This window comes from Schistocerca gregaria, chromosome 5 (assembly GCF_023897955.1).
Source record: "Schistocerca gregaria isolate iqSchGreg1 chromosome 5, iqSchGreg1.2, whole genome shotgun sequence".
Taxonomy (NCBI): domain Eukaryota; kingdom Metazoa; phylum Arthropoda; class Insecta; order Orthoptera; family Acrididae; genus Schistocerca; species Schistocerca gregaria.
The window spans coordinates 67,579,415-67,651,503 of record NC_064924.1 but is presented as its reverse complement, the minus strand read 5'-3'; positions in this window follow the sequence as shown (position 1 = coordinate 67,651,503).

The window sequence follows — 72,089 nt, the reverse complement described above, 5'->3', positions numbered from 1 at the left end:
TTACTGTGGCCAAGATAGATACGAAGCCCACACCTACTACAATAGTACAAGTTTATATGCCAACTAGCTCTGCAGATGACGAAGAAATTGATGAAATGTATGATGAGATAAAAGAAATTATTCAGGTAGTGAAGGGAGACAAAAATTTAATAGTTATGGGTGACTGGAATAAATCAGTAGGAAAAGGGAGAGAAGGAAACATAGTGGATGAATATGGATTAGGGGAGAGAAATGAAAGAGGAAACCGCCTGGTAGAATCTTGCGCAGAGCATAACTTAATCATAGCTAACACTTGGTTTAAGAGTCATAAAAGAAGGTAGTATATATGGAAGAACCCTGGAGATACTAAAAGGTAGCAGATAGATTATATAATGGTAAGCCAGAGATTTAGGAACCAGGTTTTGAATTGTAAGACATTTCCAGGGGCAGATGTGGACTCTGACTTCAATCTATTGGTTATGACCTGTAGATTAAAACTGAAGAAACTGCAAAAAGGTGGAAATTTAAGGACATGGGATCTGGATAAGCTGAAAGAACCAGAGGTTGTACAGAGTTTCAATGAGAGCGTAAGGGAAAAATTGACAGGAATGGGGGAAAGAAACACAGTAGAAGAAGAATGGGTAACTCTGAGGGATGACGCAGTGAAGGCAGCAGAGGATAAAGTAGGTAAAAAGACGAGGGCTGCTAGAAATCCTTGGGTAACAGAAGAAATATTGAATTTAATTGATGAAAGGAGAAAATATAAAAATGCAGTAAATGAAGCAGGCAAAAAGGAATACAAACATCTCAAAAATGATATCGACAGGAAGTGCAAAATGGCTAAGTAGGGATGGTTAGAGGACAAATGTAAGGATGTAGAGGCTTGTCTCATAAGGGGTAAGATAGATACTGCCTACAGGAAAATTAAAGAGACCTTTAGAGAAAAGAGAACCACTTGCAAGAGCATCTAGAGCTCAGATGGAAACCCAGTTCTAAGCAAAGAAGGGAAAGCAGAAAGGTGGAAGGAGAATATAGAGGGCCTATACAAGGGCGATGTACTTGAGGACAATATTATGGAAATGGAAGAGGATGTAGATGAAGATGAAATGGGAGATACGATACTGCGTGAAGAGTTTGACAGAGCACTGAAAGACCTGAGTCGAATCAAGGCCCCTGTGGTAGACAACATTCCATTGGAACTACTGACGGCCTTGGGAGAGCCAGTCCTGACAAAACTCTACCATCTGGTGAGCAAGATGTATGAGACAGGCGAAATACCATCAGACTTCAAGAAGAATATAATAATTGCAATCCAAAAGAAAGACAGATGTGAAAATTACCGAACTATCAGTTAAATAAGTCATAGCTGCATAATACTAACGCGTATTCTTACAGACGAATGGAAAAACTAATAAGGCCGACCTCGGGGAAGATCAGTTTCGATTCCGCAGAAATGTTCGAACACGTGAAGCAATACTGACCCTACGACTTATCTTAGAAGAAAGGAAAACTACGTTTCTAGCGTTTGTAGACTTAGAGAAAGCTCTTGACAATGTTGATTGGAATACTCTCTTTCAATTTCTGAAGGTGGCAGGGGTAAAATACAGGGAGCGAAAGGCTATTTACAATATGTACAGAAACCAGATGGCAGTTATAAGAGTCGAGGGGTATGAAAGGGAAGCAGTGGTTGGGAAGGGAGTGAGACAGGGTTGTAGCCTCTCCCCGATGTTATTCAATCTGTATATGGAGGAAGCAGTAAAGGAAACAAAAGAAACATTTGGAGTAGGTATTAAAATCCAGGGAGAAGAAATAAAAACTTTGAGGTTCACCGATGACATTGTAATTCTATCAGAGACAGCAAAGGATTTGGAAGAGCAGTTGAACGGAATGGACAGTGTCTTGAGAGGAAGGTATAAGATGAACATCAACAAAAGCAAGTCGAGGATAATGGAATGTAGTCGAATTAAGTCGGGTGATGCTGAGGGAATTAGATTAGGAAATGAGACACTTAAAGTAGTAAAGGAGTTTTGCTATTTGGGGAGCAAAATAACTGATTATGGTTGAAGTAGAGATGATATAAAATGTAGATTGGCAATGGCAAGGAAAGCGTTTCTGAAGAAGAGAAATTTGTTAACATCGAGAGTTGAGTTAAGTGTCAGGAAGTCGTTTCCGAAAGTATTTGTATGGAGAGTAGCCATGTATGGAAGTGAAACGTGGACGATAAATAGCTTAGTCAAGAAGAGAATAGAAACTTTCGAAATGTGGTGCTACAGAAGAATGCTGCAGATTAGATGGGTTGATCACATGACTAATGAGGAGGTATTGAGTAGAATTGGGGAGAAAAAGAGCTTGTGGCACGACTTGACTAGAAGAAGGGATCGGTTGGTAGGACATGTTCTGAGACATAAAGGGATAACCAATTTAGTATTGGAGGGCAGCGTGGAGGGTAAAAATCTTGGAGGGAGACCAAGAGATGAATTCACTAAACAGATTCAGAAGGATGTAGGTTGCAGTGGGTACTGGGAGATGAAGAAGCTTACACAGGGTAGAGTAGCATGGAGAGCAGCTTCAAACCAATCTCAGGACTGAAGACCACCACCACCACAACAACAACAACAGCCTTTAATTTTGGCCTGGAAAGATACTGATCTTTTATTATATCGGTTTTGGGTGAATTTGTGTGCTAATTCCATTTTCTTCGACGTTTCCTTACGTGTCGTGTTTGTCTAACCCTTTTCATTGTATCCGTTCTCTCAACTACTTAAATTATGAACTCTTTTGATGTTTCCGCGTTGCGTTTGCATATATTTTTGTCCGTTGTCTTAATGTTCAATGTACTTCGTTTTTTTCATAAGATATTATTAACATTCTATATATTACACAAGATTGTTTAATATTCTACAAGTATTATACAACGTGTCGCTGTGTCCTTGAGTATGACAGTGTCACATTTCATCAGTGAGTTTCAGTATTTAGGCAGAAATAACATGAATGCTGCCGAAGAAAATGCAATATAAAAAGTAGACCTGTAAAGACAAGAAAAGCTTCTGAAAATAAATTAATGTATAACAAACGTAACTGTCTGAATGTCTTAGTTGAAAATATTTATCTGAAGCGTTGCCTCATTTAGAATTGAAACTTAGACAATATATAGTAAGGACAGAAGAGAATAGAACCATACGACGTGTGGTGTCACACAAGAATGTTGAAGATTAAATGGGTAGATGGTGTAACTAGTAAAGAAATGCTCGATATAACTGAGGAGAGATGGGCTTTAGGGTCAGTTCGACCCTGAAGCATCAAGAAGGAGTTGCTTTACCAATAGAAGGGTGTGTGTGTGTGTGTGTGTGTGTGTGTGTGTGTGTGTGTGTGTGTGTGTGTGGGTGGGTGGGGTGTGGTGTGTGTGTGTGTGTGTGTGTGTGTGTGTGTGTGTGTGTATGGGTGTGGTGGAGGGGATAGCACAGCTTGACAACAGGAGGCAGGCTAAAGGGAGTAGGTAACAGTAGTTACGTAGACATGGAGAGGCTTGCAAGTGATAGATTAGTGTCAAGATCAGTTTCCAACTCGACTTCAAACTGAAGACAGCTAACTTCACAAGCGATAGTGTGGTGTACGCGCGGGCAGCGCTTCAATGGCAGCGGAGATGTTCGTGAACTGTCATAACGTTAATCAATTTGCCAGTTATACTTATCTCAGTAACATGGCCACACGCCCTTCCACTCGGCGGTTAAAGAACCAAGAATTTTGTTGTTGTTATTATTGTTATTGTTGCGGTTTCCAGTATCAAGACGGATTTCGTGGACCTCTGCACGTTAGTCTATCTTCTGGAAGTCTCCTCTTCTCTGTGGAACTAAAGCAATCTACAACCATTTCAACCCGTTTACTGTACATAAGTTTTAGTCTACAGCTACAGTTTTAACCCCTCCCCACAATTCCTAATTATCAAATTGACGATCCCTTGGCGTTTCTAGATATGTGCAATCAACTAATCCCTCCTTTTAGTCAAATTCTATCATAATATCCTACTCTCTCAAATCCGATTCACTACCTCCTCACCAGTTATCCAATCTACCTATCTGATCTTCAGCATTCTTTTGCAATACTCCTATCAAAAGCTTCTAGTCTCGTCTTGTCTAAACTGTTTATCGTCCATCTCTTACTCCCGTACTTGGCTATAATCTAGACAGATACGTTCAGGAATGTCTTCATACATTTAAGTTTATATTCGAGCAAATTTCTCCTCTTAGAAACGCTTCTTTTGCAACTGCCAGTCCGCATCTTATATCGTTTCCTCGGTCGTCCTCAGTTATTTTTCTGCATAAAATAATATTTACCTACTGGCTTTAACGTCGTTTCTTAACCTAATTCCCTCGACATCACCTGATTTAATTCAAATATATTCGATTATACTTGTTTTACTTATATTGGTTTTTATCTTGTAACACCATTTCAGGACACTATACATTCTGTTCGTCTGCTCTCATAAGACATTTGCCGTCTTTGACAGAATTACAATGACTACGTCGGTACTGACTTTTTCCTTCTCCCTGAATTGTAATCTTCCACGCGAATTTCTCCTTGTTTTCCTTTAATTCTTACTCAGTAACACAATTGATAGATTACCTTTCATATCCTCCGAGACTTATAACTGCAGTGTGGTTTCTGTACAAGCTGTAGATAACCGTTGGCTCCCTGCATTTTACCCCTACCACCTTCAGAATTTCAGAGAATTTATTCCAGTCAACACTGACAAATGCTTTCTATAAATCCACAAATGCTGTAAATGAATATTTTCCTTTCTTTCATCTATCTTCTAAAGTAAGTTTTATATTGAATATCCCAGGGGCAGATGTGGATTCTGACTTCAATCTATTGGTTATGACCTGTAGATTAAAACTGAAGAAACTGCAAAAAGGTGGAAATTTAAGGAGATGGGACCTGGATAAACTGAAAGAACCGGAGATTGTACAGAGTTTCAGGAAGTGCATAAGGGAGCAATTGACAGGAATGGGGGAAAGAAACACAGTAGAAGACGAATTGGTAGCTTTGAGGGATGAAGTAGTGAAGACAGCAGAGGATCAAATAGGTAAAAAGACGAGTGCTAGTAGAAACCCTTGGGTAACAGAAGAAATATTGAATTTAATTGATGAAAGGAGAAAATATAAAAATGCAGTAAATGAAGCAGGCAAAAAGGAATACAAACATCTCAAAAATGAGATCGACAGGAAGTGCAAAACGGCTCAGCAGGGATGGCTAGAGGACAAATGTAAGGATGTAGAGGCTTATCTCACTTGGGGTAAGATCGATACTGCCTACAGGAAAATTAAAGAGACCTTTGGAGATAAGAGAACCACTTGTAAGAGCATCTAGAGCTCAGATGGAAACCCAGTTCTAAGCAAAGAAGGGAAAGCAGAAAGGTGGAAGGAGTATATAGAGGGCCTATACAAGGGCGATGTACTTGAGTACAATATTATGGAAATGGAAGAGGATGTAGATGAAGATGAAATGGGAGATACGATACTGCGTGAAGAGTTTGACAGAGCACTGAAAGACCTGAGTCGAATCAAGGCCCCTGTGGTAGACAACATTCCATTGGAACTACTGACGGCCTTGGGAGAGCCAGTCCTGACAAAACTCTACCATCTGGTGAGCAAGATGTATGAGACAGGCGAAATACCATCAGACTTCAAGAAGAATATAATAATTGCAATCCAAAAGAAAGACAGATGTGAAAATTACCGAACTATCAGTTAAATAAGTCATAGCTGCATAATACTAACGCGTATTCTTACAGACGAATGGAAAAACTAATAAGGCCGACCTCGGGGAAGATCAGTTTCGATTCCGCAGAAATGTTTGAACACGTGAAGCAATACTGACCCTACGACTTATCTTAGAAGAAAGGAAAACTACGTTTCTAGCGTTTGTAGACTTAGAGAAAGCTCTTGACAATGTTGATTGGAATACTCTCTTTCAATTTCTGAAGGTGGCAGGGGTAAAATACAGGGAGCGAAAGGCTATTTACAATATGTACAGAAACCAGATGGCAGTTATAAGAGTCGAGGGGTATGAAAGGGAAGCAGTGGTTGGGAAGGGAGTGAGACAGGGTTGTAGCCTCTCCCCGATGTTATTCAATCTGTATATGGAGGAAGCAGTAAAGGAAACAAAAGAAACATTTGGAGTAGGTATTAAAATCCAGGGAGAAGAAATAAAAACTTTGAGGTTCACCGATGACATTGTAATTCTATCAGAGACAGCAAAGGATTTGGAAGAGCAGTTGAACGGAATGGACAGTGTCTTGAGAGGAAGGTATAAGATGAACATCAACAAAAGCAAGTCGAGGATAATGGAATGTAGTCGAATTAAGTCGGGTGATGCTGAGGGAATTAGATTAGGAAATGAGACACTTAAAGTAGTAAAGGAGTTTTGCTATTTGGGGAGCAAAATAACTGATTATGGTTGAAGTAGAGATGATATAAAATGTAGATTGGCAATGGCAAGGAAAGCGTTTCTGAAGAAGAGAAATTTGTTAACATCGAGAGTTGAGTTAAGTGTCAGGAAGTCGTTTCCGAAAGTATTTGTGTGGAGAGTAGCCATGTATGGAAGTGAAACGTGGACGATAAATAGCTTAGTCAAGAAGAGAATAGAAACTTTCGAAATGTGGTGCTACAGAAGAATGCTGCAGATTAGATGGGTTGATCACATGACTAATGAGGAGGTATTGAGTAGAATTGGGGAGAAAAAGAGCTTGTGGCACGACTTGACTAGAAGAAGGGATCGGTTGGTAGGACATGTTCTGAGACATAAAGGGATAACCAATTTAGTATTGGAGGGCAGCGTGGAGGGTAAAAATCTTGGAGGGAGACCAAGAGATGAATTCACTAAACAGATTCAGAAGGATGTAGGTTGCAGTGGGTACTGGGAGATGAAGAAGCTTACACAGGGTAGAGTAGCATGGAGAGCAGCTTCAAACCAATCTCAGGACTGAAGACCACCACCACCACAACAACAACAACAGCCTTTAATTTTGGCCTGGAAAGATACTGATCTTTTATTATATCGGTTTTGGGTGAATTTGTGTGCTAATTCCATTTTCTTCGACGTTTCCTTACGTGTCGTGTTTGTCTAACCCTTTTCATTGTATCCGTTCTCTCAACTACTTAAATTATGAACTCTTTTGATGTTTCCGCGTTGCGTTTGCATATATTTTTGTCCGTTGTCTTAATGTTCAATGTACTTCGTTTTTTTCATAAGATATTATTAACATTCTATATATTACACAAGATTGTTTAATATTCTACAAGTATTATACAACGTGTCGCTGTGTCCTTGAGTATGACAGTGTCACATTTCATCAGTGAGTTTCAGTATTTAGGCAGAAATAACATGAATGCTGCCGAAGAAAATGCAATATAAAAAGTAGACCTGTAAAGACAAGAAAAGCTTCTGAAAATAAATTAATGTATAACAAACGTAACTGTCTGAATGTCTTAGTTGAAAATATTTATCTGAAGCGTTGCCTCATTTAGAATTGAAACTTAGACAATATATAGTAAGGACAGAAGAGAATAGAACCATACGACGTGTGGTGTCACACAAGAATGTTGAAGATTAAATGGGTAGATGGTGTAACTAGTAAAGAAATGCTCGATATAACTGAGGAGAGATGGGCTTTAGGGTCAGTTCGACCCTGAAGCATCAAGAAGGAGTTGCTTTACCAATAGAAGGGTGTGTGTGTGTGTGTGTGTGTGTGTGTGTGTGTGTGTGTGTGTGTGTGTGTGTGTGTGTGTGTGTGTGCGTGTGTGTGTGTGTGTGTGGGTGGGTGGGGTGTGGTGTGTGTGTGTGTGTGTGTGTGTGTGTGTGTGTGTGTGTGTATGGGTGTGGTGGAGGGGATAGCACGGCTTGACAACAGGAGGCAGGCTAAAGGGAGTAGGTAGCAGTAGTTACGTAGACATGGAGAGGCTTGCAAGTGATAGATTAGTGTCAAGATCGGTTTCCAACTCGACTTCAAACTGAAGACAGCTAACTTCACAAGCGATAGTGTGGTGTACGCGCGGGCAGCGCTTCAATGGCAGCGGAGATGTTCGTGAACTGTCATAACGTTAATCAATTTGCCAGTTATACTTATCTCAGTAACATGGCCACACGCCCTTCCACTCGGCGGTTAAAGAACCAAGAATTTTGTTGTTGTTATTATTGTTATTGTTGCGGTTTCCAGTATCAAGACGGATTTCGTGGACCTCTGCACGTTAGTCTATCTTCTGGAAGTCTCCTCTTCTCTGTGGAACTAAAGCAATCTACAACCATTTCAACCCGTTTACTGTACATAAGTTTTAGTCTACAGCTACAGTTTTAACCCCTCCCCACAATTCCTAATTATCAAATTGACGATCCCTTGGCGTTTCTAGATATGTGCAATCAACTAATCCCTCCTTTTAGTCAAATTCTATCATAATATCCTACTCTCTCAAATCCGATTCACTACCTCCTCACCAGTTATCCAATCTACCTATCTGATCTTCAGCATTCTTTTGCAATACTCCTATCAAAAGCTTCTAGTCTCGTCTTGTCTAAACTGTTTATCGTCCATCTCTTACTCCCGTACTTGGCTATAATCTAGACAGATACGTTCAGGAATGTCTTCATACATTTAAGTTTATATTCGAGCAAATTTCTCCTCTTAGAAACGCTTCTTTTGCAACTGCCAGTCCGCATCTTATATCGTTTCCTCGGTCGTCCTCAGTTATTTTTCTGCATAAAATAATATTTACCTACTGGCTTTAACGTCGTTTCTTAACCTAATTCCCTCGACATCACCTGATTTAATTCAAATATATTCGATTATACTTGTTTTACTTATATTGGTTTTTATCTTGTAACACCATTTCAGGACACTATACATTCTGTTCGTCTGCTCTCATAAGACATTTGCCGTCTTTGACAGAATTACAATGACTACGTCGGTACTGACTTTTTCCTTCTCCCTGAATTGTAATCTTCCACGCGAATTTCTCCTTGTTTTCCTTTAATTCTTACTCAGTAACACAATTGATAGATTACCTTTCATATCCTCCGAGACTTATAACTGCAGTGTGGTTTCTGTACAAGCTGTAGATAACCGTTGGCTCCCTGCATTTTACCCCTACCACCTTCAGAATTTCAGAGAATTTATTCCAGTCAACACTGACAAATGCTTTCTATAAATCCACAAATGCTGTAAATGAATATTTTCCTTTCTTTCATCTATCTTCTAAAGTAAGTTTTATATTGAATATCCCAGGGGCAGATGTGGATTCTGACTTCAATCTATTGGTTATGACCTGTAGATTAAAACTGAAGAAACTGCAAAAAGGTGGAAATTTAAGGAGATGGGACCTGGATAAACTGAAAGAACCGGAGATTGTACAGAGTTTCAGGAAGTGCATAAGGGAGCAATTGACAGGAATGGGGGAAAGAAACACAGTAGAAGACGAATTGGTAGCTTTGAGGGATGAAGTAGTGAAGACAGCAGAGGATCAAATAGGTAAAAAGACGAGTGCTAGTAGAAACCCTTGGGTAACAGAAGAAATATTGAATTTAATTGATGAAAGGAGAAAATATAAAAATGCAGTAAATGAAGCAGGCAAAAAGGAATACAAACATCTCAAAAATGAGATCGACAGGAAGTGCAAAACGGCTCAGCAGGGATGGCTAGAGGACAAATGTAAGGATGTAGAGGCTTATCTCACTTGGGGTAAGATCGATACTGCCTACAGGAAAATTAAAGAGACCTTTGGAGATAAGAGAACCACTTGTAAGAGCATCTAGAGCTCAGATGGAAACCCAGTTCTAAGCAAAGAAGGGAAAGCAGAAAGGTGGAAGGAGTATATAGAGGGCCTATACAAGGGCGATGTACTTGAGTACAATATTATGGAAATGGAAGAGGATGTAGATGAAGATGAAATGGGAGATACGATACTGCGTGAAGAGTTTGACAGAGCACTGAAAGACCTGAGTCGAATCAAGGCCCCTGTAGTAGACAACATTCCATTGGAACTACTGACGGCCTTGGGAGAGCCAGTCCTGACAAAACTCTACCATCTGGTGAGCAAGATGTATGAGACAGGCGAAATACCATCAGACTTCAAGAAGAATATAATAATTGCAATCCCAAAGAAAGATAGATGTGAAAATTACCGAACTATCAGTTTAATAAGTCACAACTGCAAAATACTAACACGAATTCTTTACAGACGAATGGAAAAACTAATAATTCTTACAGACGAATGGAAAAACTAATAATGCCGACCTCGGGGAAGATCAGTTTCGATTCCGTAGAAATGTTGGAACACGTGAAGCAATATTGATCCTACGACTTATCTTAGAAGCTAGATTAAGAAAAGGCAAACCTACGTTTCTAGCATTTGTAGACTTAGAGAATGCTTTTGACAATGTTGACTGGAATACTCTCTTTCAAATTCTGAAGGTGGCAGGGGTAAAATACAGGGAACGAAAGGCTATTTACAATTTGTACAGAAACCAGATGGCAGTTATAAGAGTCGAGGGACATGAAAGGGAAGCAGTGGTTGAGAGGGAGTGAGACAGGATTGTAGCCTGTCCCCAGTGTTATTCAATCTGTATATTGAGCAAGCAGTGAAGGAAACAAAAGAAAAGATCGGAGTTGGTATTAAAATCCATGGAGAAGAAATAAAAACTTTGAGGTTCACCGATGACATTGTAATTCTGTCAGAGACAGCAAAGGACTTGGAAGAGCAGTTGAACGGAATGGATAGTGTCTTGAAAGGAGGATATAAGATGAACATCAACAAAAGCAAAACGAGGATAATGGAATGTAGTCGAATTAAGTCGGGTGATGTTGAGGGTATTAGAGTAGGAAATGAGACGCTTAAAGCAGTAAAGGAGTTTTGCTATTTGTGGAGCAAAATAACTGATGATGGTCGAAGTAGAGAGGATATAAAATGTAGACTGGCAATGGCAAGGAAAGCATTTCTGAAGAAGAGAAATTTGTTAACATCGAGTATAGATTTAAGTGTCAGGAAGTCGTTTCTGAAAGTATTTTTATGGAGTGTAGCCATGTATGGAAGTGAAGCGTGGACGATAAATAGTTTGGACAAGAACAGAATAGAAGCTTTCGAAATGTGGTGCTACAGAAGAATGCTGCAGATTAGATGGGTTGATCACATGACTAATGAGGAGGTATTGAGTAGAATTGGGGAGAAAAAGAGCTTGTGGCACAACTTGACTAGAAGAAGGGATCGGTTGGTAGGACATGTTCTGAGGCACCAAGGCATCACCAATTTAGTTTTGGAGGGCAGTGTGAAGGGTAAAAATCGTAGAGGGAGACCAAGAGATGACTACACTAAGCAGATTCAGAAGGATGTAGGTTGCAGTGGGTACTGGGAGATGAAGAAGCTTGCACAGGATAGAGTAGCATGGAGAGCTGCATCAAATCAGTCTCAGGACTGAAGACCACAGAAACAACAACAACAACATATTGAATATGGCCTCGCGTGTTTCTACATTTCTTTGGAATTTAAAAATTTTGATGATACAACAGTTAAATTTTTCGAATGTATTGAATAGGAGAATTTTAATATATTTGAGAATAATTTTGTATGTATAATACAAAATTCGATCAAAATTCTAAGTACTTTGTTCCACACATCAATTTACACCCACAATTCGAAAATTCGTTCTCAATACAATATTTATTATGTCTACAGAAATAAGTGTATAAAATTTCCTAATCCCAGCCTCCACTGAGTCTGACGAAAAGGTACACAAATATTAAAAAAATAATTTTCAGAAAACAGAGTTTAATATCAAACCTGACTTTTTTCTTGTCATCTCTCCAGAAGGCTCAAATTTGTACTGAGAGTCCTCTTTCCCTGCAAGGCTTCCCTTCTGGTTTCTTATTTCCTTCCTTCTTTCTTTACATTACGAGGTCTTCAATTGACTGTTAAGCTGCAGAGAGGCGCTCTAAATCTATTTTTCTCAAGATATCTCGAGAGAAATTTCTTTTATTAATGCCCATTCCCTCTGATACTTTCATCCTCCCCACGTTTCCATCATTAAGTACAAGTACTGCGTCGTAAGTTGCATTTCTGACAACTATAGGAAATGAAAATCGTTTGCATATCAGTGGATTTTGAGACTCATTGGGATTCTGATTTTTGCCATGAAGACATATTTCCAGAAGTTCAAGATCGGACAGAAACGTGTAAGTGGGCTTGACGGCGTCCGGAATACAATTTGAAAGCATCTCATTGTGACTCTAGGCTCTGTTACGCCTCTGAGCCTGTAGATATTTACACTAGGTAGTGGCACTGATGATGAATGAGCTGTTCATTTGTTGATACCATGTGGAAATATGTAACTCATACTTGCACTTTCCATGTTACTTAACACCACATAGGCTTTGTGTGATACCATTGGTAGTATATTCTTGAAGAGTGCCTATCATCTTATTTGTGAGTCTGTTATGTTCACCAAAGCCCTTTCAGTATTCTAACACAGTCAAATATGGTCTATAACACCAAGGAGTATACATCACAGCCTTCTAGACGCATCCCAGGCAAATTTGCTTGAAAGTAAGCTACGGAATTGTTGTACACCGAGCTAGTATTGCAGTGTTTCTTCGAAAAGTGTGCTTGGCAGGAAAGTCGTGTCAAACATTTAATTATTTTTCAGGCACTTCGGATGCGATTTCATTTTGAAAATTTGGGAACATATTGACCATGAATTCTACTAATAAATAAACAATAAATTGAAGACTGATATTTTCGGTAAGTTTCATGCCCTTCTCTTGGAAAACTGCTTCTGATTAAGACCAAGATTAAGAAACCATGGGGTATGATGTATACGGTGTATGCTAGCACTGCTTAAACGTCTTTACCCACCTGTGAACGCTGCTCTTCTCAATGGTACCATCTCCGCACATGTAATCATTCTTCTGCGGATGTTGGACACCTTACAACCTCCGATGATCAGAATTCATTCGACGTATCTTCTTTTTGCCTTTAATCACTCACTTACCTGAAAAGAAAAAATTAAATTACCTAGCACACGTCAGCTAAATTACATATGCATTTTGAACAAAATGTACATGACTTAATGAAGATTTTATGATGATTTTGCATTGATTTCGGTACAGGTTTGGTAATTATCTCAGAAATCTGATATATCGATATTGTCTGAAGAGACGTTACTCAGATTAGGACCATCAGGCTATTACATAAACCAGGTCAGAGTTTTACAGTAAACAGATATAACTATCGTATTACAGTTTCGTTAAATACATATTATGAGTATGTCATTACTTCGATGTAAAATTACTGAAATATTAACTAGAAGCGCTTTAAATGTGTCTTGTGGGACTCGGTTACTCATGGCTCCCCATCACTCTTTAGGTCCCTTTATAAGTGTCTAGGAAAGTCAATTCAATGGTTGGAAGAAGGCAACAGCATAAACCCTCTAACAGTACTATCTCTAGTAAATCACTATGGTTTTAATGAAAGCTTCAGTTTTTAAGTTGACCTAAGCTACAAACACTTCAATTTTATAGACTCTTGGTGTAGTAATTAGTGCTACAACAACTAAGAATTAACGACAGAAATTATTAAAATAACCATGGGCACTTAATACAAATGTGCTGGAACAGACTGAACAAGTAAATTTTTACGTATCTTTTGTACATAGAAGCAACGAGGATGAACTGCATGTTGCTGAGTTAGGAATAAATCAAGATATCCTTATACATGATCCATTCAAGGAACTACTTTGGACACACCAAAAATTTCCGCAAAGTGAAGCTCTTAAACCCATAAGATACGGACTGGAGAAAGAACACAGGCTCACAGAAAAGTAATGGGAGATTATTGGGCTCATGTTGAAACTTAGGAAAAGACAAAATTGAAATAAAGTGGTCTACGAAAAGATGAAGAATAAAGAGCAGGACAAAGAGGAAACAAAATAGAAGAAGACAAGAAGAAGAAGTAGAAGCTGTACAGACTGTGAACTGGACAAAGTGTATAAAAGAAGGTCTGTTATGTCATAGACAGTTCTATGAAAGAGAAAAGAAAGTATATTGCTTCATCTAGAGATCTTGGAATATCTGAAAGATTTGGCGGCAAATGCATTTTGGTAATGGAGTATAGGGTGAGTTGAAAAACATTTTAGAGGTAACGACATTTTGGGTGTAACGACATTACCTGTCCTTTAAAGAAAGATGTTCCAGTTAGCTGTCTTGTATCGTAAGGGAGAAAATTCCTGAGTCTCGTTTCTGCTAGGGAAAAATGTTTGGAGAAGGCGAAATAGTTATAGGCAGCGATAAAAAAAGATGGTAACGAGCTTTTTTATTTATGTGCTTTTCTGATAAGAGAGGTAAGGGCTATTAAAGGAAGAAGAGATTGCACACGTTTATCTGACAGTAATAGAGCCAGAATCTATGGACATTTCTGCTTTGGGATATCTCAGCGTTGGGCATAATATGGCGAAATTTGTTCAAAACTATGAATTTGCAGTATAACATCATTGTAGTCAATAACTGGAAGTGTAGCACAGGGGGGAAAAGTAAACGAGGCCCGGAAAATATCTCAAGCACTTTCCGATATGCATCCCAATAGGCAACATCTGCACCCAGAGCGGATGATGAAGATGGGTGGCCTATCCTAAGCAGCGTGGAATATTCTCTGGACCTCTTTTTCTTTGTCCAACCTGTATTTCGGTGAGTTTATTGCTCAGGTAACCGCAAGAAGGACTTTGTAGCTGAAGACGTCGACACTGCTGGCGAGACGTCAGCCACAAGTGAAACCAAATGTGATGCACATTTTTAATCAAGTCTGTCAAGTAAAATGTCGAAGTCAGTAATTCTGAAGGCTTTGGGAGTTGTCGCCTAGTGTTGATTACAGAAATGAGTGCCATATGACGAGCTGATCGACCACTGCATCCCATTCTTTTTAACTTCCTACGCACAGTCATTGTGCTAGCCGGCCTGTCGGTAGCACTTTGGAACTCACAAGTGACTCCTTCTGCTAGTTTGGCGTGATCTTCTACAATCACCCTCCTCAATGTTCCTAGGTCCTTGTCCGTCAGTAAATGTGGTCTGCGCGGTCTCGAATTAGTTATGGTTGGTCCATCGCGTTTCTGCTGCACAGTCATACGATCAACGGTAGACCTGGGCAGCTTAAGCAGGCTTTAAATGTCACTGACGGTTTTGTTACTCAGGGAACACCCAATGACTCGTCCAAGTTCGAAAACGCTGAGCTGTCTTGAGCGAACCATTATGTTGTCACTGCTTCTCTGCTGTTATTACAATACCTTCCGCTTCCTTTAATTCTTGTGCGTCTGCCTCTCGTGACATCTACTTATCAGTTCCGCTTTACGAACGGGTCGCCCGATACTTTTAATCAGACAGTGTGTCAAAGGTGAAAATGATCATTTGGACTGTAGATACGCTGTCCAGCAGCTACCAGAACTAAAGGATCAATTGTATTTTTAGATTCTCCTAAAGCGTTTGACCTTGTGAAAAGTTACTTTTTAATTGAAGAGTTGAAGGTGGGGTGTAGCGATCGTACTGCAACAATTCTCAGCACTCTGTTATCAAATGCTTCCTCTCGGATTTCAGTCAATGGTCGTTTCACAATATCTCTCCGCATTGGTCAGTCTGTCCGCCAAAGGTGACCTCTGTCGACGGCTCCATATGCCAGAGCCAGTGAACCACTACTACGTCTCACTGAAAACAGAGTTAGAGGATTAGTAATTCAGAACTCGCGGATGTGTTGCACAGCATACGCGAACGACGTATCTGTGGTCGTGCCATCCCAACAGGATCTGGCCTCCCTGGAAGACGTACTTAAAATCTACATGAAGGCGTCTGGCGCTGTGGTCAGCGGCAGAAAGACGACCCTAGTTCCCCTTCGTGGCGGCTTTGGCGAAACTCCTGAAATGACGTGGGCCGAGCAACTGACCTCGCACCGTTCTCTGGGCATCTACTGTAAGTAGGCTGTTTAGGTTTTTATGTTGGTAAAGGCCACGTAACGCTCTGTATGAAAATCACTGACTGTGCTGTGTTCAGTCTGTAGCTGGTTGGCATTGTTGCAATATTCGCAATTGTAGTGCTGGGCAGCTCTATGTGAACAGCGCGTAGTGTGAGCCGCCAGCAGTGGTGGATGTGGGGAGAGAGAGATGGAAGACTTTTGAGAGCGCATGATCTGGACGCGTGTCCGTCAGAAAATATACACTCCTGGAAATGGAAAAAAGAACATATTGACACCGGTGTGTCAGACCCACCATACTTGCTCCGGACACTGCGAGAGGGCTGTACAAGCAATGATCACACGCACGGCACAGCGGACACACCAGGAACCGAGGTGTTGGCCGTCGAATGGCGCTAGCTGCGCAGCATTTGTGCACCGCCGCCGTCAGTGTCAGCCAGTTTGCCGTGGCATACGGAGCTCCATCGCAGTCTTTAACACTGGTAGCATGCCGCGACAGCGTGGACGTGAACCGTATGTGCAGCTGACGGAGTTTGAGCGAGGGCGTATAGTGGGCATGCGGGAGGCCAGGTGGACGTACCGCCGAATTGCTCAACACGTGGGGCGTGAGGTCTCCACAGTACATCGATGATGTCGCCAGTGGTCGGCGGAAGGTGCACGTGCCCGTCGACCTGGGACCGGACCGCAACGACGCACGGATGCACGCCAAGACCGTAGGATCCTACGCAGTGCCGTAGGGGACCGCACCGCCACTTTCCAGCAAATTAGGGACACTGTTGCTCCTGGGGAATCGGCGAGGACCATTCGCAACCGTCTCCATGAAGCTGGGCTACGGTCCCGCACACCGTTAGGCCGTCTTCCGCTCACGCCCCAACATCGTGCAGCCCGCCTCCAGTGGTGTCGCGACAGGCGTGAATGGAGGGACGAATGGAGACGTGTCGTCTTCAGCGATGAGAGTCGCTTCTGCCTTGGTGCCAATGATGGTCGTATGCGTGTTTGGCGCCGTGCAGGTGAGCGCCACAATCAGGACTGCATAGGACCGAGGCACACAGGGCCAACACCCGGCATCATGGTGTGGGGAGCGATCTCCTACACTGGCCGCACACCTCTGGTGATCGTCGAGGGGACACTGAATAGTGCACGGTACGTCCAAACCGTCATCGAACCCATCGTTCTACCATTCCTAGACCGGCAAGGGAACTTGCTGTTCCAACAGGACAATGCACGTCCGCATGTATCCCGTGCCACCCAACGTGCTCTAGAAGGTGTAAGTCAACTACCCTGGCCAGCAAGATCTCCGGATCTGTCCCCCATTGAGCATGTATGGGACTGGATGAAGCGTCGTCTCACGCGGTCTGCACGTCCAGCACGAACGCTGGTCCAACTGAGGCGCCAGGTGGAAATGGCATGGCAAGCCGTTCCACAGGACTACATCCAGCATCTCTACGATCGTCTCCATGGGAGAATAGCAGCCTGCATTGCTGCGAAAGGTGGATATACACTGTACTAGTGCCGACATGGTGCATGCTCTGTTGCCTGTGTCTATGTGCCTGTGGTTCTGTCAGTGTGATCATGTGATGTATCTGACCCCAGGAATGTGTCAATAAAGTTTCCCCTTCCTGGGACAATGAATTCACGGTGTTCTTATTTCAATTTCCAGGAGTGTATTGCCGACGTTTGAACACTATTAAGGTAAATACATTGTTTGTTCTCTATCAAAATCTTTCATTTGATAACTATGCCTATCAGTAGTTAGTGCCTTCAGTAGTTAGTATCTTTTATTTAGCTGGCAGTATTGGCGCTCGCTGTATTGCAGTTGTTTGAGTAACGAAGATTTTTGTGAGGTAAGTGATTCATGTAAGGTATAGGTTATTGTTAGTCAGGGTGAATATTTTATAGGGATTATTGAAAGTCAGATTGCGTTGCGCTAAAAATATTGTGTGTCAGTTCAGTGATGATCAGAATAAGTAAAGAGAGAAATGTCTGAGTACGTTCAGTTTTGCTCAGGTGTTTGGAATTCAAATAACGTAAGAGGTCTACCGGCACAGTCATTCATAAGTTTATCTGAGGGGATGTTTCACTACTAGGAGGCCACACTTGCCCGCATGATAGCTTAACTGATCGGACGTCCTGAACCGCATCGGAGTCACATTAAAAGTGCAAAAGGTGGAAACAATTATTATATCCATCGCAAGCAAAATGTACTACACAGCCCAAGTACTTCTTCTCCCTGTAGCTTTGGCTACGAATATTCAGCGGGCATTCAGCCAGTTTCTTCTACGTGTCAACATAGTTAAAGTACAGTTCGTGGTACTTAGCCTGCCTTGGGGTAATCGGCGTTCGACACAAATGTACAACACTCCTCATCAACACAGCATCAGGGTGCATGCCTTCTTCGCAGTCTCTTAACCATCATGAGACCAACGAGTCTAGCGCCACCGATGCACCTCGCGACGATTCCTCCGGAATTCCTACACGTCCAAAAATACTGCCTTTAATTTAGTTACCTGCGTGCCAGCACTCGAAGCACCTCACAGCTCCTCAGAAAGACAACATACAGAATCATGACAAAGACAGCACGTGCAAATCGCATTGAAGAAAAGGAACCACAGGTGAACTGGACAGTACTGTGGCGAAATATTCACCGACCGTTCCTGCTTTCACGGATTCACTCATGGCGGTATCTGATTGTCAATGACAAAATCCCCACGACCGACAGACTGCAGCGAATCCACCTTAGTGCAACAACCACCTGCCACAAATGTGAGAAAGTTAACTCAATCGCGCAGAGATTTGTTTGCGGAGCGGCGTTCGACACATGGAAATTTCTCAGCTACCGACTAGCAGCCTTTGACAGGTCGAACGCACGCTATCTGAGCTTTCGTCAATTGATGCGGCCTGACCGCATGCGGTGCCCAGTTATGAAACAAAATGCAACTCTATGAATGATTAGCCATGCAGCCACCTACATCACTGAGAACAGCGATGCTACCTTCGCCGAATACTTATCCTACATTTAAGGGGAGTATTTTCGGATTGCGCAGGATGACAATCATCGGGAAACATTTGGCAACACGCTGGATATCTTGATCAAAGAATGTCTGCAAGTGTTCTCCATTACGCCAGTTCATAGATAATCGACGCAGTGTAAAGGCAGACATTATAGAGTTACAATGCTGTAACAGTTTCATGTAAGTGATACAGGTGTGAGACTGGCAGTAGAAGTGGACAACATAGGAGAAGCAAGTACAGGATTCAATGAAATTTCAAAAAGAAGAAAAAAAGGTGACTGATACATGATGGTAACATGGTTAAGAAAGCAAACGCACACGTCGTATGCTATAGTACAGCGACCGAAAGTTAAGAACACAACCACTTGCTGGGTATTATACTGATTACTAGTGTTTATCATCTGATGCGAGCATCTTTATATTAGACATTGCAGTGATGGCAGGACGTTAAAAGTTTCAAGCTCCATTTGGAATTACCGCCAACACAAACCACTAAGTTGTTGCCTTCAGGGCAGTGTATATGTGAAGATGCTCGCGTGGAGTGATTCTAAATAGTAAGTCGTAAAACAAACCACGGCGTGTGACAGTTTGTCTGTACATTAAACACGTAAGAAGGAATTACGTAAGAGACACACAACATAAGTAAAGTAGTAAGGCGTACACAGCACTGGCTGAACTGCATTCATACCAACCACTCACTCCACAACTGTCTTAACTGGATATGATGTTGTGTGGCACAACGGAGCAGGTCTGCTTCGGCGCCCTCTATGCTCAGGTGGGATGATACGTCTAGAAGGCGGAGACAGAAGACACGCAGCTGCTCCACCAGAACCCTCTTCTTCACCCTCCCCCCCTCCCCCCTCACTCACACCCCTCTGCCCCTTACTCAGAGCGCGTGACGGGAAGAAAAGTTTGTGTTCACCGTTGCCTGAGATGAGATCTCCGATTCGCAGAAGTTCTTCTATAAATGAGTTTTCGAGGGCCCTGCTTAGGCCGAATCGATGTTCTCGTCGCCCTGTTTCCTCTTCCTCTGCTTCGTGGAACGCTACGGAAGGTTCTTCCTTGCAGACCTGCCACATTTGCATACTGCACAAAATAGTCTCTGGGCTATTTTTGGTGAACAGAGAATCAATTCGGAAACTACGCAAGAAAGTGTATTTTATTTATTTAGTGACAGACGATACATCGTAACAGCAAGGTTACCAGACTGATTCCAGTCACAAAAATTCTCAGTACCATATTTGAGTTTCACTTGGCGTGCAAAACGTTCAACAACTTACGGAACGCACTTCCAGCTATTGAGGTAGTAGGGATTGAAAATACAGCATGAATTGTAAGATATTTTTTTTTTATTTTGCAATGCTTAGACCACGACCAGTGTCGGGGTATTACGTGTCAATTAGCACATGTGATACTGAAAGTAAACAAGAGCCCGAAGCTAATAATTTCCGCACGAACAAGCCAAAACAAAGCAAAAGTACCAAATAAAATATTTAGAAAACAGAGGTCGGTATAGGTGCAGTAAAACATGAGTCAGTGCCAAAGCGACACTGGACAGTAACCGGATGACTGCTTGGGTAAAGGAATTTGGAATGATCACCAGGACACTTACATGCTGTACTGCGATCCGGAGCGCTGAGATGGGCAGTGTAGGATACGGTGTACTACCACGAGGAAGTAAACTGGTAAATCAGAGTGGCAACAGTACTATTAGTATTAGTACTGTTGCTATTCTACTTTATCAGTTTATTTTCACCTCCATGCACCCTACTTTGTGGTGCTACACCATATCCTGCATTCTCCATCACACCGCTCGGGATCGTAGCACAGAATCTTCAGTATCACACCTGATGATGGTCATATTATAGCTCTGAACCTATCGTGGTCTAAGCACTGAAAAATAAAAAAATTTAATAAAAGACAACTGAAGCGGTACTTTCAATCTCTACTATAATGGTCAGTTGAGGGTGTTTCTCCGACAGGATTCGTTATATTGGGATAGTATTATTATAGAAGATTTTGAGATTAAATTAGTAAATAACCTTATGAACCTTTTGCGAAAGTTAAGTTTGGAATCCTACTGCCACCCCCCCCCCCCTCCCCCTCCGGGGTAAGAAAACAGAGTTAATGGTACGTGCTCACTTGTAGGTCTTTGATATTCACTATCGACAACTTCTGATACCAGTCATCTTTGGTTCCGTGGTGACACTAGTTGTTTATGGCGGATGTTTTTCCTTCTGCATATGTCGTTCTTGGCCGGCAAGGTCCTGCCTGCTGTGCCTTTAAATTTCATGGACTGCACATACTTGCTGCGTTTGTGCCTCGGAAATGACGGTATTTTTCCACCTGTCGAAATATCAGTCGTCGTCTAAAATGTCGCCCGGCAGCTTCCCTGTAAGTTGTTTCAACATTCTAATCTTGCCAGATCGTGTTGTACGCCAGCAATGGCGAGGGTGGATTTGTAAGTTTTGTACAAAATATTTTCTTCTCTTTTCTACTGTTAAAGGATACAAAATTTTCAGAACTGTAGTTTCGAAAACACATTTCGTTCAATAATTAAGGATATTCTACAAATTAGTTTCAACCTTCGTCGTTACGTAACTGAAGCTATAAATGCAAGTACTTGCTTAGATTGAGGTCGATAGCAGTTCTGAAACGTTGTTACATACATCTACATCTACATCTACATGACTACTCTGCAATTCACATTTAAGTGCTTGGCAGAGGGTTCATCGAACCACAATCATACTATCTCTCTACTATTCCACTCCCGAACAGCGAGCGGGAAAAACGAACACCTAAACCTTTCTGTTCGAGCTCTGATTTCTCTTATTTTATTTTGATGATCATTCCTACCTATGTAGGTTGGGCTCAACAAAATATTTTCGCATTCGGAAGAGAAAGTTGGTGACTGAAATTTCGTAAAAAGGTCTCGCCGCGACGAAAAACGTCTATGCTGTAATGACTTCCATCCCAACTCGTGTATCATATCTGCCACACTCTCTCCCCTATAACGCGATAATACAAAACGAGCTGCCCTTCTTTGCACCCTCTCGATGTCCTCCGTCAATCCCACCTGGTAAGGATCCCACACCGCGCAGCAATATTCTAACAGAGGACGAACGAGTGTAGTGTAAGCTGTCTCTTTAGTGGACTTGTTGCATCTTCTAAGTGTCCTGCCAATGAAACGCAACCTTTGGCTCGCCTTCCCGACAATATTATCTATGTGGTCCTTCCAACTGAAGTTGTTTGTAATTTTAACACCCAGGTACTTAGTTGAATTGACAGCCTTGAGAATTGTACTATTTATCGAGTAATCGAATTCCAACGGATTTCTTTTGGAACTCATGTGGATCATCTCACACTTTTCGTTATTTAGCGTCAACTGCCACCTGACACACCATACAGCAATCTTTTCTAAATCGCTTTGCAGCTGATACTGGTCTTCGGATGACCTTACTAGACGGTAAATTACAGCATCATCTGCGAACAACCTAAGAGAACTGCTCAGATTGTCACCCAGGTCATTTATATAGATCAGGAACAGTAGAGGTCCCAGGACGCTTCCCTGGGGAACACCTGATATCACTTCAGTTTTACTCGATGATTTGCCGTCTATTACTACGAACTGCGACCTTCCTGACAGGAAATCACGAATCCAGTCGCACAACTGAGACGATACCCCATAGCTCCGCAGCTTGATTAGAAGTCGCTTGTGAGGAACGGTGTCAAAAGCTTTCCGGAAATCTAGAAATACGGAATCAACTTGAGATCCCCTGTCGATAGCGGCCATTACTTCGTGCGAATAAAGAGCTAGCTGCGTTGCACAAGAGCGATGTTTTCTGAAGCCATGCTGATTACGTGTCAATAGATCGTTCCCTTCGAGGTGATTCATAATGTTTGAATACAGTATATGCTCCAAAACCCTACTGCAAACCGACGTCAATGATATAGGTCTGTAGTTAAATGGATTACTCCTACTACCCTTCTTGAACACTGGTGCGACCTGCGCAATTTTCCAATCTGTAGGTACAGATCTATCGGTGAGCGAGCGGTTGTATATGAGTGCTAAGTAGGGAGCTATAGTATCAGCGTAATCTGAAAGGAACCTAATCGGTATACAATCTGGACCTGAAGACTTGCCCGTATCAAGCGATTTGAGTTGCTTCGCAACCCCTAAGGTATCTACTTCTAAGAAACTCATGCTAGCAGATGTTCGTGTTTCAAATTCTGGAATATTCCATTCGTCTTCCCTGGTGAAGGAATTTCGGAAAACTGCGTTCAATAACTCCGCTTTAGCGGCGCAGTCGTCGATAACAGTACCATCGGCACTGCGCAGCGAAGGTATTGACTGCGTCTTGCCGCTTGTGTACTTTACATACGACCAGAATTTCTTCGGATTTTCTACCAAATTTCGAGACAATGTTTCGTTGTGGAACCTATTAAAGGCATCTCGCATCGAAGTACGTGCCAAATTTCGCGCGTCTGTAAATTTTAGCCCATCTTCAGGATTTCGCGTTCTTCTGAACTTCGCATGCTTTTTCCGTTGCCTCTGCAACAGCGTTCGGACCTTTTTTGTGTACCACGGGGGATCCGTTCCATCTCTTACCAATTTATGAGGTATGAATATCTCAATTGCTGTTGCTACTATATCTTTGAATTTGAGCCACATCTCGTTTACATTCGCATAGTCAGTTCGGAAGGAATGGAAATTGTCTTTTAGGAAGGCTTCTAGTGGTACTTTATCCGCTTTTTTAAATAAAATTATTTTGCGTTTGTTTCTGATGGATTTGGAAGAAATGGTATTGAGCCTAGCTACAATGACCTTGTGATCACTAATCCCTGTATCAGTCATGATGCTCTCTATCAGCTCTGGATTGTTTGTGGCCAAGAGGTCAAGTGTGTTTTCGCAACCATTTACAATTCGCGTGGGTTCGTGGACTAACTGCTCGAAATAATTTTCGGAGAATGCATTTAGGACAATCTCGGAAGACGTTTTGTGCCTACCACCGGTTTTGAACAAGTATTTTTGCCAACATACCGAGGGTAGGTTGAAGTCCCCACCAACTATAACCGTATGAGTGGGGTATTTATTTGTTACGAGACTCAAACTTTCTCTGAACTGTTCCGCAACTGTATCATCGGAATCTGGGGGTCGGTAGAAGGAGCCAATTATTAACTTAATTCGGCTGTTAAGTATAACCTCCACCCACACCAATTCACACAGAGTATCTACTTCGACTTCACTACAAGATAAACCACTACTGACAGACACCAACACTCCACCACCAATTCTGCCTAATCTATCTTTCCTGAACACCGTCTGAGACTTCGTAAAAATTTCTGCAGAACTTATTTCAGGCTTTAGCCAGCTTTCTGTACCTATAACGATATCCGCTTCTGTGCTTTCTATTAGCGCTTGAAGCTCAGGGACTTTTCCAGCGCAACTACAACAGTTTACAACTATAATTCCGACTGTTCCTTGATCCAAGCACGTCCTGTAATTGCCAAGCACCCTTTGACATTGCAGCCCATCCCGCACTTTCCCGAGGCCTTCTAACCTAAAAAACCGCCCAGTCCACGCCACACAGCCTCCGCTACCCGTGTAGCCGCCAGCTGAGTGTAGTGAACTCCTGACCTAATCACCATCTTGGAATTGTGTTCTGCTTCTTATTCAGGTACAAGCAAAAGTTGTGATAGGTACATATTTATTACATATGTCCATCCACTTCAGCGGCTCAGTTACGCTAAATTACGACTCAGTTTTCCTTTCGTAATCACACATGATTCTAATGAGGAAGTTAAAAGTGATGCATTAGTGTTTGCTTCGCTGTCACGTCCTACTGCTAAGAATTAATAGTGTGACTTCCTTGAAGATAGACCAGCGGTACGAGTATCAGCGCATTACTTTGCTAAATAAACACCATAAAAATTTTCTAGGAGAAATGAAGTTAAAACGAGAAGTTAGATCAGCTGTACCCTTTCAGTGGAACCGCGCAAATGGATAATTGTGACCGACATATTTCCGGCGCAGAAACTCACAAATTACGAAACAGCTTTCAAAAATCTCAGTTCGTTCCTTATTAAATTTCTTCGAAAACCGACCAGCTTGAAAATATTCTGTCGGAGTCGCGAAATTAAAAACTTGTCAAATTTAATTAAATTTGGATGAAAGCAGGCTGCGACGCACGAAACTGACAGCTAGTTATATGAAAATCAGGGAAGGCGGGGGTGTCTGGCTTGACAGCCTTCCGCTGAAAGGCGGCTTTGCACCCCGGACAAGTACTGACATTTGCAACTGACCTCACTCTGGTGTTTCTCTCTGTATCTGTAGATACATAAACTGGTATAACGTCCTCACTTGTATCAAGCACTCTACATCCATTTCCATTTCCAAAGTTGAAAACTTTTAGTTGATTTTCCATTCCGTGATCACTTATCTTAATGTACGTCAATTAAGCATTCCCAAGTAATGGCAATATCTACCATCACGCATTCCCAAGAGCCAATAATAACGATGGACGACCAAGAACGAAGTGCTCGGATTAAAAAGGGTAAAAAACAGGAATGTAGTCTTTCGACCCTACTGTTCAATCTCTACATGGAAGAAGCAATGATAGAAATAAAAGAAAGTTTCAGAAATTGAATTAAAATTGAAGGTGAAAAGTTATCAATGATACGATTGGCTGATGACATTGGTATCTTGCGTAAAATTGAAGTATAATTACACGATCTGAATAATGGAATGAAAAATCTAATGAGTAAGAAATACGGACTGATGGTAAATCGAAGAAAGACGAAAGTAATGAGAAGTAGTAGAAGTGAGAGCAGCAACTTGGCGTCAGGATTGATGGTTACGAAGTAGGTGAAGTTAAGGAATTTTGCTACCTGGGCAGCAAAATAATCAATGACGGACGGAGCAAGGGTGTTATGAAAAGCACAACAGCAATGGCAAAAAGGTCTTTCCTGGCCAGGAGAAGTCTACTACAGCAGAACCCCTCTAATCCGCCACCTTCGGGACCGGGACCATGGTCGGAACGAAAAAAAGGTCTGATTATCCGAAAAATCTACTATTTATTGCACAAAATATAAAAAGACATTTAGTACAAAAAAATAAACGATTTAAGAATTAAAAGACGTTCTTTGCAATTTTCTGGAGCTTTCTCCTTCGTCCAGCCTTTGTAGCACGCTAATTTTTCGTTTAGTGAAAGAGCTGCGTGTTTACGTTTGAATTCAGACATGTTGAAAAACAGACAACGGTACACACAACGAATCTACAATAATAAGTATTGTAGAGAACACGGAATAAAGCAAACAACGACGTTTTTTAATCCCAACAAAGGATAAAACTGCACACTAACGGACAGTATGACTATATGCACAGCAATAGACACCGCAACAATGGCCCGACAGGCGACCGGAGTGACGGACCATCCAAGGTCGGATTAGAGGGTAATATCGAAGATAGGCATTGATTTCGAGAAGAAATTCCTGAGGATGTACGTCTGGAGTACAGTACTGTATGGTAGTGAAACGTGGACTGAGGAAAACTGGAACAGAAGAGATTCGAAGCATTTAAGATGTGGTGCCACACACGAATGTTTAAACTTAGGTGGACTCATAAGGTAAGAATGAGGAGGTTCTGTTCGGTATCGGAGAGGAAAGGAGTATGCAGAAAACACTGATAAGGAGAAGCGACAGGATGACAGGACATCTGTTAAAACTTGAGGGAATGACTTGCATGGTATTGTAGGAAGCTGTAGAGGGCGAAAACTGTAGAGGAAGATAGAGATCGTAATACATCCAGAAAATAATTGAGGACGTAGGTTGCAAGTGCTACACTGAGATGAAGAGGTTAGCACAGGAAAGGAATTCGTGGCGGGCCCCATCAACGAGTCAGAAGACTGATGAGCCGAAAAAAAGACGCGTTGTTGCAGTGATTCAAAGAAGAAACGTCATTATGGCAAATTGCAGTGTAACAATTTCAGAAGATCGAATTCAGTATTTCGGCCATCTCTCCGCCACCTTCAGTTTCGTGTAAGTATGGTCAGTGTTCGTGTGAGTAGAGAAATTCGAACCGCTTAATGACTTCAAATTCGGGCAAATCTTTTCAACATTTGTAGACTCATTGTTTTGGGAGAATTTTCCTTTGAAATTCATCGAATGCTTCTCGCATCACACTGCTCAAGCTCAGTTTGGCTTCATCCAGGCGTTGTTTGTCAACCAGGATTTCACTTCGATGAAGTCGGAGCAACTCTGTAACACGGATATTGAACACGGGATCTTCACGTATCTCACAATCTTGCTTCATACGTCCTCAATGATGGTTTTGAATTTAATCAATTTGCGCTCTACATGTTGCCATTAACTACTCAGACACTTTGCAGTTTCACTACTGTCACTCTCGCTAACCGTAATATTTTCCTACCTTTCTTAACACTCGTCGTAACACCAGAAGCCAGTGATGCTGTCACAGTCTCATGATCACCTGTTCCATCCTCGACGTCAACTGATTCTCAAACGGGCCAGTTAATTAGCAGGAGGTCAAAGACATTGTCCTCACGATTTTGTTCTTAAACATATGCTCGAAATAATATTCAGATAATACTTTCAGAACAATCTTGTATGTTTCCTTTTCTCTGGTGCCAGTTTTAGTTGCGTGACAGTCTCATGTTCAGATGACAAGATGTAGCCTGCCCCTATTACAATAATGTGATCAGGAACCTCATTCGAGATATCTTCCAAGTTGTCCCTGATGCTCTCTACCACTACAGTACCTGACGCAGGTAGTCTATAAAACAACCCGATCGACATGTTTTACGCAACTTCTACACTTATTTTTGAGCAGGCATTTCACATTCGGAATCTGTAATAACATCATAGATATTATTATATTCTTTACTGCAATAATTACGTCTCCTCCATTGGCGTCTAGTGTATCCTTTCGATATATGAGGAAACTTCAAAAGTAAGCTACAATTACGACAGGCTAAGTAATTTCTACTGCATGCTGCACTACGTGCAAGTACATGAAACTATTTTTCAACATAAGCACTCTGCAAATAGCCGTCGGAACGTCCTACCGACTTTTCGGTTCCTCGGTGATAGAAATCCGCTCCTTGGTCACAGAGTTATTCAAAAACCGCTGTGTGAACGTCTTTACCTTTGGAAAATCTCTTTCCATATTTCCCTGCTTGCTGAAAAGATGGTAAGAGCAGGATGGAATTTCATCATCACCTACCTCTGTCTAGCTTTGGTCAAATTGTTGGCACAATTTCACTTCGGCTGGGCACGAGATTGCATTTGATCCATATATCACCAGAACTTCACTATGAATGTGTACAATCTTACCTGCAAAAATCGTACTGTTCTACGTACTTCAACTTCGGATTGCACTTCCATCTGCCACGCCATTTTATTCTGACACTCCGATCCAAACGTCATACGTACTGCAGCACAAGTGAGTCTACACAAAACCCGGAACATCTACGCTGTTATGACAATGCGAAAGTTTAGTTGCGCAATAATCATAATGTGGGACGACATGCGTAATTTACTTTCTGAAGACAGTATGTAAGTGCTAATCTGAAATTAGGATTTAGATACTGTTTACCCCTGGTTTCAAACAACTTTCGTTTCCTAGTACTATCTCTAGGAGGTCAAACGGGCCGGCTTGGCGCACGAGAGGCATCACAGGACATTTTAATTTCCACTGTCTATACTTTTATAAATAACTTCATAAAACGTTGTCAGCATCACCAGGAAGGATTCAGAATTCACACTCATTTCAGTGGAAGTTCGAAAACATAACAAAATAATTTTTTTTACATGTGACATTTCATCATTGTTTCACCTACTTATGGCTGCCTTTGTTGCTATAGGTACACTTTTCTTCATAAGTTACAGAGATTCTTCGATGAATTTTGCACAGCATACATACCATACTTGCAGGTGCATAACTATAAAATTTGTGTGTTTTCTTAACATGAAGTTTAAAATATAACAGCTCATTCGTTTTTTCATAAATTAAACAAATTCTTGAGTTTCATACACCTCTAGGTATGGTTTGTATGCTGTACAAAATTCATCGAAGAACCTCTCTTACTTATGAAGAAAACTGTACCTATAGCAACACATGCAGCCATTAGTGAGTGAAAAAATGATGAAATTTCACATGTAAAAAACCCATTTTGTTATGTTTTAGAACTTCCAGTGCTATGAGTGTGAATTCTGAATCCTTCCTGGTCATGCTGACAAAGATTTATGAATTTATTTGTAAAAGTATAGACAGTGGAAATTAAAATGTCGTGTGGTGCCTCTCCTGCTCCAAGTCGGCCCGTTTGACGTACTTAATAGACGACACTAATTCTGGGACCTTACTACAGATGCTACTGCAAGTTTACTGATATCATATAAAACTTTTCTACGAGATTGCCCATCTGTGAAAATGAACGTTTTCTGAGAAGTATGTAGCTGATCCGTCTTATTTTTCCGCAGGTAATTCATCACTAACCTAAGGAGGCATTCCTCTAACTTAAAAAAAGAAGTACATGTGCACGCCACGCGTTCTCCGCTACCTTAGCAGCCGCTTCCTGCGTGTGGTTTACGCCTGACATATTAAGAGTGATACAAAATCGTCGCAGAGCTGTCTGAGCCTCTGGCTTAGACCTACCATTCTGCTCCAAAGGACCACTGTCGACTCTGAATACAATATCCAGCATGCGGTGCTAGCAACTTTCACCATAGCAGCCAACCGCCGAAGGAACCAAGAATTGCCTGAAAACGCAAGCTGCAGGCGTCATTCGTGCCGACACAAGCAACTATCAGTAGCTGATTGTTCCCACTGCATACAAATTTAGTTGACTTTACACAAATGATAAAAAAATACGGGAAGTATTACAACTAAATAAATAGCACTGCTAAACACAGATAAATAAACGGCTACTGCTGACTCCTACTCAAAAGCTGGTAAGAATACTACTAGACTAAATGACGCGGCCGGCCGCTGTGGCAGAGCGGTTCTAGGCCCTTCAGTCTGGAACCGCGCGATCGCTACGGTCGCAGGTTCGAATCCTGCCTCGGGCATGGATGTGTGTGATGTCACTTGGTCAGTTAGTAGTTCTGAGTTCTAGGGGACTGATGACCACAGATCTTAAGTCCCATAGTGCTGAGAGCCATTTGAACCAAATGACGCGTACAGTCTGTGTAGAAAACTATGACCTGCAATATACGGCTCCAGACAGCCATATTCTTACACAAATTATGCATACTATATTAACTCTTTATCAGACTGTAATTCGATATCTTTGAAGCCATAAACCTCTTTGTAGATCGACAACTATAATTAGACGTGTGTGGTAAAGACATACAGAAAATAATTTTTCCTCGTTTGACGTATTACGAGTTCTATCTGTACTAGGAACAATCATTAACCAGTGCTGTTGTCATAAACAAGTGCCGAAAAACAGGGAAATTAGTGTAAAATTCGAGTTTACGTCTTCGCTCAATGTGTAAATGAACAGCGTTGTATTTAAGTTATGTGCCAATTGCGGTGTGATTGCTCAGTTCGCTATCTCCATAAATATCTCTACTCGTGGGTGTTGCCAAAGAAGTTTCCGCCCACGTCTCTGGTAGCCATAGTTAGAGGTGGGCTGAATGTCGATGAAGTTCGTTCGCTACGCTTGAACTCGACCGCCTCTCGGCACCGGAGTAGAGGAAAAGGTCTTGACTAGAGTACAGGAGCTCATGAGCGAGGTGACTTATTCATACTTCGCATCGGAAGCGAAACAGGTGAAGTTTGATAGTGAATTACTGTCAGTGTTCACGCGTGTGAATACAGTTCTCGTGTATTTCGATAGTTGAGTTTTCTTTGTGTATTGCTTATAAATATTGTAGTATCGGAAAATAGCGTGAGTTTTCGTTTGTTGAACGTGTGCCTATTCGTGTTTTTCGATTAAGTCAAAGCAAAGATTTCTTTAAATTTATTATAAAAATTTATTTTACATTCAAGCTTCCGTTTTAAAATTTGTCTACAGAGATATCTGTCTATATTCTTGAACCGTCGTCCGTAACGAATTTTTTAGCTTCATATGAAAACGAGATAACTTTAACAAGACATTAAAGAAAAAAATGCATCTATTTGTACAATTTTAGCAGACCATTATTCATAAGCTTGAAAAAGCCTCCAGTTTAAATAAACTTCATCTTGCAATTATGTAGTGTAGGACTGCGGTTGGTCTACAAATTGTAAAAATAAAATCGCAACAGCCATTATTTTCATAATTTTTTATTTATGTTACCATTATCGACTACTCAGTAGATTGATCGTCATGACCTGTAGCACGAACGATAAAGAGCATCCAGCCGCACATGTATAGAACAAGAAATCAATGTTCGCAAGTTGTTTCCGTAAAGGACTTCACGAGCAGTGTGTCCTTTTCTTACATGTAACTACAACTGTTTATTGTTGTTACTTTTGTGAAGAGTACACACTGCTCGTGAAGTCACAACAACTGTCTATTATTGTTACATATGAGAAGAGCACACACCGCTCATGAAGTCTTCTACGGAAACATGGCGTGTTTGTTGGTTCCCTGTTCTGTACAGTCGTACGACTGGACACTTTTTGACGTTCATTCTGTAGTGCATGAAGATGACTGTACTAATAATAATGATAATGATCGTATGGCATTGGTGGCCGGGAGACCCCTCGCGGGGCGGTTCGGCCGCCGCTCCACAAGTTCTGTAACGCCACTACGGCGACTTTCGAGTGAATGAGGATGAAATGACAATGAAAGACACACAACACCCAGTCATCTCGAGGCAGAAAAATCCATGACCCTACCGGGAATCAAACCCGGGACCCAGTGCACGGGAAGTGAGAACGCAACTGCAATACCACGAGCCACGGACATGACTGTACTGACAAAGGAACCTCCCCATCGCACCCCCCTCAGATTTAGTTATAATTTGCACAGTGGATAGGCCTTGAAAACCTGAACAAAGTTCAATAGAGAAAACAGGAAGAAGTTGTGTGGAAGAATGTACAAAATTAAGCAAAATATACAAACTGGGTAGTCCATGCGGAAGATAGGCAACGTCAAGGGTAGTGCGACCTCAGGAGCGCCGTGGTCCCGTGGTTAGCGTGAGCGGCTGCATAACGACAGGTCCTTGGTTCAAGTCTTCCCTCGAGTGAAGAGTTTACTTTCTTTATTTTCGCAAAGTTATGATCTGTCCGTTCATTGACGTCTCTGTTCACGGTAATAAGTTTAGTGTCTGTGTTTTGGGACCGCACCGAAAAACTGTGCGATTAGTAGACGAAAGGACGCGCCTCTCCAATGGGAACCGAAAACATTTGATCGCAAGGTTATAGGTCAACCGATTCCTCCACAGGAAAACACGTCTGATATATTCTATACGACACTGGTGACGGCACGTGCGTCACATGAGAGGAATGTGTTGTCGACCCATCTAACTTGTACACTTGGCGAATGGGTAAAAAGATTATTCTACCTTGCCCGATTCAGGTTTTCTTGCGGATGTGATAATGTCTCCGAAAGAAGTGATGTAAACATAAGAGTTGCCTGTCTTGCGCATGGGCTACTCACTTTGTATATTTTGCTTATTTTTTTCGTAGTTCCGCACAACATCTTCCTGTTCTCGATTGATCTGTGTTCAGTTTTTCAAGGCCTATCCACTGTGCCAACTTATAAGTAAATCTGAAGGGGGGGGGGGGTGCGATGGGGATTTTCCTTTGTGAGGAGTCGAAACTGGTAACCTAAGTAAAAAAAAAAGGAAATACTATAAAAATAATGGCTGTTGGAATAGTATTTTTACAATCCGATTTAAATTATTGAAAGAGTGAACGGAAAGCCCGATAACATTTGCTGGGGCACGTCGCTGATTTACGCTGAATGACACAAACTGCAGCCGAGAGGTCTAGGGTGCTGCAGTCATGGATTTTGCGGCTGGTCCCGGCGGAGGTTCGAGTCCTCCCTCGGGCATGGGTGTGTGTGTTTGTCCTTAGGATAATTCAGGTTAAGTCGTGTGTAAGTTTAGGGACTGATGACCTTAGCAGGTAAGTCCCATAAGATTTCAAACACATTTGAACATTGTTTTGTCGTTCAGACTGATGTGCATGAAGATGACTGTACTGAAGAGTCAAAACTATAAAACGGCTGTTGGAATATTACTTTTACAATCCAATTTAAATTATTGGAAGAGTGAACGGCAAGCTTGATAACATTTCCCGGGGAAATTCATTCATTTACGTTGAATGACACAAACTGCCAACAAATTAAATGCCTAGTAGCTTGAAATTATCCTAGCTGCAAACAACCCGGCTACGAATCTGTCTAGTGAAACGTAGGTGCCGCCTGTTAGCTTTCGTAGAACGTCCTCCTTCGTCGCCATAGCAGCGCGAAAGACAGCACTGTGCTGTGGAGTCGGGCTCCCGCAGTCTCGCTGCGCCTCGTGCCAGCCCTGTGGCGCCAGGTGCCGCACCTCGCGGCCTCTGGTATGCGGCACTGCGGCGGCCAGTCTGAGAGCTGTGGTGGCCAGCTCTAGTTGTTACAGTTGTGCAGCGCTTGTCGAGGCATGACTCGCAGGAGGGGAGGCCGAAGCCTTATTAGCAGGGCGACGAGCCGCACCGCCGATGGTCGGGTCGCGCCGGTTGCCCCCAGCTGCGGGGGCGGTGCGCTGCAGAACTTGGGGGCGACAGGTGGCGCGCCGGACAGGTGACGTCGCGTGCCGTAGCGTGGCGTGGCGTGGCGTGGCGTGCTGATCAATACGCTGCCGTAGCACGGATGGGTGCAGCCTCCCTCCGTCCATCCCGTCTTAGCAGCCGCCCACGTCTGTCTCCTCACTTACCCAACGCCACGCTCACCCTGTGCCACTGGGCGACTACTCTGTCCCCTGGGTAAACATTAGTCGCTGCGGAACGTTTCACTTACGATATCTGCGAGCACCAGCTGCAAGCGATAGGAAAAGCACGCCACTTCCACTTCCAGGGACCGTTTGACGACTGTCGAACAGATATTTAAGGGGTACGTTCAGGAAGTAATGAAACACATCTTTTCTCTGAAAGCAAATTGATTGTATTCATGATTCAAGTACACTATATTATTCCCCACCCATTTGGCTAGAGCACCCTATTTTTCAACATAATCTCCATTCAACTGGGCAGCCTTACGATACTTTTGTATTATACTGTATGTTAACCGGGGACCTAGAAACGACGGAGTGGCTCCGTCCCCGCCGCAGCCACAATCGTCCACAACCTCACGACTACTACTGCACTCCACATCTCCGCCGCCCAACACCGAACCCAGGGTTACTGTGCCCCCAGTGGACCCTCCAGGGAACGTCTCACACCAGACGAGTGTATCCCCTATCTTTGCGTGGTAGAATAATGGTGGTGTATGCGTACGTAGAGAACTTGTTTGCGCAGCAGTCGCCGACATAGTGTAACTGAGGTGGAATTAGGGAACCATTCCGCATTCGCCGAGGCAGATGGAAAACCGTCTAAACACCATCGACAGACTGGCCGGTTCACCGGATCTCGACACAAGTCCGCCGGGCGGATTCGTGCGTGGGACCAGGCGCTCATTCCCGCCCGGAAAGCCGTGCGTTGGACCGCACGGCCAACCGTGCGTGCTGCGACACTTTACTGGGAAAGCTTGTATGCCCGCATGGATATACAGTGCTGGTCGCTGGCGGAGTCAACGTCTTGCTGCATCACTAACATCTCCATTATCCACACTGTGCTTCCCGCAGAGTGCATCCTCCACTGGACCAAACTCATTGCTCATTATGGTCTTCTGTTAGGCGGCGAGCAACCTAGCGAGCATACATCTTTGAGTAACCCAACTTGTGGACGATCGCATCAGCGTTTCTAACAGACGTCCAATTGTGCTGATCACCTCGAATGAGAGTGTCCACACGTTCCAACATTGCAGGAGCAGCAGCTGTGTGCGGCTGGCTGGTACGCAGGAGATAGCACAGATTTGTGCGATCATGTTAAGACGATAACAGAAGCCTCGCCCAACGACTCGCCGTGATTTTGTTCACTGCCAGGTCACCGTAAACATTCTGCATGCTCCTATGAATATCTGCGATGCTCTGGTTTTTCGCCGAAAGAACCTCTCAGTGATAGCTCTCTGCCTGGATCGCACCTCCTTACAGACGCCAATTTGAAGGGTACCTATAGCGCTGTCATTTATGTATCGGAACTTCATAAAATGATAGGGGCTGGAGCCGCAGGAAGGGTACCTTTGGAGAAGCTAGAAAAACGTGAGATTCCTGAAGAAAGAGGTTGCCTTATCAGTAGATACAGGAGCATCAGTCTGAATGATGGACTGATGTAGCCTTGTAATATATGTCAATAGGGTGTTCTTTGATTGTACTATGGACGGCTGAAAGCAGAGACAATGCTCTCTGTTTTCAGACTCCATCGTAAGCTTGTCGCCACTTTGTCACATTCTCGCAGACATGAGGCGTTTGTGGGAGAGAAGCCGGCAACATGCAGAGTATTTTCAAAGTATTTACGTGTGTCATCCTCTGTTTCAATGCCATCATCATCCCTGAGTATCTGGATATACTGTTTTACTGATTTAACGTAAGACCAGAACTTCCTAGGATTTTCTGTCAAGTCGGTACATAGAATTTTACTTTCGAATTCACTGAACGCTTCACGCATAGCACTCCTTTCGCTAACTTAGACATCGTTTAGCTTCTGTTTGTCTGAGAGGTTTTGGTTGCGTTTAAACATGCAATGAAGCTCTCTTTGCTTTCACAGTAGTTTCCTAACGTTGTTGTTGTACCACGGTGGGTTATTCCCGTCCCTCACAGTTTTACTCGGCAAGTACCTGTCTAAAACGCATTTTACGATTACCTTTAACTTTTTCCATAAACACTCAACATTGTCAGTGTCGGAACAGAAATTTTCGTTTTGATCTGTTACGTAGTCTGAAATCTGCCTTCTACTGTATTACTCTTGTTAAACAGATAAACTTTCCTCCTTTTTTTATATATATTCCTATTTACTTCCATATTCAGGGATGCTGCAACGTCCTTATCATCACTAATTCCCTGTTCTGCGTTTACAGAGTCGAAAAGTTCGGGTCTAGTTGTTATCAGTTGGACCAAGATGTTATCTCCACGAGTCGGTTCTCTGTTTAACTGCTCGAGGTAATTTTCGGATAGTGCACTCAGTATAATGTCACTCAATGCACAGTCCCTACCACCCGTCCTAAACATCTGAGTATCCCAGTCTATATCTGGTAAAATGAAATCTCCACCTAAGACTATAACATGCTGAAGAAATTTATGTGAAATGTATTCCAGATTTTCTCTCAGTTGTTGTGCCACTAATGCTGCTTAGTCGGGAGGTCGGTAAATGAGCCAATTATTAACCTAGCCCCGTTGTTGAGTGTAACTTCCACCCATAATAATTCACAGGAACTATGCACTTCTACTTCACTACAGTATAAACTGCAACTAACAGCGACAAACACGCCACTACCGGTTGCATGCAATCTATCCTTTCTAAACACCATCTGGGCCCTTGTAAAAATTTCGGCTGAATTTATCTCTGTCTTCACCCAGCTTTCCCTACTTATAACGATTTCAGCTTAAGTATCTATCAGCGCTTCAAGTTCCGGTACTTTACCAATGCAGCTTCGACAGTTTACAATTACAATACCGATTGCTGCTTGGTCCCCGCATGTCCTGACGTTGCCCGCACCCTATGAGGCTGTTACCCTTTCTGTACTTGCCCGAGGCCGTCTAACCTAACAAACCGCCCTGTCCACGCCACACAACCCCTGCTACCCGTGTAGCCGCCTGCTGCGTGTAGTGGACTCCTGACATGAGCGACCACCTGCAGATGGGTGCACTCTGTACCCTTCATGACATCCGGAAGGACCCTTTCCACATCTGGAATGACTCCCCCCGGTATGCACACGGAGTGCACATTGGTTTTCTTCCCCTCCTTTGCTGCCATATCCCTAAGGGGCCCCAATATGCGCCTGACGTTTGAGCTCCCAACTACCAGTAAGCCCACCCTCTGTGACCGCCCGAATCTTGCAGACTGAGGCGCAACCTCTCGAACAGGACAAGCAGCCATGTCTGAAGATCAGTATCAGCCGGAGACAGAGTCTGAAACCGGTTCGTCAGACAAACTGGAGAGGCCTTCCGTTCAGCCCTCCAGAATGTCTTTCGCCCACTGCCACACCTTGAGACGACCTCCCACTCTACCACGGGTGAGGGGTCGGCCTCAATGTGGGGAGTATCCAGGGCAGCCAGAGCCGTAGTCCGATCGGGGGATGCGTGGGACGGTCCGCAGCTCGTGGTCGTGCGGAATCGTTCTCGCTTCCCGCGCCTGGTTTGCCGGGTTCGATTCCCGGCGGGGTCAGGGATTTTCTCTGCCTCGTTATTACTAGGTGTTGTGTGATGTCCTTAGGTTAGTTAGGTTTACGTATTTCTAAGTTCTAGGGGACTGATGACCATAGATGTTAAGTTCCATAATGCTCAGAGCCATTTGATGCGTGGGACGAGCTGGCTGTCCCAGACAAACCCCATCCGGACCCTCACAGTGATGCCCATTTGCAACAGCCTCCAGCTGTGTGACAGAAGCCAACACTGCTTGCAGCTGGGAGCGAACGGATGCCTACTCAGCCCGCATCCGAACACAGCACTCGCAGTCCATATCCATGCTAAAAACTGTTGTGCAAAGATCGTCTGAACTAATCTACAGAGAGCACAAACAATTTTACACAAAATTTAAACGATTACTAAAATACAAGAGTGCCTAGTAAACGCAGTAACGCTGCTACTTGCGCACTGCTGACACACTGCTCGGCGGCAGAAGGAGACTACGCGGTTTTACACTATTCAGGTACTAAAGCGCGATGCTACAACTCTCAAATACTATAATACGCCCGAAATGTATGAATTAAACAATGCAAGTACCCAAAAACACGCAAAGAAATTAAGAATTAAACTATGTAACAAATAAGTGAGCTAAGAGTATACGACTGATTGCTGGCAGTTGCTTATCCAATGGCGGCAGGGAGCACACACGCGAACGGGTGTTTCCACTGATGCTCTTTATGTCACCTCCTGAGGGCTCTTCGGACTGATTTTTAGCGACGGTCGGTCAGAAATATTTTACTCGTCCAACCATAAAAAAAGCGAGTGATTCCAACACTGGAGGTCGCGTTCCTGACCGTCATAGCAGAGGCGTTAAAAGAACGACTGAAATGTGGATAAGGGGCGGTGTGACAACCTTGCAATTGTGTCTCATGTCCGCGACGGTGTTAGGCACAATGGTGTTGAAACTTAGTGTCATGCGACGTTATTAACCCATTTAGCAGCTCCCATAAGCTGTAGCTTTTTTTTTTTTTTTTTTTTTTTTTTTTTTTTTTTTTTTTTTTTTTTTTTTTTTTTTTGCATGCTGGACACCTTGCTTCGTAGAGGAAGTCGACATAAAAGTTTTCTGGGTTTGGTACCGCGTCATAATGTAAAGCTACTGCTGCTGGAGAGAAACCAACGTTTCGGCCACGATTGCAGCGGCCTTCTTCTGGGTCTAATGGTGCGTTCTAGCTATGTTGTTAGGGTTCACTGCGCATGCCCTTACGTCATAATTTTAAGAAGGTAGTTAGTTTATTGGTCACTTAAGGAAGAAGGAGAGGGAACTTTATTTTAAGAGGTTATTGCGGTGGAGGGAGAACGTGACATATGTTATCCATTCAATCGTTGCAAATCTTCGCCCTTTCAGCGTCTCACCATCAGAACCGTAGATGGTTCAAATGGCTCTAAGCACTATGGGACTTAACCTCTGAGGTCATCAGTCCCCTAGACTTAGAACTACTTAAACTTAACTAACTTAAGAACATCACACACATCCATGCCCGAGGCAGAATTTGAACCTGCGACAGTAGCGGTCGCGCTGTTCCAGACTGAAGCGCCTAGTACCGCTCGGCCACAACGGCCGGCCAAAACCGTAGACCCGCGTCCGATCACTAGTTATGATTCTCTTAAGGAATATCTCATTCTCGTCTGTACGATACAAAATCTCTTCGCAGGTTGCGAGGCGAAAGTCTTTGTGGTCTTGACTCATGACCTGTGGGAGGAACTTGGCGGCAACACAATGCAGTCGAAGATACTGTGTCAGGATTTCAAGACATGATCCAACTGAACTGCTACACTCTTGCGCAATCTCTCGAACAGTCAGTCTCCAATTGGCACGCACAATTTCATGGACGTTTATGACACGAGAGTCGTCAGTAGGCGTCGAACGGAGTCGTGAACGATGGTTATCTGTAACTTCCGTCCGGCCATTTTTAAACCGTGCGAACCATTCGTAACACCGAGTAAGGCTTAAGCACTCAAAACCGTAGGCTTCCTGCATCATTTGGTGTTGTGTCTCTGCAAAGGTTTTCTTAAGTTTCACGCAAAATTTAATGCAGTCGCGTAGCTCCTCAGTACTCATCACTGTAGGGTTTCTACATCATTTTGTGTTTGTCTGTAAATGTTTTCTTGAGTTTCACGCAAAATTTAATGCAGTCGTGTTGCTCCTCTAATTCCGCCATCTCCAAATTGGAAAACTGTGCTCCACAACGTTCTACTCAATACAACACTGCACAATAACGGACATACATCAATTAAAATTCCAGCAATTACACATTAAACACAGGCATGTGCTGGGATGGCAATCACATTTCGCTCCAACACACCATTGGCGCCAAATTGCGAGTGTTCCGGAATTGTTTGAACGGATCTCTTACCTTTGTACATGTACGCAACATCGGCGTTTGCATTCTGATTAACTTCTCATGGTCAGGGTTCAGAGTTATGTAGAATTTTTTTTAAGGAAAACGGAAAATATGACGCCCTTTTAGAAATGTTTTAAAAAGTGGCTCTGAGGACTATGGGACTTAACATCTGTGTCATCAGTCCCCTAGAACTTAGAACTACTTAAACCTAACTAACCTAAGGACATCACACACATCCATGCCCGAGGCAGGATTCGAACCTGCGACTGTAGCAGTCGCGCTGTTCCAGACTGAGCGCCTAGAACAGAAATGTTTATTTACTGATTACAGTTGCAGCTCTCTATGAGAGGTAGAGCGGCCACCAGAATACATTAGCGCTGTTAGTGTTCAGTGCTGCCACCAGGTCTGGTACCATATGTAAGGGGCATGAGCAGCGCCACGCCGGCCAGTGTACTCGAGCGGTTCTAGCCGCTTCAGTCTGGACCCGCGCGACCGCTACGGTCGCAGGTTCGAATCCTGCATCGCGCATAGATGTATGTGATGTCCTTAGGTAAGTTAGGTTTAAGTAGTTCTAAGTCTGATGACCTCCGATGTTAAGTCCCATACCGCTCAGAGCCATTTGAACCACCGCCACATGTGCAGTGTACTCAGGTGAGACAGCGTTATCAACATCTGATAGAGTGTGAAAGCGGCTCCATTGTGGGTTTCCATTTGGTCAGTTGGTCGAATCGTGCAACATCCAGGTTTATTGCTCATTGTGTTGTGACAGTGGCCGTCTGTTGGACTGTATGGGAACGTGAGGGCAAGATTATTCGTCGTCATAGTTCCGGCTGCCCACATCTGTATTGCGAACCAAGAACATCGTAACCCCTTTACATCTGCGCCTTCCATCCGAGAACATGAAATTGCATCTCTACAATATTCTGTGTCCTTCCGCACCGTTTATCGGACAATAGCTGCTACCGAACTAGGGACTTACCATCCCATGTACGCGCCCATGTATGCTGTAGTTAACTTCACGACGCAAACGGCTGTGTTTAGAGTGGTGTCCTGACCGGGAGATATGGACTTATGATGGATGGTGTGTGAAGTTCAGCGGCCAGTTACGGCTCTGCACCACCATAGGTTATAGTCGCCGGCGAGTGTGGTGGCGGCGTGGGGAGAGGTGCCATCTTTCTAATGTTTTGGAAAGGCCCAGAGGTGTTACTCCTAGGGCCAAGGTGTGGAGAACCATACTGTCATGGACAGCTTCGTCCGCCCCCAGAAGCTGAATGGTCAGCGTGACGGAAAGTCAATCCTTTGGACCCGGGTTCGATTCCCAGCTGAGTCGGGGAACTTTCTCTGCCCCAGGACGAGGTGTTGTGCTGTCCTCATCACCATCCTATCATCCTCATCGACTGCAGGTCGCCGAAGTAGCGTCAAATTGAAAGACCGCCACCCGGCGAGCGGCCTGCCCGACGGGGAGCCCTAGCCATTTAACAAATAGACCTCTTGATTTCTCTATGTTACACATCTCTCGACAGGATCGTGATGCCATGTTGCAAGAGGACAATGCTCGCCCACACATGGTACGTTTCACTATGAACTGCCTGCTTGATGCTGAGGTACGCCCTTGGAGCAACAGCACCCTCAGATCTGTCCCAGATAGAAATATATGAGACCAGCCGGGACCTCAAATACGTCCCAGTGTCACTATCCAGGATATTACCGGCCCGTAACAACAATAGTTGGCCATATTACGTCTCGAGAGAATAAAATGGCTTTATGAAACCCTACCAAACTGGATCAGTGAACGCGTCCAAGCTAGACGAGGTGGAATTTCATACTGAAAAGTGGGCTCCTACCGTCAAGTTCTTCGTAAATGATGCTCGATTTTGAAACCAATGAAATAACATCACATGGCCCCTAAAGCCGTGAAGTTTCATTTCGATCACTTCTCCTCTTCTATGTAAGTCACTTTTTTGTCACTTAATGTATTTTTCGAAGGGTCTGTTGGGTCATTTCGTGTAGCACATCTTTCTCCACATATCCGACACAATTAGTAACACTCATATCGCCTCTTGTCGAAAATCGACAAATTGCTTCAGTGGACCTGATCTGTAACAGCAGATGTCATGTATCTTAAAGTGTCTGAAATTTTAGCCGCAGAACTGATCCGTGGCAAAAGCCTGATTGTAGCTACGTGTATTCTTGAAATAACTCTTTGATTTATCTTAAACTATCCACCATTTGAAGTGAGTCTTCGATATACTGTTCTGAAATTTTTTTTGTCTTAATGGCAGAAAGTTAACTTTGCCCTGAGAGAACACAATGTGCATGCCGTTGTATCGCGTAAAGTCACTTCACACACGAAATGATTGGCATTACAAAATCTGCACTGTAAATTCACCAAACCGCAATTACAATTCTCAAAATTATTTAGAATTATGTTCCGTGCACATTTAAAGGTATTTTTCAGAGCGACAACTGGGTGTTCTGTTGTAGTTATCATCATCATTTCATCCTCATCGACACGCAAGTCGCTGAAGTGGCGTCAACTCGAAAGGCTTGCATCCGGCGAACGGTCCACCCCACCGGAGACACTAGCCACACGGCATTTTAGAGTGATATCAGAAATATTATTATTAACATCTGCATTATTCGTAGTACTTTCTCTACTTAAAAATTCTCTCTCTCTCTCTCTCTCTCTCTCTCTCTCTCTCTCTCTTTCTCTTTCTCTCTTTCTCGCTCTTCTTGCTTAAGTCCCACCCGTTAATATTCTTTTTCGAGGCATGGCATTAAACAAATATAGGTTACTAATAATAAGGGACGTTGTGGCTACTCAAAATGAAGATACTGAACATTAGGAACACACTAAATTTTGTGGTGACGACGGCAAACGAGTACAGAGTTAGCTTATTTTACTCTTAGACCAAAGTAAGTGAAAAACAATCACAATAAACGTTTGTTGTCCCCGACTGCTTCGTTGTTACGTTTGTTTTTCACAGTTGACAGCATCAGAGATGTAGCCGTTGCGGCATTGTAGCTGTCCGGTATACGTGTGTTACTGCAAATGAACTACAGGCATCTGCAATATTTAAACATGAACGGCCCTAGAATCCAACTTCGTGAAATGTTATTACTTCCGTGTGTCGTTTCTACAATAGCATCTGAACTATATAAGCTTCGTTGGCCTCCATATATAATTAATTTAAAAATCGGGACTTCAATTTTCAATGCTCACGTGTTAGTATTATGGTCGCTAAGTAAAACAGATTCGTATTCAATGAACTGTGGATGAATGTGGATGAATCTAGACCAAAAGGCATTACATGCACTGATCAAAAATGATAGCGCATTGAGGGTGGCTAGTTTCTAGCTGAAATCTAGATCTGCGAATAAAATTTTCAAAGGGCGACTTATAGCTGAAATGTATTATTTACAAGTCAATATAACAGTCGCTGCGTGCAACAGCCTTCTGAATGGAAGGTAACCTGATAAAACAGATTGATTTCATTATGAACTTACACATTGGTATTACTTTCTCTAGCCAGAAATTGTATGTGTCTAGCACCGCGTCTTTGACTCTGAACCTTTAGCATTCTCCGCCTAGACATACCACAAAACAAATATAATTTCCGCATAATAAGAGAAGTCGGAAGTAGTAGTTGTTCAAAATGAAGAAATTAAAACTTAGGAACTTACTTCAGATTTTCTAGTAATGGCCGCAAATAAAGGGCTACATACACACGTTTTCTTTTTCTTTGTGCACGTCTATGACGAAGTGCCTTTTTAATTATATGAGGATCATTGTCCTCCTTGTACAATTAATATTAAAAATGGGTACTGCAATTTCCGTATTGACGTACACGCCTGGAAATGGGAAAAAGAACACATTGACACCGGTGTGTCAGACCCACCATACTTGCTGCGGACACTGCGAGAGGGCTGTACAAGCAATGATCACACGCACGGCACAGCGGACACACCAGGAACCGCGGTGTTGGCCGTCGAATGGCGCTAGCTGCGCAGCATTTGTGCACCGCCGCCGTCAGTGTCAGCCAGTTTGCCGTGGCATACGGAGCTCCATCGCAGTCTTTAACACTGGTAGCGTGCCGCGACAGCGTCGACGTGAACCGTATGTGCAGTTGACGGACTTTTGAGCGAGGGTGTATAGGGGGCATGCGGGAGGCCGGGTGGACGTACCGCCGAATTGCTCAACACGTGGGGCGTGAGGTCTCCACAGTGCATCGATGTTGTCGCCAGTGGTCGGCGGAAGGTGCACGTGCCCGTCGACCTGGGACCGGACCGCAGCGACGCACGGATGCACGCCAAGACCGTAGGATCCTACGGAGTGCCGTAGGGGACCGCACCGCCACTTCCCAGCAAATTAGGGACACTGTTGCTCCTGGGGTATCGGCGAGGACCATTCGCAACCGTCTCCAAGAAGCTGGGCTACGGTCCCGCACACCGTTAGGCCGTCTTCCGCTCACGCCCCAACATCGTGCAGCCCGCCTCCAGTGGTGTCGCCACAGGCGTGAATGGAGGGACGAATGGAGACTGTCGTCTTCAGCGATGAGAGTCGCTTCTGCCTTGGTGCCAATGATGGTCGTATGCGTGTTTGGCGCCGTGCAGGTGAGCGCCACAATCAGGACTGCATACGACCGAGGCACACAGGGCCAACACCCGGCATCATGGTGTGGGGAGCGATCTCCTACACTGGCCGTACACCTCTGGTGATCGTCGAGGGGATACTGAATAGTGCACGGTACATCCAAACCGTCATCGAACCCATCGTTCTACCATTCCTAGACCGGCAAGGGAACTTGCTGTTCCAACAGGACAATGCACGTCCGCATGTATCCCGTGCCACCCAACGTGCTCTAGAAGGTGTAAGTCAACTACCCAGGCCAGCAAGATCTCCGGATCTATCCCCCATTGTGCATGTTTGGGGCTGGATGAAGCGTCGTCTCACGCGGTCTGCACGTCCAGCACGAACGCTGGTCCAACTGAGGCGCCAGGTGGAAATCGCATGGCAAGCCGTTCCACAGGACTACATCCAGCATCCCTACGATCGTCTCCATGGGAGAATAGCAGCCTGCATTGCTGTGAAAGGTGGATATACACTGTACTAGTGCCGACATTGTGCATTCTCTGGTGCCTGTGTCTATGTGCCTGTGGTTCTGTCAGTGTGGTCATGTGATGTATCTGACCCCAGGAAAGTGTAAATAAAATTTCCCCTTCCTGGGACAATCAATTCACGGTGTTCTTATTTCAATTTCCAGGAGTGTATTAATAGCCGTCCGCGGTGGACTCGCGGTTCTAGGCGCGCAGTCCGGAACCGTGCGACTGCTACCGTCGCAGGTTCGAATCCTGCCTCGGGCATGGATATGTGTGATGCCCTTAGGTTGGTTAGGTTTAAGTGGTTCTAAGTTCTAGGGGACTGATGACCTCAGATGTTGAGTCCCGTAGTGCTCAGAGCCATTTAAACCTTTTGAACATCTGTATCAACTTCCACCTTTGATAATAACCGTGAGGTTTATGGGTGAAGGTGCTTTCTGTTATATTCATTTATGGAGTGCGTGTGGAATGACTGCTTAAATGCCGCCATGCGCACTGTAATTAATCGAATCTAGTCTTTGCTGTCCCTAGGACTATAGTGTATTGCTCGTTACCTCGCATAGGGGCTGTACTATATTGCTCCATTCCTCACATACTGGTTCTCGTTGTTTTGCAAGTAGTGTTTCATGAGATAGCACTGAAGGTAGGGCAACCAAAGCTATGAGTAATCACCTTGAGAATTAATAAATCGCTTCAGGCGTTTATCGCCCCTTACTTTTAGATAACTACCTGTTTCATGACACTAAAAGCCGCATCTACAGACGAAATCTGCATAAAAACACAGTCTTGGACTGCGGGGCTGGTTCCGGCGGAGTTTAGAGTCCTCCCTCGGCCGTGTGTGTGTGTGTGTGTGTGTGTGTGTGTGTGTGTGTGTGTGTGTGTGTGTGTATGTGTGTGTTTCTTTGGGATAATTTAGGTTAAGTAGTGTGTAAGCTTAGGGAATGATGAACTTAACATTTAAGTCCCATAAGATTTCACACACACACACACACACACACACACACACACACACACACACACACACACAAAAGTGCATAACAACAAATCAAGGAATAACGAGTTTGAGACAGCCAATGATATAATTTTCTGAAATTACATGAAGATTTTTAAAATAATTTAAATAACTGTAAAACCTTCTACATGAGAATATTAAAATATTTATACTCATATAAACAAAACGTTAGAGATAAAATGTTCCGAACTTTGCATCCACCATCCGTTGTACGTCAGATGAAACATCGCTGAAAGGCGGTACGTTATTGTAAAAAACCATCGGATTCCGATCCAATATTGTGAATGGTTCCTAAGCAGATTATACCATAGCGATGGATTGGTGAGATAAAACTAAATCCAAAACTATTAAGACGTAAATCGCTGCTAGCATGAAAAACCAAGAAGTGGTTGCAACAAAATGGTGGAGTGATGCTCTACCTGGACAAAACCCGTCAAGAAAATAGCTGATGACGGAAAAGTTGAACTTGAAAACTGCACTTACCGCTTATCCAGTCTATACGAAACCACTAAGAGGAGCCGCTGCCGAGTGCTGTGCTTTACTGACGGCAAGGAAGTAAACAGCTTGCCTAAGGAAAGCTTGCGCATGCGGTGATGATGCGTAGGGTCAACCGAACGATTAGTAGTCTGTAGGGGGACACACGAATGGTAAAAGGAAACTATGAATATTGTGACAAAAAGTACAAAAACTTGTTTCGAGAAGCAATCCGTACAATATATAGTACTGACGGCTGATATTTATTATCTTAATAACTCCCGTTTAGTTATGCTAACGTAAAGGAATACTTATATCTTTAATGACTTAAAAGAGGAACATCAAATGCATATATTACGGCCGCGAAGCAGCTCTGCCGAGAGTGACCATCAAAAAACCTTAAAACTTTAGAAAACTTTAACAACTTTAAAAATATTTCAAAAAGTTATCATGTTTTTTAGAGCTAAAAGGATCAAAGACAATAGTGAACTCTGATTCTTATCTGCACTTGTACTCCTAATACCTCACATATACACTACTGGCCATTAAAATTGCTACACCACGAAAATGACGTGCTACAGATGCGAAATTTAACCGACAGAAACAAGATGCTGTGATATGCAAATGATTAGGGTTACAGAGTATTGACACAAGGTTGGCGCCAGTGGCGACACCTACAACGTGCTGACATGAGAAAAGTTTCCAACCGATTTCTCATACACAAACAGCAGTTGACCGGCGTTGCCTGGTGAAACGTTGTTGCGATGCCTCTGGTGAAACGTTGTTGCGATGCCTCGTGTAAGGAGGAGAAACGTGTACCATCTCGTTTGCGACTTTGATAAAACTCGGATTGTAGCCTATCGCGTTTGCGGTTTATCGTATCGCTACATTGCTGCTCGCGTTGGTCGAGATCCAATGACTGTTAGCAGAATATGGAATCGGTGGGTTCAGGAGGGTAATACGCAACGCCGTGCTGTATCCCAACAACCTCATATCACTAGCAGATGAGATGACAGACGTCTTATGCGCATGGTTGTAACGGATCGCGCAGCTACGTCTCGATCCCTGGGTCAACAGTTTGCAAGACAACAACCATCTCTACGAACAGTTCGACAACGTTTGCAGCAGCATGGACTATTAGCTTGGAGACCACGTCTGAGCTTACCCTTGACGCTGCATCACAGACAGGAGCGCCTGCGATGGTTTACTCAACGACGAACCTCAGTACACGAATGGCAAACGTCCTTTTTTCGGATGAATCCAGGTTCTGTTTACAGCATCATGATGGTTGCATCCGTGTTTGGTGACATCGCTGCGAACGCACATTGGAAGCGTGTATTCGTCATCGCCATACTGGCATATCACCCGGCGTGATGATATGTGGTGCCATTGGTTACACGTCTCGGTCACCTCTTGTTCCCATTGACGGCACTTTGAACAGTGGACGTTACATTTCAGATGTGTTACGACCCGTGGCTCTACCAGTCATTCTATCTCTGCGAAACCCTACATTTCAGCAAGATAATGCATGAACGTATGTTGTAGGTCCTGTACGGGCCTTCCTGGATACAGAAAATGTTCCGACTACTGCCCTGGCTAGCTCATTCTCCAGATCTCTCACCAATTGAAATGTCTCGTCAATGGTGGCCGAGCAACTGGCTCGTCACAATACGCTAGTCACTACACTTGATGAACTGTGGTATCGTGCCGCGCGGGATTAGCCGAGCAGTCTAGGGCGCTGCAGTAGTGAACTGTGCGGCTGATCCCTGCGGAGGTTCTACTCCTCTCTCGGCCATGGGTGTGTGTGTGTGTGTGTGTGTGTGTGTGTGTGTGTGTGTGTGTGTGTGTGTGTGTTTGTCCTTAGGATAATTTACGTTAAGTAGTGTGTAATCTTATGGACTGATGATCTTAGCAGTTAAGTCGCATAAGATTTCACACACATTTGAACATTTTGTGGTATCGTGTTGAAGCTGCATGGGCAGCTGTACCTGTAAACCCCATCCAAGCTCTGTTTGACTCAATGACCAGGCGGATCAAGGCTGTTATTACGGCCAGAGTTGGTTGTTCTGGGTGCCGATTTCTCAGGATCTATGCACCCAAATTGCGTGAAAAGGTAATAACATGTCAGTTCTAGTATAATATATTTGTCCAATGAATACCCGTTTATCATCTGCCTTTCTTCTTGGTGTAGCAATTTTGATGGCCAGTTGTGTAATTATTTCAGATGTATGCTACCACGTAATTTTCATTTTTCATCATGTAAACCCTATCAATGTATCGTGAAAATGTTGAATAAATATCTGTTACTAAATGAAGTGTCACAGAATAATTGTTCAGTTTCATCAATGCCTGTTGTCGCAAATATGTGACATATCCACCTGATAGGTACATCACATGGTAGATTTCACCTTGGGTACTTTACAAAATTTCGTTAGTATTTACTAAACAGTTTTTTTATGTTTTCTTTCAGGTACATGCTCATTGTAGTATTAAGGGGGGTAAACTGGGATTGCATAGGTTCGTAGTTTGAAGTGCAGTCTGGAGTGTAACACCCAACCAAAGGCTTTTTGCATATCAAGGGAGACAAATATAACGGAATTTCGTCTTATAATTGATGACAGATACATTGGATAAGACACTCCGGTGCCGTCTGCGGTCCAGTTTGCTTCGGTCTCGCCCTCGCCATGGCACCAGCCAACGGGATAAGACAGTTGCCCTGACCTCGTGATGGACCCTACCATCACAGTTCAGTGTCTGTCTAATATCGTTAAGATTGCTATGGGCTGTACGCCTGCGAACATCCATTATTTCGCGTTCTGCGTCTGTGCCCCTGCTGTCTTCGCCGGGTACAAGATCGCAGCAAAGCAATGAGACTAACAGATCATATGATGGAAATGCAAACGAACTATCGCACGGTAGTGTGAAAAGGATTTCCATTTTCCACGGGAGATGGCCGCAGTTTCATTGCGATTTCAATTAGCAGCTTGTATTATTCCGTCTGTGGAAATGGAACTCGCTGCGGCGGCGATCGGCGGCGGATATTGCGGTGGCACGTTTGATGCTGTGCGACTAGCGGGCGGGCTCTGGTGTGGCGCGAGTCGCCGCTCGAAGCCCGGGAGGACAACGCGTCACTCGCTTGCACTCTCCTCTCTGCCTGAAATACCTTGCTTTCCTTGCTTTTTTCGCTTTAACGCAGCGCCACGACATTCTGTACAATCTGTCGAAGATCCGTGGGAGAGCTACAGTTATTGAGGTCACTCGTCGGTCACACGTACGTCGGAAAATAGTGATATGTGTGTCTGATCACAGAGATAGCGTACTGGCTTACAAAGAGGTGCTTTGTGGAATAGTGTTGATGTTTGCTTTCGTTCGACGAAGTGGTCTCGCACGAATGGGAGCCAGTGAGTGTATCCACAACGAATACAATGCAGGGGTTGGTAACAATACGGAAACACCGAAAACACAACATCTACCATGCCTAATATTCAGTTGGTTCAACCAGCCATGGACGTAATTTACAACATGTCTTGTAATTGCAGAGCAGCTTTCAGAACACTGTGTTAGTCACCAGAGAACGTTAGGTTCCTTATGCATCCGCCTTTCTCCTTCTTGCGAAGGAATGACTGGTGCGGGAACATTTTTCCACACAAACGCTATATCACTAAAAGCTTTTAGCGAAATAAGAAATACTAGATCTATTACACTGTCTCAGCTTGTAATCTCCCCCCCCCCCCCTTTCCTTCCTTCTTCCATCTATTGTCCACATTAAACACTAGCCAGTCCAAGTAATTAATAAGTAAAGTCTTTTATGAAGATTCGAGAGGAGCGAAGATTATAATAAACTTAGCTTGTCATGTTGAGATGGCTTCAGTTCTTCTTTTCTAGGGATCTGATTCCTGAAGCTGAAAATATAATATCAGGTCCTGAGGGTTGGTTTGAACTAAATAAATTGGAATTTGCGTTGTTCGCACCTATTATGCAAAAATACGTCCATTCACATCAGAGGCAAGCTTACGTCTCCCTCACTCTGCGAAAATAACAATATTCCAAAGGGTTTAAAATTTTTCTTAACAAATGAATTCCTACTAACTTTCGTTACATCATTAACTTTGATTGTTATTTCATAAATGAATCCAGAAATAACCATAGCAAACAGTACAGGACTGCGTACTTAATAATAGAAATTTAAGCCTGCAAATAATTCGTAATTTCAAATATATCTAAACACAATCATTTTAACCGTATATTCAGACTAGAACTTAACGATTATTACATCGAAACTAAAATATTTTATAAAGTAACTCCATTTCATGAATTTTACCTTGAAGTACGACATACTGAGTATAAAATTATATTAAACTTTTCCGAAAACCAACTGAGATAATATTATTCTGTCAAAATCTCGAAAAATAACACTCGTATCGAAAACTGCTGTTGAGGAAATGTAACGTTAGAGGAGGATATCCCGTTACCAACTTCACTAAAACAATATCCGACAAGGAACCCCTAGAGTGCAAGGTCACAAAAGGCCAGCGATGTTAACGGCTTTCGATGCCCCATGTATTGGATAGCATGCAACCACAATATTGGCGGCTGATGGCAACTGCGGCGGGACTGGGGCGCCCAATGATGAGCACAGAATGAAGCTACGGAGCGTAGTTGAACTACAAAGTCGACGAGTACCTCGCAACAGAGCCACAGTGTTAGTGGGGTTGATACAAACAAGAGAAATGGCAACCATAAACAAATCAAACATTGCATTATATCTGCAACAACAGTTGCCAAGTCTCTCATTTCGCCAGGAATTCCGTAGTGAGTTCAGGTGAAATGTTAGCGTCTTTTCGAGTGAGTCAGGGGAATGAGTGGTGTCGTATACTCTCGACTGTGCGGACATGAGAAGTACTATGATGACGGTACGTGCTTAACAAGTGAAAGTGATATTGAAACATGTAGTTCATCATCCTTGTCGGACAGGAAGCCACAAATGCCACCTCCAGTGAAACGTAATAAAAGACGATCTTTGTCTAAGGAGCAGGTACTAAACATAATTACACACGTGGAGGATCATCCGTAGCACAGTAAACTATCAATTATGAAGAGATTTCGAATACATTCGCATCAGTATGACCGTGTTGTTCATAAGAAAAACTACAGATATTCAAGAGAGGAAAAGGCGCACTTGTTACAAAAACTGGTGGTTGCGCGTTTCAAGGGTGTGCATGATAGTGACCTACTACGTTATGTGCATCAGATTGCATGTAGCATAGATTATAGTGATTTCAAGCGAAGCAGTAGTTGGTTGCATAACTTCAAAGACGTAAGATAAAGGAATTTCAAACGAAGCGTCAACTACACGATGCACAGCTACTTGTGGAGTCGGCCCGAAAATTTTTAGGCTACATAAGCCAACTTATCCCATCGTGCAGTAAGAACATTCCATCATTTCTCATCGCCCGTTACACCAATGTGATTCTGTATGGATTCTTTAACTTTTTCCTACCATCTGACCTCAAAGGACCGTCTGTAATGTTTAATATCTGAAATTTTCAGATTTTTTTACAATTTGTCAAGTAGTCATAATTTTCGAAAAAATTATAAAAATTTTGCTATGGATTTGTGTTAAAGTGTTTGTGCACATTTCCTCCTTTACGGGCTTGGCAGGCCCTTTCGATTAGAAGCAATTTTTCAACAACCAGATGGCTGTCTGCGCAGCGTCTGTTACGTCACTTGCCATTGTTGGCTCTCGCTGTTATTCTTGCAGTGTCCAGCAGTCCTTCTTGTGATAAAAACACGTTTATTTTGGTGCTTCATTTCATAACAGTTGCCTATTTTACAAAATGAAAATGTTACGGAGAGGAGGACTATCAGATGGGGAGATAAGGGAATTGTTGAACCAGTCTTCTCATGCTGAAAACCCACCTAGTGTATGTGAATCTTGCAGTGATGACGATGATGACCCAGATGCCGCTGAAAACTCAGAACTATACGAAAATGATGGTCATGAAGAATCCCTTTACGAAGGAAGAAGAGAACAATTTAGTGCAAGTTCACTTGAGCGTGACTTATTGGTTTCTCGTGTTGGGAATAAAATATGAGCTACAGCTCCTCAGATGCATTTTCTGGCAGATGGAGCAAAACGGGTGTATTGAATGAAGACCAGGGACCTACAAGTTATTCGATGGGTAACTGTGATAACGAACAATCTTGTTTTATGTTCTTCTCTCGTGTACCCCTCAATGACAGAGTGTGTGTGTGGGTCAACGAGGAAGGTCGACTTGTTTACGAGGACTGGGCAGATACAGATAAGCGTTAAATGAAAATGTTTCTTGATGTTCTGATCTTCACTGGAGTTAACACGTCAAGAAATGAAGACATCAGCTTTGAAGTGCTGAGAATGGCCGACCACTGTACAATAAACTTATGTCTCGCAACCGCTTCCAAGCTATTCTGATAGTGTTACTCTTTGACATTGCAGCAATCCCATATCAACATAGGACAACTGCAACCAGTCAGAGAAGTTTTTGAGATGTGGGAAATTACACTTAGGGATGCCTACATTCCAGGATGGTGCTTGACCATGGATGAGCAGTTGATCACATTCCATCAAAACCTGGTAGATAGGGAATGAAGTTATGTGCAATTTATAACGATGCAAAGAGCTGCTTTTGGAGGGTCACAGTATGTTTGGGGAAGGAGAAAGTAACTAGAGCTGTGCGGCTTGGAGAGAATGTTGTGGAAACACTGTTGACTGAACCTGAAAAGTCTGGACCTAATATTACCTGTAATAATTTTTTTACATCCCTCGATTTATCTCATTATTTGACGTCAAAAGATCATATACTAGTCGGTTCTCTACGGAAAAACAAACATGAACATGAAATGCCTGCTGATTTTATTACACCTACAAGACGTGTAGTATATTCTACATTATTTGGTTTTCAACCGAATGCGGTGATAACCTTTTATGTTCCAAAGAGAAACAAAGTTGTTACCGTCCTTAGCTCTCTTCATGGCCAACCAATGGTGTCATCATCAGAAATAAATAAGCCTAAAATTATAATGACATATAATGCCACAAAGAGCAGCGTTGACACCATGAACCAGAAGACGCGATGCTACAGTGTGGAAAAAAAAAACAAGGAGCTGGCCAATTGTGGTTTTATTCAACATGATCGATATAACTGTGACGAATGCATACATAATTTGAATTATGATGGCTAGCAATACAAAAAATGAGACCGCGCAGTTTCATCATCAATTTGGGGAAGTAACTACCAGGAGTAAAGATTGTTCAAATGACTCTGAACAATATGGGACTTAACATCTGAGGTCATCAGTCCCCTAGAACTTAAAACTACGTAAACCTAACTAACCTAAGGACATCACACACACTCATGCCCGAGGCAGGATTCGAACCTGTGACCGTAGCGGTTGCGCGGTTCCACACTGTAACGCCTAGAACCGCTCGGCCACCCCGGCCGGCTTAGCAGTACTCGTTATGGAAAATGCATAGGTATTATTTGTGAACGAATTATCCGATAGCGACATCGAATAGTCAGTTTCAGCCTTTGGCAATTCGTGCCACAATTCCCAAACGCTGTTTCTCTTTCTCAAAAGTGCTAATTTCTGATGAATGAACGATATATCTATGTACGCAAAGGAACAACATACTTCTCTGCTCTAAGGAAAATTCCCCTGATATACAGGAGTTGAAAGCAACCCGCGTTATGTTATCACATGGGTTGGAAAGTCATCACGATATCATGGGCCCTATTTTTCGTAAGAGCACTTGAATGGTATACGAAATCCTCCACACGTGAGTAATACTCCGGTTCGAAGGCAAAGTAACCATGTTTCAACAGAACTAAACTCCGGCACACTTTACTATTCAGTTGCACGAATCCCTTGGCGAACAATTTCGAGGCCGGTGTATTGACCCGTTATGGCGTATTATTATGCGTCATGAACTACGGTCGACTTGCACGGGAATTTTCAAAGCACTGTGTGGCGCTAATGCGGACTGGCGCCAACACCGCTCGCGTAGTGGCGCAAGACGAGGTACGCTGGCGCCCCGTATAATTAGGTGTATCGGATGACTGTTTGCCGCGCACTCGGACGGCGGCGAAGCCGAACGTATTGGGTGGCGGTTTAAACAGACTCCAGATGGACTGGCGCCATTGGGTGACGCACGTTTGTCTAGTGGGACTCCGCCCAGCGGCCCGGATTTGATGGAATACAAATAGCGCGGGCCGGCGGTGCGATCACTCGAGCTTCACAATGCGTCACCGCACTGGCGCCACCGACACAGCGCCGCGCACCACCACCACAGGTGTGGCTTCCACAGATCGTATTTACCGCAAACAACAAATCCTACAGGTAATGAATGTTGTTTCTCATTCGAATGAAGAATGCGGTATGTACAATTACCTATTCCATTTACTCGTATTTTAAATAAAACTAGCTGCTTCTGATTTGAGTTGTCGCAGACTCATACTATCAAGGCAACCTCATCGAGTGTTGTTCTGCGATTTTCTTCACAATTGCACAATGTGTAGGACAGTGCCCTCGCATCAGTTTTCTAAAACAGTACGATACAGTTCTCAAAAATATTCTAAATCGCCTGTGAGGATAACAAGGTTTCCGAGCACTGTGAACTACAGAACATTTATAGTTTATTAACGTACGGTATTCGTTGGCAGCGAAACACACCATAAGATAAAGCTGACACGTAGCTCAGCGTGTTCATTCCGGAGACTGCCCACCTTCTGTAATATAAAAAGAATAAAATAAAAAATAAAAGAAGATGAAAGTTCTGATCGACGGAATTTGAGTGATGTCATGTGACATCCGCACGAAACCACTGACCCAAAAAATAAATAAAAAAATAAATAAAAATAAAAAAGATGAAGAAACAGATCGAAAGAAAAAATACTAACAATAGAAAAGCTGATTCTAGGGGTAGCATATATGGTTAGTAAACAGAAACCTTGTACATCGGTCACGAGCTCGATCGCTCCCACTGCTAAAAATTAAAAAAGTAAAACAAAAATAAAGAAGTTTGTAATCGTGTCGTGAAGTAGATGGTTCGAATCGTGCTTGTAACAGTTTCTTTTACTTCCGTTAAAATTTTACATTAATCGCCAAGTTAATGTATAGCTAACAAATTTTGAATCGTTATTTAAAAAGAGAAAAAACCTTATTGCATTTTAATTCCTGGGTATATGGAGATAAAATTTAATATGGACTTGCGATATGTCTTTATTAAATGAAAAAAACTGCATAGATAATAAATGCGGCTCGGTTTCTAGAAATAAGAAAACATTAGATTTTGTGTTTGATGTTTCGCATTTTTGTTCCAAATTATAACATCTTGTCAGTACCCTCATTTTCTTGCGGATTGTTATTAACAATAAAAAATGTTTGTTGAAAATTATGAATCAATATTTGGTAATCAAGTTTTCCATTTCCTAATATTTACGTCACTTAAAGAAGCCCTACTAGCGAGGTTCGAACTAATGATTTCACAATTAAAATTCCGTTACGCTGCACATTCACGTAGAGATTAATAAGTTAATAAATTTTAATTATTTTGTACTTAAAAACGATCGAAAATCTTCTAATCGTCAAAAAGTGCCATACGTATGACGAAAATCGAAGAGAGCATAGCAATCCGTGAGGTGTACACGGGGTGTATGATAGTACACAGTAATTTGTCCCATGTTTGACTACAGAAGAAATTATGCAAAACACATAACACTCGGTTTCTGGTTCAAAAATGTCTCTGAGCACTATGGGACTTAACATCTGAGATCATCAGTCCCCTAGAACTTAGAACTACTTAAACCTAACTAACCTAAGGACATCACACACATTCATGCCCGAGGCAGAATTCGAACCTGCGACCGTTGCAGTCGAGCGGTTCCGGACTGAAGCACCTAGAACCGCTCAGCCACCGCGGCCGGCACTCGGTAGTAAAGTTTATTAATATCAATGGGAAATTCAATAGAAGAAAATTAATAAACTGTGAGAAAGACTTGATGATTAGTGCTTACCATTACAAGATAGGATGTGTAGAAGTGCCTGTAGTCACATACAGGCAAATAAAAGCGGCCCGGATGAGTGATTACGACTGAACTTGAATGTATACGTGTAATGGAGGAGGAAACGACCTAATTTTAACTTCAAACAGGATGTAGCAACTGCCTCTACAGCCGGCCGAGCCTTGGAGAACGTTTGCACACTCATCATGCCTGACAAGAGTTGTCAGCAGAGGTCAGATCGGTGCGGCCTTAGCGCGTCACCTGATCTGTCAGTGCACAATTGCTTTGTGGGGGAGTCCTCAAGTCTAAGATGTATTGCAAGAACCCTCAGAACTGCGGCAGAACATTTCGGATGAAACTGCAAAAATTCCAGCAATCCAATTTCGATCCGCTTTCAGCAACTTACTGATAAGCGCCCAGTCATGTCAAGAGATCAGTGGTGGTCACTTTCATCATCTGCTTTAGTCAGGTTACTGTTGTATTTTCTTTCCTCTGCTGTGTTTCTTCGTGCCCTGGAACTCCGTTCTCCGGGCCACTTTTATTTTCCCCACCCTGTAGGTTACACCTGTCTGTCGCCAATACTACACATTGCACCTTATGAAGATAAATACACTAATTTCATTCTCATTGTGTTCTTTTTTATGTAAAAAGGAATACACCTATATGGGAAAACTGGGTGATACGAGAATCGAAGCGTCTGAGGTTCGCTGCTACAGAATAACTTAAAAGTTATGAAAATTACCTGGTTCTTGACACAGCCGGTGAGGAGAGAAACACGTTGAAAACACTAATAAAAAGAAGGAGCAAGATGATAAGACATGTGTTAAGACATCAAGGAATACGAGGGGCGTTCAGTAAGTAATGCAACACATTTTTATCTTGGCAAGTTTCGGTTGAAAAAAATATATAATTTGTTGTGAGACATCGTGGAATATAACCACTTGAGACCCCACAGTTTCAGGAAGTTCCGGTAGGTGGCAGCGCTGTACGCGGCATTCTAAATGGCGTCTGCAAGTTCTGTAATGTTGTAACGTGCACGAGATGATCGACGCATCACAGTCAAACACCTCGCTGCACAACTGGACGTCTCTGTTGGTAGTGCTGACACACTAGTCCACCAGTTGGCTTACCCAGAGGTCTGTGCCCGCGGGATTTCTCGCTGCCTAGCAGAATACCATAAAGAGCAACGAAAGACTGTCAGTGCGGAATTCCTCGTGCTTTACGTGGCTGACCGTGACAATTTTTTGTCTAAACTCGTCACAGGCAACGATACATACGTTCAAATCGCTCTGAGCACTATAGTTCTTAACATCTGACGTCATCAGTTCCTTATAACTTAGAACTACTTAAACCTAACTAACCTAAGTATGCCATACAGACCCATGGCCGAGGCAGGATTCGAACCTGTAACCGTAACAGTCGCGCTGTTCCGAACTGAAGCGCCTGGAACCACTCGGCCACAGAAACATAGGTTCATCACTTCGAACCAGAAGAAAAACGGTGATCCATGGGTCATCAATACACCACGTCTCCTCCGGAGAAAAAATTCAAAGCCGCAGCTGGGGAGGTAATGGGACTTTCAAAGGATGAAATAAAATTATGGCCTGGAGTCCCCCACTAGGGGAAGTTTGACCACCGATCTGCACTTCTTTCTTTCAGCTGAAGCGATTTGCGTGCCGATGATGATGAAATTATGATGACGACAACACCACACTAAGTCCCCCGAAGGGAAGAAAATCTCCGACCCGGAAGGGAATTGATCCCGTGCCCGCTGCGTGGCAGTCAAACACACTGGCCAGTTAGGTAAGGGGACGAACTTTGGAAGGGTTATTCTGTTTGATGTCCTCCCTCGTAGTGGAACCATCGACTCTATGTTATATTGTGCTATCCTCAGGCAACTAAAGAAACGTCTTCAGCATGTTCGTCGCCACATAAATGTAAACATATTTCTACTATGAAAACGAGAGGAACTCACGAAACTTCACTGGACTGTTCTTCCTCATCCTCCCTGCAGCCCGTATCTCGCAATTTCCGACTTCCATCTATTTGGGTCAATGAAGGATGCACTCCGAGAGAAACGCTAAATGGATGATGGGGAGGTTATTGATACAGCAAGACGTTGTCCAACATAGTTTTACCATGGGGTTGTACAGACCCTCCCAGTAAGGTGGAGTAGGGCAGTCGTTTCAAAAGACATTATGTTGAAAAACATGGTTTTGCAGCCGAAAGTGTAGGGAATATTACTGCGTATTGCAATCCTGAATAAAACCAACCTGCTTTCATATATTTGTTGCATTACGAGAGACGAAGTTATGGCAGTCGATATCAGATCACGACGAAAGAGTTAATGGGTGAATGGCCGGATGTTAGTGTCCAACGGAGACAGTATTTCAGCAAATGACTGAGTTCCCATCATCAGATGCGCTGGCGAGGGGAATGCCTAGGTGAAGGCGTACTGGTAATACCTCTTCCATCCCTACCCCCTCCCTCCTACCTGGCGTTCTGTATGAGCTCGCAATCCAGTCGCAGGCGTGCATCCAGGATCTCCATCCCCCACCCACACATCCTCCCGTCACCAAGTCGTTCCGCCCGACGTTTGCGCACAGGAACGTGCCCTGGCGGCGTCTCCGCTGATGTGATGCTCCACCTGTAAACGAACTCAGTTTTTCGTGGGATACTCCTCAGTCTTCTTGATGACACCCAGTGTGGAGTCCCAGGCCTTATTAAAGATGTATCCAGTATCACAACTGATCAACGGATCTCTTAATCTAATATATGAAGATAGTATTCGTTCTTTCGGACATGTCCGAAGCTCAGCGTGTCGGTCAGAGTGCGGGCTGGTGTCTGTAATAAAAAAACTGAGCAAAGAGATCAACAACAAACTCCAACGGATGCCATGTGACGTCCGCTACGCCCAACACAGCGAACTATAACGGTGTTACAAAAAGGTACGGCCAAACTTTCAGGAAACATTCCTCACACACAAATAAAGAAAAGATGTTATGTGGACATGTGTCCGGAAGCTCTTAATTTTTATGTTAGAGCTCACTTTACTTTCCACACAATGAACTGTACTTCCTCGATTCATTGCCTGTTGGCCCAATTGAAGGAAGGTAATGACTTCGGTGCTTGAGTTGACATGCGACTCACTGCTCTACAGTACTAGCATCAAGCACATCAGTACGTAGCACCAACAGGTTAGTGTTCATCACGAACGTGGTTTTGCAGACAGTGCAATGTTTACAAATGCGGAGTTGGCAGATGCCCATTTGATGTATGGATTAGCACGGGGCAATAGCCGTGGCGCCGTTCGTTTGTATCGAGACATATTTCCAGAACGAAGGTGTCCTGACAGGAAGACGTTCGAAGCAATTGAGCGGCGTCTTAGGGAGCACGGAACATTCCAGCCTATGACTCGCGACTGGGGAAGACCTAGAACGACGAGGACACCTGCTAATGGACGAGGCAATTCTTCGTGCAGTTGACGATAACCCCAATGTCAGCGTCAGAGAAGTTGCTGCTGTACAAGGTAACGTTGACCACGTCACTGTATGGAGAGAACCATTTGTTTCCGTACCATGTACAGCGTGTGCAGACACTATCAGCTGCTGATTGGCCTCCACGGGTACACTTCTGCGAATGGTTCATCCAACAATGTGTCAATCCTCATTTCAGTGCAAATGTTTTCTTTACGGATGAGGCTTCATTCCAACGTGATCAAATTGTAAATTTGTTAGTTCAAAATGGTTCAAATGGCTCTGAGCACTATGGGACTTAACATCTGTGGTCATCAGTACCTTAGAACTTAGAACTACTTAAACCTAACTAACCTAAGGACATCACACACATCCATGCCCGAGGCAGGATTCGAACCTGCAACCGTAGCAGTCGCGCGGTTCCGGACTGCGCGCCTAGAACCGCTAGACCACCGCGGAAATTTGTTAGTTGGTAGATCGGTTACTGCTACTAGAATGGCAGGTTATTAAGACTTAAGTGAGTTTGAACGCCGGCGCACGAGCAATGGGACACAGCATCACCGATGTAGCGATGAACTGGGGATTCTGCCGCACGTCCATTTCATGAGTGTACCGTGAATATCTGGAATCCTGTAACACATCAAATCTCCATCATCGCCTGTTGCCGGAAAAAGATCCTGCAGGAACGAAACCAACGACGACTAGAGAACCGTTTAGCGCAGCAGAAGTGCAACCCTTCCGCAAAGGTCTTCAAATTTCAATGCTTTAAAAATAACAGCTGTTGCAATGTTATTTCTGCAGATCAGTATACACCTAGACGAATGTGGAAAACCGCCTAAAATCTGCGTAATGATTGGTTGGCACATCGGCCTCCGTCGTTAAACCGGCGGGCGGATTCGATCAGACGACAGCACGCTTCTTCAAATACCCGAAAATAGCGTGCTAACAAGCTTGGCCTTTCGGATCGATTGGGAAGGAAGCAGATAAAGACATTATTAGTCAGTCATTGGCTATGCACGTCTGCAAGTTCACTGGAATCTGAGTATTAGCGCTTCACAACTGTACCGCAGTTACTTTCAACGCCTGATGCATAAAAGCACCCGACTTCACAAGGCCGTATCTTTTGCAACAATGATTAGAACTTGGGTTAAGTATCAACAAACACACAATGCAGTATTAGTGCAATAAGATTAATTTGAACCTACTTATCTATTCACGACTTCGTCTCAGTCTGCCATTCATTCCTCGGCTCCCTACCTCAGTTACGAAACTGAAGCTTCATTCGTGCAGCAGGGTCTGTCCTATCGACATATAACATCTTTTGATCTAGTTTTGCCATTAATTTGTTTGTACTCGAGTTCGATTCAGTATCTTCTCATTACTCACTATCTACCTACCTAACCTTCAGCGTTCTTCTTCAAAACCGAATTTCAGAATTTTCTGTTTTCTTTAATCTTTACTGCTTGTCGTCCACAATTTGCTTCTGTGCGGGGCTGCATTCCAGACGAATAACGTCAGTAAACACTTCCTAACAAATTCATATTAGATTTAAAAAACTCTTCATTCGTGGGAATGCTTATTATAGCCTTTTAGCATTTTATATTCTTCTACACGGTCACCGTCATTACCTTGCTGCGCGAGTGAGGAAACTCCTCTACTACTGTAGTGCCTCATTTCTTAATATAATTCTCCCAGAAACGCATGATCAAATTTGGCTGCATTCCATTGCTCTTATTTTATTTTTATTCACATTCATCTTACAATTTCTTTTCAAGACACTACACATCCTGTCCAGATAATCTGTCAAGTCTTTACCGTCTATGACGGATTTACATTTTCATCGGCAAAGCTCACAGCTGTTTTTCCGCCGGACAGAGTGGCTGAGCGGTTCTAGGCGCTACAGTCGAACCGCGCGATCACTTCGGTCGCAAGTTCGAATCCTGCCTCGGGCATGGATGTGTGTGTAATGTCCTTAGGTTAGTTAGGTTGCAGTTTCATTCTTCGAGAGCTGCAAGATCACCAACAGTATCTGTTCTTTCGGACTGTCGTTTTTACGTTAAAAATGTGTGTGAAATCTTATGGGACTTTACTGCTAAGGACATCAGTCCCTAAGCTTACACACTACTTAAACTAAATTATCCTAAGGACAAACACACACCCATGCCAGAGGGAGGAATCAAACCTCCGCCGGGACCAGCCGCAAAGTCCATGACTGCAGCGCCTTAGACCGCACGGCTAATCAAGCACGGCGTCGTTTTTATAAGTTGGCCAGTTATGATATGGTACCATCTTCATATGTCATATTTAAGTAGATATGGTGCTCATCAAAGCTAAGCCACCTATTAAAATAATACAAATAAAAGGTGCCGTATGAAACACTAGGTTACCTAACTAACTTGGCACCATAAAAGTACTAATGATCTGAAGTAAAAACTGTAACAAGAAGACCAGGCCGGCCGGGTTGACCGTGCGGTTCTAGGCGTAACAGTCTGGAACCGCGTGAATGCTACGGTCGCAGATTCGAATCCTGCCTCGGGCATGGATGTGTGTGACGTCCTTGGGTTAGGTAGGTTTAAATAGTTCTAAGTTCTAGGGGACTGATGACCTCAGAAGTTAAGTCCCATAGTGCTCCGAGCCATTTGATCCATTTGTTTTTCCCTTTTTTTATCCAGAAATCTTATTTTCCGTCATAATTTAGCAGTGTTTTCATCAACTATAGATGTAATCACGACGAGGTAGGCGAGAACCCTGTCTTTTAGCCTTCTCAAACAGTAATTCTTGTAAGTCCTTCGACTCTTATACATGCATCCTGGTTTCTGTACAAGTACCGTTCGCTCCTTGTATTTTATCCGCACTACCTCCAGATTTCAAACAGCCTATTCGGGTCCACGTGGTCGTCTAACCATTCTGCACTGGCACATTCTCTAGCTTTAGTGCGGTTTTAAGGCTGTTTTCCACGCTCATTTAGGCAAATATTTCGTTTTTCCCTTTCTTCCACCTCTGAGAGTACGAAATACAAACAGTTAAAACAAGCTAACACACGGAACAAAGTATACACAATTAACAGACACATGGTGCACACGAATTCTCTTCCTCCTGTTGTCTTGACGATGTGACATGGTTAAGGGATTTCTGTCAAAAGAGGTAAAAACTAAAATGAAACTTGCCATGTTCTGAAAAGCGAAGCCGTAGTAGGCGGGTGAAATTGTAGGAGAAAAAAGAAATAAAATGTTCCACTGAACACTGTCAATAGCTTTCTCTAAATCGACAAATGCACTAAACGTAGGTTTATCTTTCTTCACTCTGTCTCCTAAATTAAATCATATGGTTAGTATTGTCTCGCGTGCTAAAACATTTCTCCGGAACTGAAACTGATCCTCCTCGAGACCGGCGCCTGTGAATTGAAATTATTCCGTTCTTCTTGAAACATGTACGTATTTCGCCTGTCTGATACATACCTTGCACACCAGATGGAATACTGCTGTCACGGCTGGTTCTCTCAAGGTTCTCAATAATTCTGAGGAATGTGTTTCCATTACGTCTGCCAGTGCTCTGTCAAGTTCATTTCGCAGTATCGCGTCCCCGACCTCATCTTCATCTATTTCCGCTTCGCTTTTCATAATATTTTCATAATATATACAGAATTTGTTCCTCCAGAACAATGTGTCGTATAAGTATTTTACAGAGATGTCATTGAAAAGCTCAGGGAAAGCGTGAATCGAGTGAGAGGGGAAATTGCAGACAATGTAGATGAAGATGAAATGGGAGATACGATACTGAGTGAAGAGTTTGACAGAGCACTGAAAGACCTCAGTCAAAAAAAGGCCCCGGGAGTAGACAACATTCCATTATAACTCCTGGCAGCCTTCTACCATCTGGCGAGCAAGATGTATGAGACAGGCGAAATTCCCTCAGACTTCAAGAACAATATAATAATTCCAATCCTAAAGAAAGCAGGTGGTGAAAATTACCGAACTAGCAGTTTAATAAGTCACAGCTGCAAAATACTAACGCGAATTCTTTACGGACGAATGGAAAAACTGGGTGAAGCCAACCTCGGGAAGATGAGTTTGGATTCCGTAGAAATATTGGAACACGTGAGGCAATACTGGCCTTACGATTTATCTTAATAAAAAGACTATGGAAAGGAAAACCTACGTTTCTAGAATTTGTAGACGTAAATAAAGCTTTTGACAATTTTGACTGGAATACTCTCTTTCAAATTATAAAGGTTGCACGGGTGAAATACAGGAAGCGAAAGATTATTTACAATTTGTACAGAATCCAGATGGCAGCTATAAGAGTCGAGGGGCACGTAAGGGAAGCAGTGGTTGGGGATGAGAGTGAGACTGGGTTGTAGCCTCTCCCCGATGTTATTCAATTTGATATTGAGCAAGCAGCAAAGGAAACAAAAGAAAAATTCGGAGTAGGTATTAAAATCCATGGAGAAGAAATGAAAACTTTGAGGTTCGCCTGTGACATTATAACTCTGTCAGGGACAGCAAAGGACTTGGAAGAGCAGTTGAACGGAATGGACACTAACTTGAAAGGAGAATATCAGGTGAACATCAACAAAAGCAAAACGAGGAAAAGGAATGTAGTTGAATTAAGTCGGGTGATGCTGAGGGAATTAGATTAGGAAATGAGACACCTAAAGTAGCAAAGGAGTTTTGCTATTTGGGGAGCAAAATAACTGATGATAGTCAAAGTAGAGAGGATATAAAATGTAGATTGGCAATGGGAAGGAAAGCGTTTCTGAAGAAGAGAAATTTGTTAACATCGAGTATAGATTTAAGTGCCTGGAAGTCGTTTCTGGAAGTGTTTGTATGGAGTGTAGCTATGTATTTATGTGAAACGTGGACGATAAATAGTTTGGACAAGAAGAGAATAGAAGCTTTCGAAATGTGGTGCTACAGAAGAATGCTGAAGATGAGGTGGGTAGATCACATAACTAATGAGGTATTGAATAGAATTGGGGAGAAGAGGAGTATGTGGCACAACTTGACTAGAAGTAGGGATCGGTTGGTAGGACTTATTCTGAGGCATCAAGGGAACACCAATTTAGTATTGGAGGGCAACGTGGAGGGTAAAAATCGCAGAGGGAGACCAAGAGATGAATACACTAAGCAGATTCAGAAGGATGTAGGGTACAGTAGGTACTGGGGGATAAAGAAGCTTGCACAGGATAGAGTAAGAACAACAACAACAACAACAACAACAACAACAACAACGGATGCTGCATCATGACAACGATTACATCCATAGTGGAATTTTTGACCTCAAAAGACGTTCCTGTTTTTCTATATCCGCGGCCTCCACTAGTCACCTTATCTGACCCCATGTGACTTCCTTTTCCCGAAATTGAAAAATGCCTTAAAAAGAAGTCATTTTGCGGATCTGGAGAACATTCTAAGGAATGTCACCGGCATGTTAAGGCCCTTCAACTTTAAGATTTTCAGTGCTGCTACTAAGACTGGGAACAACGGCTCCCCCTGTGTGTATCTGCCGAAGGAATGTACTTAGAAGGGGCAGTATTGTTATCTGAGAAAAAAAGAACTTTGGCAGATAAAAAGTCAGTCTCATTACTTTTCTGACACATCTACTACTTCCCTACCTTAAAAAAAATGTTTTTTAAATCGTATGGGACTTAAATGCTAAGGTCATCAGTCCCTAAGCTTACACATTACTTAACCTAAATTATCCTAAGGACAAACACACACACCCATGCCCGAGGGAGGTCTCGAACTGCCGCCGCGACCAGTCACGCAGTCGATGACTGCAGCGCCCCAGACCGCTCGTCTAATCCCGCGCGGCTTCCTATCTTATATTTTCCTTAATCGGAGCATTGCGTTCTTGGTTTTCCATTCTTATTATTCGCTCTTGGTGCTTGTAGACATAGTATATTGCCGTTGTCATTTACAAGATTTTATTATTATCAGTCTTTGCCTATGGCTTACTCCTATTATTTCCTGAAAACTCCCAACATCTTTCACCATTTTACGCTGTCGAACGCTATTTTTTAGGACGACAAATCCGTCAACGTGTCTTCATTATTCTTCTGCCTTGGTTCCCCAACGAACAGCAACGTCAAAACTGCTCCCTTTCCGAAAGGCAAACTGATAGTCATCTATCAGATTCTCCATTTATGCGTTATCCTTGCCAGCAACCCGGATGTATAAAACGTTGTTTATTGTGTCACAGCTCTCACACTATGAGCGAGTACGGCAAATTAACGGCTTAGCGCTTCTCTAGTGTAAGCTTCCAGCGCTCGGTATGCATGCTGGCGCACTGTGTCGGGTTCGCGTGACGTCGCACAGGTTCGCGCGATGCGTGAATGCGGCAGGCGAGGCGCGCATAGCCGGAGAGCAAACAGCGGCGCGTCACGGCAGCGACAGCCGCGGCCGGCTCAATGCGTGATTAATGGAGAGCGAAGCAGGACAGAGCGGGGCGGGCGCTACGGCTGTCGTACGCTGGCGGACGGCCACCGATCCGCGCGCGTCCACTTCATTGTGTCGCCGCCGGCAGATGCGCACTCACGCGCGTTCCTGGAAGCAGCGGCAGCGGCAGCGCCGCAAGCGGCCTCTGGGAAGCCTTTCCGCCTGAGAGGCCTACCAGCTTCCCGGTAACGCCTGAGCGGCGCTCCCGTGCCCTGAGGGCCTGTTTACGGACGTAGTTCCGCGGAATAACACAAGAGGCCGCGCCGTTGTCCCGCCAGTACACACGCTGCAATCGCAGCACAAAACGCGGGGTAGTCGGTCGCCTCCGTGCCTGTGCGCATCAGGATACAACCCAAGCGTTTGCTAACTATGGGAATTTGGGAATGTCACTCGGCAGATAGTCCCGGTACATAATCAGAAACTATTTAAAAACAAATGGTTCAAATGGCTCTGAGCACTACGGGACTTAACATCTGTGGTCATCAGTCCACTACAACTTAGAACTACTTAAACATAACTACAATAAGGACATCACACACATCCATGCCCGTGGCAGGATTCGAGGCTGCGACCGCAGCAGCTGCGTGGTTCCGGACTGAAGCGACTAGAACCGCTTGGTCACCGCCACCGGCTCCTCATGATCCCTACTGGATCTGATTCTTGAAACTTTACAAGTAAGCTTTCACGGTATAGTTGCTGTCTGTCTTCAAATACGTGCCAGTTTAGGTTCTTTCCGCGCTTCGTGCAGCGCCGAATGGCTGATCGTTCACGGATTGCATGGCCCCTCCCGCCAGAGGTTCGAGTCTTCCCTCGTACATGTGTGTGTGTGTGTGTGTGTGTGTGTGTGTGTGTGTGTGTGTGTGTGTGTGACCGGCACTTTTAAACCACCTGTCTATGCGCCAGCGGTGACCTCGCTCATCCATCGCTGGTTGTCTTGCAAACGTAGCGCCACGCGTAAGCGCCGCCTACGACCGCTCAGCTGCCATGACCTCACTGCCGGACCGGGACGTCTTTTTAAGCAGCCACATTCAGTGCTCTGTTGCCGCATTCACTGAATCTTCACATTTGTTTCAACCTTAGTACGGAACACTGAGGTGAGAAAATAAACCGACAAATCGTGACACTGCTAAGCGTTACGACTTGATAGTGACTTATCTGAGTGTAGCAGCATTCAAGACTGAGTGTTTTCGTCCAAAACATTGCTTTCATTGCACAATTAGCAACTCTGAAAATAGTGTCCAGAGGGAAGAAAAGCACAAACACGAAACCTTACAAATGAGTACAGAGAAGTGCGATACGCAAATGACCCAGCTTAGGTGCCAGTGCACATGCCCACTGACCCTGCAGTGGCGGTGAAATCGAGAAGGGGACCCTGTTTAACTGGCGCATAGCGGAGGAGTCATGCAAGTGACGATCACATCCCGAGTGCAGAAGGACGTTAGTAGACGCAGAATGACTAGAAGACATGTTTGACAACATTTCTCAATTTTAAGTAAGTTTGAGAGGGGCCTCTTCATCGGAATGAAAGCCGCAGGTTGGTCAACACGCGCCAACTGCGTGACCGAGCGGTTCTAGGCGCTTCAGACGCGATCAGCGCGACTGCTATTGTCGCAGGTTCCAATCCTGCCTCGGGCATGACTGTGTGTGATGTCCTTAAGTTAGTTAGGTTTAAGTAGTTCTAAGTTCTAGGGGACTGATGACCACAGATGTTAAGTCCCAAAGTGCTCAGAGCCATTTGAACCATTTTTTTTTCATGAAGACAAGTTTAGAATAATTACAGTGCACAGATGGATTTGATCTGACACCACAACCCCATGTGTCATACGCAAATATCGTGGGAAGAACACTTCAAACGCTGTACAAACCATCCGTCATCCACTTCATATCATCTCTACATGTATAAATTGAAGTCGCTTACTCTCATCCTTATGTATGTGCAACCTAATATATGGAACTATTGTATGACCTTTGATCCGGTTTTTAGCAATAAATACAGTTATCAAGGTGGAAGGTTTTTGTGTATGATTAATTAATAATTCCTACAAATCGTCTCAATAATGATGAATTGAAGACAAGTCGTAAAAAGGATGCGACTGCCACCTATCGAACAGGCGCCATCACACGACAGAGCAGCAGTTCATTGAGAACGTATCCAGCGAGCCGGAACTCCCGTGTGGCGTGCTGGTCTATCGGTACAGCTACCGAATCCTGGTTTGTTCCCTTTTTTTCACTGCGCCTGCTACCGAAGCATTCACCTTTCAATGATTTGGAGATACTCGTTTCGATGTATGATGACAGTTTCAGAACGCCAGATTAGTAATCACTAAACACATTTTGAATTCACTGCAAATTTTTCGAACTACGGGCAGTGAGTTACTCAACTCTGACGTATTGTAATAAATATGGTCACTGAAGAAAAGATATTCATCTCAAAATCAGGCTCTGATGTGGGACTTCAATATTTATAGGCAATAGCTTCTCTGCAATGGTTTGAGAATAAGTGCATAGCTATAAACATGCGAATCCGAAATATGTGACGCTTTATTTTTTATGCTAAAAGTAAAACGTTATCCGAAAAAACTATTTTTACGACTTCAGTAACTTTCATTTGTTTATACACAGTAACGACCTTTAAGCAGCGCTGCGAATGACTTACATTTCAGCTTTCTGTCTTCGCCGGATCGCCGGCCGTGGTAGCCGAGTGGTTCTAGGCGCTACAGTCTAGATCCGCGCGACCCCTACGTTCGCAAGTTCGAATCCTGCCTCGGGCATGGATGTGTGTGATGTCCTTAGGTTAGTTAGGTTTAAGTAGTTCTACGTTCTAGGGGACAATGTGTGTGTGACCGCAGCTAGTCTCCGATATATACTGAATCACACACATACACACACACACACACACACACACACACACACACATTCATGTTTTCAATAATACATTTACATTGATTTTTTTCATTATGAGAGACGTAAATGGGGGTTCTGTTTTAAGTGCTGAAAACCATTCAAAAGCCAAGAGCGCACAAAATTTATTTAATTCATGACAACCGGTTTCAACAGTCGCAACTGTCATCTGTAGTAAAACATGTTCATTTTACGCTGAACATTATGCACTTGACACGTCGTGCATGAGGTTCGGCGTAAAATGAACAGAAACACGCATTTCCTAGAAGGAAAAAGGGCCCGATAACGGTAGATGCGGTAAATCCAACCCATACCGTGACTTTCTCGTCGTGCAATGGATTTTCCACGACAGTTCTAGGATTTTTGGTAGCAGTTGTAGGCGTCGACAGGCCCTCGGAGCGTGAAATGAGCTTCGTCGGTCCACAACACGTTACTCAATCAATCGTCATCTTCCGCTATCTTTTGAAACGCCCACACCGCAAATGCCCTCCGCTTCAGTATATCGCCAGGTAACAGTTCATGATGCCGATGGATTTTGTACGGATAGCATCGGAGGGTACGCCTAAGTGCCAACCAAACAGAAGTGCATGGAATGCCGGTGCGACGTGCGACTGCACGAGGGCTGACTTCTACGTGCATAGACGAACCCGCTACAGTCTCCATTTCTTCCTGAACTGTCTCGACAGCGTTACGCTTTGTGCTCCGTCGAAGCCACGGGTTGTTTAGGCGATAGACCCCGTAATGGCCGAACTTCGAAATCATCCTCGCCACTGCTGCATTTGTCAACGGACCTTTACCCGTTCGAATCGCCTTCCTATGGCGATAGGATCGTAACGCTGAACCAACACATTCCCCATTCTGATAATACAGCTTCACTAAAAGCGCCTTTTCAGGTAACGTCAACATGCTGCGACTGCTGACGCATATGTTTCTCTCTCTCATTACAGCTCCTTTTATACACGATTGTCATGCGCAGTCACTGACGTTTTGCTGTCCAGCGCCATCTGTCGGACATTTTGTGAACTTAGTTTCTTTTTCGGTTCTCTTAAAACCCCGTGTCATTCCAAGCATGTGTGTCAATTTTTACCTCTCTATCTACATTATTCCGTGGTTTATTAAGTTTTCGAATTTGTACTGACTTTTTGATCACCCGGTACTTAAATAGTCAATTGTTAGACCCATAGTTGTGTACTCAGTACAACCGGGAGGCTAAAATTCGGTATTTGGCTCACGAAGACGCCTGCCTGCCGTCGTGAATGGAGACGCAGACGTCGGCAGCCCTCCCAAACCTCACAGCTAGCAGCCTTTGGCTCTCGGCCAAGCCGTGGCAAAGTCGCCGCCGCAATCGTATCAGCGTTGCGCCGCTGCTTATGGCCCTTGAATCGAGTCAGGAATTGCCGAATGTGCTGCTCTGCTATCCTCCAGCTGCAGATATTTCGCGACCGCAACGGTTCGCCGCCAATAAGACACTATCGTATGATATTGCGGTTCCACAGACACGTGGAGAGTCTGAGTTGTCCGGCAGCGGTGTTTCTCTCAATGCGGATCTTTAGAGTGAATCTGACAGGTGAACTGTTCTGACTCTAGTTACTACTCTTAACAATTGTAACATTCATTCAGTCAACACTACATGAAAACCAGCATACATTTTCACAGAACGGTGTGCAGCATACAGCGCGATATCTTTAAGAGGCTAAACTGAGAAAAGAAGGCTGTTAAACTGCAAAAATCCAAATCTAATTTTATTATCAGGTAGAACACTCCGTATGTTCTCTATAGGAGTTCCTCGGAGTAGTTAAGATATTTATCAATAACATGTCAATTTACACTGAGTTGACAAATGTCATGGGATAACGATACGCACATATACAGATGGCGGTAACATGGCCTACACGAGGCGTAAAAGGGCAGTGCTTTTGCGGAGCTGTCATATGTATTCAAGTGACTCATCTGACACTTACGATGGACAACGCAGTGGCCGAGTGCCTTTGCTTCACGACCTAGAGTAGTACATCTACGTCTACATTAATACCCCGCAAGCCACCCAACGGTGTGTGGCGGAGGGCACTTTATGAGCCACTGTCATTACCTCCCTTTCCTGTTCCAGTCACGTATGGTTCGCAGGAAGAACGACTGCCGGAAAGCCGTGCGCAGTCGAATCTCTCTAATGTTACATTCGTGACCTCCTCGGGAGGTATAAGTAGGGGGAAGCAATATATTCGATACCTCATCCAGAAACGCACCCTCTCGAAAACTGGATAGCAAATTACACCACGATGCAGAGCGCACCTCTTACAGAGTCTGCTACTTGAGTTTGCTAAACATCTCCGTAACGCTATCACGCTTACCAAATAATACTGTAACGAAACGAACCTCTCTTCTTTGGATCTTCTCTATCTCCTCTGTCAACCCGACCTGGCACGGATCCCACACTGATGAGCAACATTCAAGTATGGTTCGAACGAGTGTTTTGTAAGCCACCTTCTTTATTGATGGACTGCATTTTCTAAGGGCTCTCCTAATGAACCTCAACCTGGCACCCGCCTTACCAACAATTACTTTCATATGACCATTCAACTTCAAAACGTTCTGTACGCATACTCCCAGATATTTTACAGCAGTACCTGCTACCAGAGTTTGTTCCGCTATCTTATAATCTTATAATAAACGATCCTTCTTTCTATGCATTCGCAGTATATTATATTTGTCTATGTTAAGGGTCAATTGCCACTCCCTGCACCAAGTGCCTATCCGCTGCAGGTCTTCCTGCCTTTCGCTGCCATTTTCTAATGCTGCAACTTCTCTGTATGGTACCAGAGCATCATCTGCGAAATGTCGCATGGAACTTCCGACACTGTCTGCTAGCTCAGTTGGTAAGAGCTGATGGTAT